Source organism: Hetaerina americana, unplaced genomic scaffold (assembly GCF_022747635.1).
Source record: "Hetaerina americana unplaced genomic scaffold, ioHetAmer1.1.p SCAF_3, whole genome shotgun sequence".
Lineage (NCBI taxonomy): Eukaryota > Metazoa > Arthropoda > Insecta > Odonata > Calopterygidae > Hetaerina > Hetaerina americana.
The window spans coordinates 55668454-55740522 of record NW_027286874.1 but is presented as its reverse complement, the minus strand read 5'-3'; the positions used below and the strand labels follow the sequence as shown (position 1 = coordinate 55740522).

At 38.7% G+C, this 72069-nt stretch overlaps 2 protein-coding genes across 2 annotated transcripts; both read left to right on the top strand.

The window, feature by feature from the left end:
* The first annotated feature begins 22044 nt into the window (after positions 1 to 22044).
* LOC139690604 (mite allergen Der f 3-like) lies at positions 22045 to 36694 on the top strand. The gene is made up of 8 exons (XM_071588087.1): positions 22045 to 22730; positions 29299 to 29512; positions 31999 to 32240; positions 32353 to 32486; positions 32623 to 32729; positions 34790 to 35076; positions 35548 to 35726; positions 36115 to 36694. The coding sequence occupies exons 1-8, from the start codon at positions 22697 to 22699 to the stop codon at positions 36274 to 36276; spliced, it is 1359 nt and encodes a 452-aa protein (XP_071444188.1). The 5' UTR covers positions 22045 to 22696; the 3' UTR covers positions 36277 to 36694.
* Positions 36695 to 39829: 3135 nt separating this feature from the next.
* On the top strand, positions 39830 to 43066 carry LOC139690395 (thioredoxin domain-containing protein 17-like). The gene is made up of 3 exons (XM_071587830.1): positions 39830 to 40146; positions 41791 to 41872; positions 42728 to 43066. Exons 1-3 carry the CDS (start codon positions 40002 to 40004, stop codon positions 42876 to 42878), a joined length of 378 nt encoding a protein of 125 aa, XP_071443931.1. The 5' UTR covers positions 39830 to 40001; the 3' UTR covers positions 42879 to 43066.
* Positions 43067 to 72069: the final 29003 nt, after the last annotated feature.

Genomic DNA, 72069 nt, shown 5'->3' with positions numbered 1-72069 from the left:
TGTTTTAAGTCATTTAGTCTTATAAATCCTATAACATAATATTAAATAGGAAAAGGTAAGAAATTATATAATATGTAATAATAAAGCTGTCTCATCTAAATCGAATCTATATGTATAGAGTGAGACTAATACAATTGGGTCCTTGGAAACCTATTCAGTGCAGTTTAATTCATAATGTACCCTGGAAGTAGTTGGCATTTAGTGCATAATAGTAGGCCACTCACACTGAAGGTTTTCAGATTTATATTATGACTGTTTAATTTGAAATTTGTCATTTGATCAATTAATATATCTTCTGATTTACCAGAGAAGTTATCATGCATCAAAGTCAGTTCAATTTGTTTCCCTTGTATACAGCTCCTTATTTTGCCTTTTGATGAGAATTCTGCTATGTGCTCTGATTGTTGTTAACCATAATTCATTATGACTAACAAGGTAGCTATAATTTATTATTCTAAAATTTATCTGATAGTAGTGTGTGGCTAGTGAACTTAATTTTGGAAATGCATTCTCAGTTGATATATGCACAGCATCAATCCCTCCCTCTTTTGTGGCCAGGAAAGTGAGTCAAGTAAGTGTGACTGTAGAATTAAAAAGATGTTACTGTTGTCTTCCAGTGTGTTACCCTCATCACCTTTCTTGTAGAGTAAATTATTGTGCATGCAGTGTCCTCCAACTTGGAATGACCTGGGAATTTTGGTCCTCTGGAAAATTTAGGGCATTTGGTGGATCTCCGGGAAACATTTCTATGGAACACATTTTACGTAGGGATGTCTTGTGTTAGTCATTTTCAAATCATTTGAGGGACATTACTAATTCTTGCTTACATCTGTATATCTCTGCTCCTCTCTGCAGACCTTGTTACACTTGACTATTAATTGAAAAACACCAATGGCATTTAACAAATTTAGCCAGTGGTTTCCATGCTTCCAGGTTAATGCTTTTCATGAAAAGAAGTTCATAAACATTTTCTTCTCCAGATATTTTTATTTTATATTCCAATACCTTTATATTCATTATGACCGTGTCACCTGTGTACATATTCATGTTACTTAATTTGTTCCTTGGTAGTCTAGTTATCTAGAAGTGATTTTCTTGTTCTTGCAAGTGATTTTCATCCTTCCTGTTGATCAATGAGCATTTTTTTTAAATTTCAAGCAACTAAAATGATGCTGATCTTGCCACAGTTGATTTTTTTCTTTGAGGAGTACCATTTTAGTGGACCTTTTACCAGTAAATACATATTCCTCATAAGGGTGGTACGAGTTTTATGGAAGGCGATCAACAGCCGAGGTCATTTACGCCATTAGGGATGGATAAGAAACGAGGAAGGGTGGAGAGTAACCCAGCATCAGTATTAACCTACTCTTAATGAAAGGCACCAAAGGGTCCACTGGTTAACATCCCATCCGACGGACAGCATACTCACCTGAAATACTCTCGACAAGGCACCTCAGCACTGGTAGGGATCAGGATACCGCTGATAAAATCTGCTGTCTCCAGAATTCAAACCCAGGCTCTCTGGGTGGGAAGCCAGTGTTCATTTGCCAATGTACCTACCCGATCCCACTCAATAACTTGTGATTACAAGGGAATTTTTTATTTTTGTACCTGATTTTCTATATGTGTTCAGGTACACTTGCTGCACAGAGAAGGATATTATGATGTGCACCTAATCACAGTGAGATTGCCTATTCCTTGTCTTTTGATACTCTTGCCGTCAATTTTTATTATTATTATGTATTAAATTACAAGTTGGTTGTGAGGTCTAGTGGTAACTTGGCTAGGTTGAGATTTAGAATTAGCATTGCAACATATAACTCAACAGCTGCCTAGGAAATGGAAATAAATTATAAAAAAGAAAAAAGCCCTAGGCTATAAGCTGATAATGTATGAGACTGGTTTCTCAAGTTTTCTAAAGCACTTGACTTTCTTGAAGATGACTTCAACATTTTCTGCCAGTACATAGCTCTTAAAAGAAGGGTTTTTACCCCAGTTGGAGGTTGCTTAGACGGCTCAATTTTCCAATTAAGGTCCTTCTTTGATAAAAAAAGGTTCTTCTTTCCTCTCATAAATATGTGCTTAAACAGAATTTCCGTTATGTAAGCATTCAGCATAGCTTTTGACCTAGCAATTTTTCTCCTTTGGTTTACAGATGCCATCCCTTTTTTTGTCATTTCTTACTTGATACTTTTATACTTGCTTTTCTTTTAAAATTACCCATCACAAGACAAGCCACTCTCTTTTCTACTCTTTTATTTTAATGTGACAAGAGAAAGTTGGGCCTTTAACTGCTGAGATGTACTCTGGTATCAGTCTGAAGTTATGTACTCATCCATTGTGATTTTAGAAATTTGTCACAATTATTTGTTGTCATTGTCAACCCAGGTATATATATGGCACAAGGGAAAATGCTGGAATATTTGTGCATGTTAAATTTAGCTGTGGATAAAAATTTTAGTGCAAATCCTTCAAAAAAATAAATTTTATTCTTGAAAACCTGGCACAATTATGTAAATAGAAACCATCTAATTACTAGCCATTGTAAATAAGCTTTCAGCTGTATAGTTTGCCTTTTGCCAACTGGTGTGGTATGTTCTTGATCTCCTTGCCATATCACCATAAGGGTGCCATGTGCGTTGCGAGTAAGATCGAAACCATTCTGAAATTAAATGTTTTGAACATATGTTCTCTCCCATATTTGTATATCATTGTTTTTATATGAGTTCACAGTTTAACGGCCAAAGGTAATCACGGGTAATGATACAGACCTTCATCTCTTGAAGGGATACTTTTTTATTAAGTTTATAGTTTTTATTTACGATAGTGTATTGATGAGCATGAAGAAATAGTTTCACGTTAATGGTAAGTTGACCAAACTCACATTTCACGTTGTTCACCAGGCCTTGGGCATGGTCTTTTTTGATGAAAGCTATCATCTTAAGTAAAAATTATGGTAATAATGTTGTAACAAGTATGTAGCTTTCAGAATATACGCATGTTTTGCTCTAAGGGAAAGAATACCAGGTTAAAATATTAGTACACGGTTCAATCTTTTTGAAGCCGAAAATTTCATATCTCTGGAAGGTTCATTCAGCGGTGTTGCACTGCGACTGGTATAAGTCAGGGAAATTGCCATCCCTGTAAAAGTAGGGAATTGTGAGACGCACATTTTTTCCAAGGGCTATCGCTTAAGTTATTTTTAAACAATTTATAATTGCGTTAATGAGCAATCTAATTAATAAATTGTATTTTTGAACCAACTTTTTGTGTACTACGATCGAAAAGCTCAAACAATTGTGTTGCTATCCTGCCGTCTTCGAGAGAGTCACGCGCTGATTTAAAATAGAATGGCGTTCCTGGTGACTATTTATCGTTGAATTATATTGACAATCTGCCGCGTAATAGAAGTATAAAACGCCCTGAGGGAATCTTGTTTATATGCAGCGTGATTAAAATATTTTTCAATCGCCCGATTTTCCTTCTTTCTCCGCGGCAAACGGGAGGTGGTAATTGCGTAACTGCGTCGCATTTAATTTACGGTAAAACACGAGTGGCATTAATCATTCCACTGCGGAAACGAGCGCGGTAAATTGTACCGGCGATGTTATGGATCAGGGCAGGTGGAGCAAATAGAAAATACTCGCACTAATTTTTTCATGGGTTTTGAGGAAAAATTTGCGCATTGGACACGTTCATTTGGTAAGTCCAGCACAAGAGTGCCGCAGCTTGAGAGGTGCAATTTTTAAAAATCACTCTTATCAAAAGTTCATGAAAAAATTTATACTTTTTTTATTTCCCGAGTTAGAAACGGGTATTTCACAACTATTCCTTGTTAGAATGATGGGAAACAGTGGTGCAATTTCATCGTTTACGTATTGTGGTCACGATAGCATGGACTTGATTACTTAGTTTTTCCGCATGTAATTTATTCTCATAGATCTCTAACAGCTAAAAATTGCAATGTCGGAAGGAAATTGACTGACCGGCTGTCTTCATTTGATTGGTCTGGAAAGGTTCATTCATCATTAGTTCACTCCTATCTTGGTTTTCACTAGCCTTTCATTCTTCAGACTGCTATTAATGTCATGAAAAACTTCCTATTTGGCATCTCGTTTTCGTTGGCCTATATATTTGTCAGCTTGTTTGTTTGTTCTTTCGTTTTCCTTCCATTATGTTCCTATCTAATCCAATTACTCTCAAAGTGATTGGCCGATACATAATGTTAATTTATTTCCATGTCTCATTCTTATACTTCCTCGCTTGCTAGCTTTCTCAATCATACTATATATTCCTATTCCCGAATGTGGAATCCTCCCTCGAAGAACACCACGATAGAAACCCAAGTGTCATCAAAGAAGGTCACACTCGTACCCTTAAGGACCCTCCGGAATTCGCCTACCAGGGTGCCTTCGAGGTGTGAAGAAGTCGCTGGCAAAAGTATAGCGACCCTCAAGGGATGTGCTTTGAAGAATTTTGCGGCATTGTAGCATTGTCTGCAATAAATCTATTTTTCCAAAACTTTTTATGCACAATCTATATCTCTATTAATGAAAGACGTCAATATGACCACGATATCTCTTCGCGAAATGGTCAACTTCACTTTTCGTATAAACTACAATATTTAAAGCAATTGGTTGAGTAAAAAGAGAAAAGTAAATATATTCTCAATTTTTTGTTTCTATCGTTTCGGATATGTCGAGTGGGTAACATGGTAGCTTGAGCAAATGATTCTTATAGGTGTTCCGTCACCAACCTATTTGGAAAAAAGTCTGTGCATTTATTTGTCAAACCTGGAAAAGTGAGGGAATTTTGCGATTTATTTTTTCATGCCAGTTACATCAGAATAAACTTTTCATTTAATCTTCAGGTTAATTTTGTTAATAATTTTGCACCAGTGGAAAAACACGTAAAAAGTCTCGATTTTTTTAAAAAGAGAAAATGAGTAAAAATAAATGATGTGGGGAAATTACCTTGAAAATAATAAAATGAGAAATAATTAATGCTAATTATAGTAGGTTCGAGTCTAGTCTCTCATTTTGCCTCGTATTTTGCCAGCCTAAAACTATTGTTAAGAATAAATTTTTAAAGTGCCAAGTTGTGCGTTAGGTTTCTTACATAAAAATAGATTAAAGAAAACAATATACGAGGGTCATCCGGAAAGTAGTACCCGTTCGTGAAATAAAGACACAAAAGTAAATATTAACAAACATAAAAAATTTTATTTGAAAGAGGATACTTTAAACTACTTCTCAACATAATCTCCAAGCAAATTAAGGCATTTGTCATAACGTGTGACAAGTTTCTGTATTCCTGCTGCATAGTCCTTCGCCGCCAGCTCATTGAGATACGCGAGGGACCCATCTTGCACAAATTTTTGCATAATGCAGATGGTGTTTAACAATTTCATGAACAATTGTTCGAGAAACATTGGGAAAATGCTCACAGATGTCATCAATTGTGACGCGCCGATCGTTCCTCACGAATTCGTCAACTGAGCTCACCAGTTGGTCTGTAATGACAGACGGTCTCTCCGAACGTTCATCGTCGTGTGTGTTCCCCCTCCCCATGTTGAAGTTGCGACACCACCGCCGAACAGACGACTCGTCCATTACATTGTCTCCATACACCTCCTTTAATTGGCGATGAATATCACATGGGCGAACGTTTCTTGCATTGAGGAATTTAATCACTGCCCTCACTTCACAACTGGCGGCGTTCTCAATTTTTTTAAACATTGTAAACAATCACAGAAACAACACAGGCAATGCTAGCGTCACGCAACTTGGCTCAGAGAAGGCAGACAAGCCACTGAAGCTATCTGACCTCGTCCAGCGGCTACTCGCGTCATCAGCACTTCATGCGGCACGAACGGGTACTACTTTCCGGATGACCCTCGTATAAATGAGCGATTTGGGATTTGATTGAAGTAGTAACTTTTCACGTGTAACCATTTAAATCGTTGCCACCGAAGTCTGTACAAGGGTTAAAAATAAAATATGGCTGTGGAATAGCAGCTTTTTTTTGCACTATGAACCTCGTGATGAAAATAACGCCTAATTAAGCATGAAACTGCTTATTACGAAACAACAAATAAAACGTAAAAGATTTTATGCTCGGAGAGTAATCGTAGGTATGAAAATGAAAAGCGCGAGAGAGGTCTTCCTAACATCCCCTTCTTAACTTTCCGTTCCGAGTAATTTCCCCTGGAATGCTTGCTTTGAAGCAATATTTGACTAGCTTATTTTCTGCTATCCGTCTTTAATCCATTTTTTCTCAATCAAGAGCTTATTATCATATATTGTTATGCTGGCCTATTATGACGAAAAACACCAACGATTTCTTTATTATTATCATTACTTAGCCCCTACCCTTACATATATGGAACGTGGTATTCCGATGGTAGACTCCATTGGTCTACTGAGTGCAGGGTCCAGGTTCGATTCGGTCACTGCCTCTGGGTACCCTCAGCTTCGCCCCTGAGGTGTGAATTTTCTGGTACCAGAACTCCTGGGAAACCAAAGGCGGCACAGGAAAAGGATCTCGCCCCCCTTCCCTGTTGTGTGAATTTCACACGCCGATGTGTGAATTCCACACGCATATAAGTATATGCATAAATAAATATATATTTATGTATATACTGGGATATTATACATACATATACACACATATGTATATATGTGTGTGTGTATGTATGTATAATATCCCAGTTGCTGCTCAGCTTCCATGATGTGAATATGCTGTCACGGTTCGTGACTGGTGTGAGCCACCCTGTTAGAGACGGACACTTAGCCCAATGGCTTGGCCCTCATTACGATTGGAGTACCTTAATTTACCTACCGCAAGCATTTTTTCATTCGAGGTAACGTTCCAAAAGAACTCGAACTCTCCTCGATAACCTCCTCTACGATTCATCCACAAAATTATATTCCTCACCTTACTGCAGCCCTCATACATAATGTGAGGCTTAAAAACACAAAAATTCCTAGTCTCCTCCAGCATAAAGGAGTTGGACAAAATGACTAAAAAACAAATTGCCTTATTGCATTTAAAGTTTGGCGTCCGCATTCGCTCTTCCGCAATCGTTTCCCTCGATCATGCTGGTCTCTCCACCAGATTTAAAGTTTTGCAATTGTTTCCCCTGCTTTTCAACTCTTCCCTTTCATTTATTTTCCTGTCATCATCAAAGATTTTCTTAGTATATGCCCTATCTAGTTCTCTTTTTGTCTTCTCACCGCTTCGAGGGTTTCAGTATTTTTCCCTACTCTATTCAACACATCCTTATGTTACCCCAATCCTATTTTCTCCATTCTCATTAACATTGAAGCGTAAGCATAAATCAAAAGTTCATGGCAAAAAACTGCCTTCTCGTTCTCTTCGTTTTCATTTCTTCTTAGATGCCTTCGCTGAGATTCTCCTTAATGAAACCTTAACCCCTGCAAACGGATGCCTGATGCGTAGGTATTGGTGTCATTGGCTTCGACCGTACTGTTTTATATTTGTGTGGGTGAACTGTTGCTGATTGCAGCGCAATGTGCGTGGTTCATTGATTTTATTACGGGATTTCATAATGCATGTTCGTTGCTGGACCTGGTGACCTTCAGTTGTTTCCTTGTTTGAATGTTCACAATCTTCCTTGCTGCAGGTCTTAAATTAGCATGAATTTAGTCGATTTGAATGAATTCAGTAATAGATATACGCTGGAAAATATCTTTCATTTATGGTAATTATATCATAGGTACATCCGTAGATTAAACTCGATGGTACAGTTCATGGGTTATCACTGTCCGTGATTCCTGATTTTTTTTTATGGTTTGGCCATTTATTATAGGTTAAAAGCTTTATGATCGACTTCCGGAACCATCATTCTTGCTCTTTGCTTGGAATGGCTATTCTATTTAATGCACTTTTTTGATAACGCTTAATGACCTCGTATTTCATCGAATTCATCCGTTTAATGAATATCTTGGTATGCAAAAAGTGTTGTACATCATGTGCCTCATGCCATCATGTGTTTCATCTCGTGCTTTATAATCATTGTGGGTTAAATTTTGCCAGTCATCGAAAGCTATTTTCCACCACTTCCCGGTCTTTCCTTTTGAAGTGCTTACTTTTTTTCTAGACGCCCGGTTTTAATCATATGAGCGGTGGAAAAGTAGCTTGGCAGAAACTAAGATGTTCCTTCCTCCTCTGCAGTGTTTGAAAATACATTCCATCTCTGCGTAATCACGAGTTGCCATATAGATTCTTATCGTATGTTAACAGTTAATAATTTCGAAGTAGTTCATTTTGATAACCACAATCAGTGGCTCCGAATAGCAAAGAGCTCCCCAGCGGTTCATCAGATTCAAAAGTGGTAATTCGTAGCTGAAAGCTACAAATTGCCACTTTTGCTGGAGGGGGATGAATGATGCTTTTGAAGAGGTCTCGGATCCATTCATTCTCACAGCATTTCTAGTAGCCTGGAAAAGACGTACGCAAAACAACCCATTCAGGCACGAGAGGGTCAGTTTGTAATCTTGAAAGATTCGCTTATAGCCACAAAATTAGGATGTACTGATTTCAGTCGTTTTTTCTTACCGTTGAATTCTACTTGTCACGCTTAAAAAATATATGTATGGAACACGTTGGACAGAACTACTCCCTTGATATTGTTCCGGCATGGGATTTCTCTGCTAAACCCTGCTTTCGCCTTCTCGGCTGTCTCGGCCACGCCTTGATCTGAGAAGGTTAGTGCAAGAAAGAAGTGAATCAACGCGTTTTTCTTCCAAATTAGGGTTAGGGGCATGACTCCCCGTTGTGTGAAATCGAGAAGAAATGAATGGCAGTGACATTGAGAGTGGTAACGCCCTTAATCTGGGAGGATATTCAGTAGTTATTTTCCTATGAATAGGTTTAACTGATGTGTACATGATTATGGTCGCTTTGGACTGGCGCGGCACTTCAGATCTTTTGATTTATCTCAAAGTGATTCAAAGTAGCTAACTATCTGCATCGCTGACTGTTCAACTCCCACGTCACCAGCCATTGTACTCTGCTGGCGACTCATATTGGCCTTGCTGGTTTCTTTGTGCGCGGGGTGTCCTCATATGTTATTTTATATTGACCTGCTTTTCTGATTCAACTTTCCTCTGAACTACTAAATGATACCGTTTGTGTGAAACCTTTATCCAGTTGGTGGTGCTCTTTTAATGTGTGAGTTGCCGATCTGGGAGGATGGATAGAAATATATAGTTAATCTTGACCTTTCACCCATCCCGATGCGCCCAGACATTCAGTAATTTCTTAAGAAGTACTTTAAAGAGCTAATAGTGGTAAGTATGTCGAGTGCTCGAAAGAATGTGTGTATATGTTTCTCGAAAGAAAAATATATACACTGATATATTTTATTGGGCACTCATCATACTTATCATCTTACGGAGTCAACCTTTCGGTAAAATGTAGCTATTCTTCATTTTAGTGGATTAATTATGTTGCATTGATGGCGTCTCATCATGCCAGGTTAAAGAAGATAAGTGTTTTTAGCATATTTTATTGGTGGCAAGAGGTTACATAAATATTTCTGTAACTTGTAACAATCATGCAAAGTCTTGCTGTGGTAATAGTATATTACAGGAGTTAACTTTTTACGATTTAATCTTTTCGTTCTCGAGTTAACACATTGCCTGTTGAGTGTTCGCGAGTTGACACCTCCTTAGCATAAGTGGTATCTTATTGGTAAACCACAGCATTCAACCCGAAGGTCGATTTGATAGGCGAGGGAGCATCTCACCTAACACTAAGGCAAGCAGCGTGTGAAATTCACATATTGGGATAGTGGGACCAGGTGCTTTCCCTGTGCCGCCTTTAGTTTACAAGGACGATCTGGTCCTCGAAATATCATTCGGATTGGGTGAAACAGTGTGCCTCTTTCAGATCTTTTTCCCGACTTCGAAATCTGATACGGTATTTTTTAATCATCTCTTATTTCTCCGCATGTTACCGTATCACCGAAGTTAGTCCTACTATAGTTTTGGCTTTTCCCTGGGCCTGCGTATACGAGGTTAAATAATAAACATGGAATAGAATCACCACTGAAAGGGATATCGCCTTCATTGGAATTCTCCTCTTAAAAATAATTCATTCCCGTCGTACTTGAAAAATATCGATCTTTTCCGATTTTTCTCTGGATTTTTGAAGAAATGGAGTAATCCCGATTTTTCGGACATAGTGTGCTCAGCAAATTTTCCCTACTGAATTTGTCATTTCCCGGGCTTTGTTGAAGCGACAAGCAAAACATGTTCGAGTGTTGTATTCAATTAATACATTGGTTATCGCTTGCGTAAACACGTCTAACGTCTCGGTGATCGACGAGCATTGGATCATAGTATGTGGTGTAGATCTTACTGTGAAATTATGTAGTGACATATCCCTAGCTAATGAAATTATTCGTTCAACGAGGTTTGTTGTCATTTCCCATTTTTATGACGAAATTAACTTTTTGAAATGACTATATTTGTAAAAATAATATATACCATGAATACACAAATAAGAAGCTGAAGAATTTTCCAATTTCTTGTAGTTTGAAGTATTTTGGTCATATTTCATACACTTAAAATAGATATAAAAATTTCCTAGACTATTAGCATGTTGTAGTAATTGGGGGAGGCGAGGGACGCTTCTAGTGTGCTACAATTACAGTGAACATTAGGCTTTTACTCCCAAGCAAAATAAAGAATACGTGCTGTAATTTGAAAATTAGCATCCGTTTCAATATTTTGATTATGATAAAACGACTTTTCCTAATGTTAAGAAGGTGAGGCTATTTTCAATGTACCCGCTCTTGTTTTATGTTTATTACAACAAGTCATGTTTATCTTTTCGCTTTTATTAACATGCCAAGTCCTGATTCTCTCTGACCGATTACATCGCTGAGCATGATGAGTGATTATTAGACTGAGTGAAACCTTTGATTGCGGCATCAGTTATTGGTTGTTTATCGAGGGAAGTGTTGAATTGGAAAGTTCACTTGCGCTTACAAATACTATTCAGCGCAACAGTGTGTGATCATTAGAATCCAATATTATTAGATATCAATTTGCGCCTCACGCATAGATCATTAGGACCAAGAGTTCGCTTCCATCGACTTAATTCTTTTTCTTCGGTTGATTTCTCTGGCTATAAAGTCACAATGCGTTGAGTTATTTACGACCGCGATTAGTGATTCCAACTCTTACGAGTTGGTTTTAAGTATGCCAATAAACCAATATTCTTCCTCATTTATAACGTTTACTTTGATGTTTTTTCCCGAGCCGTCATTACGGCTCTTTGTCAACGGACGGATGAAGGAGATCGCCCCCAATATTTATTGTTAGTCGCCGCTGACTTGGGTTTTCAATTTGAATTGCTGTTTTTTGCGCTCCGACGCGCACTGTCATTATGCAGTGCAAATCCATGTATACCGTTCAAATGATTGAAAGACTGACGACCTAAAATTCGTACCCGGGGTAGAAAACTTTGATTTTGTCGTAGAGTGTATCTCTTTCTGTCTCGTGCAGCAACCGACGAATCATTCTATCGAACGAGTGCTTGACTACTTGCTTTTTAGCAAAAACTCATGATTGTAATTTGATCCCATCTGCATGCGGTTTTCCTTCTTTGTGACGTCACGTCAAAGAAAATTCGCTCTTGTTGAAAGATAAAGAAGACATTTTAACATCAATTGCAGTTTTTAGTCCCGAACGTTGGTTTTTATGGAAACTCTCCGGTTGCATGTATTCCATAAATCTGTTTGCATAATCTGTCCAGTCTCTCTTTCTAGAATACCTTAGTGAATCTGAGGCGATCCCTTCCATTTTTATTTGATAATTTCTTCTGATCGATCTACGATGGAAAAAAATGGCAATAATAATAGGTACAACATATCAGTCGCCATATTATAACATTTAGGTAAATAATCTTCCATAGTGTATCCAAATCCTGTATTTTAAATATACTCGTGCAACATCCCATTCAGATCGGAACAAGATTAAAACGCAGCTCTAGGATGTTGAAGAATGATACTGTAGTGGATATAGAGAAGAAATGTTGACGTGCTCACCCTAAGGTAACTACTTAACTACACTTAACAAATGCGACTTCGTCATTCGGCAGTGGCATAGTTTATTTCCTTGACCTTTCATCCTGTTCGTTCTCATGAAACATCATAAAACTACGGTCTACTTATGCATGCTCATAATTAGTAAAAACCTTGCGCTACATACAATTTCTTTATCCCCTTTGCCGTGCGAAAATTCAACGGTGTAATTTTATCATAAAAACATACGTGGTAGTCTTCAAGGAATGAGCCTGGTTTCCCCGCCTAAACTTGAGTAAATTGGGCGCAGTTCAATGCTGATTAATAATGCAACCGCATTTCAGGGTAATCGACGGTGGGAATATGTTGCGTAGGCAGCCATAAGTAGTATACCTGATTGTTTTTCTCGCGGGTGTTCGTTTAGAGCTGTTGAGGCCGTGGTACTTCCTTAAATTTTGAGAAAATCTTTTTGTTTTTTGAATTAGTTTGCGAAAGAATATTATGGTATCCTGTGAAAGCTTATTTCCTTCGGGGACCCAGAAAATGTATTTCATCCTCCCCTTTTTCAATATTATCATCAGGACTTCATTGCTCTTTCCAAATCAAGAGGTTTCGGGTTTCGCTCCTACGAGTAGGCGTGTGAAACTCGTCTCACTCACTGAGTTACAAGCAAGCTCGTATCAACATTTTTTAGGCGCCCAGAGGCTACCAGTTTTATAATAAATGTGAGATGCTAATCAATTAAAATTTTTATTGCGTTTTGCGTAGAATTATTTAAGGCCATTATATCCTTCTTGACCATATATTACAGTCAAATGAAGCGTTGGGATTCTCTCGCTACCATAGGGATATCGTACAGCATTTTGCGGAGCAATTTATTTTTACTTCACCATATCCGTCATAATTGTCCTCAAGGTATTTATTGCCCAACTCATTTAAAATTCGATGCCAAACGTACTACGTCGTCCCGTAACAACAGTTTTAGATACAATCCCTTAACGTATATTCAAACTTTCCGGATAGGTGTTTCGCCTTAGCAAATGTTGTCTGAAGGAAGTAGTGGAGTGTTTGCAAACTACGTAAGTGGTAAAGGAAGTAAAATCAAAGGAATGCAGCTAATGGACGTCTGTTCAATAGGGCAGTTTGCGTCAAGAGAATCTTTCCTGCAGGAAAAGGATATAGAGCGGATACATTTTGTGCTTATCCTTGGGCGAAGTCTGACGTACGTATGCTAAAAAAATCGTGATGTCATCATCCATTATTTTTCCTGTTATCCTCGATCTCAGTTGTTTCAATTCTCCCCATCATTCTATTAAAATGTTTAGCTTCTGATATATTTATTGTTTTAAAATAAAGAACGGTAAATGAGAATCATTGAACTATTCTTGAGTAAGCAGTTGAAGAAAAGTAAATATATTTGAGATTCAAACCACTAACTTATAGTACTCAGTTATCAACATGTAATTTTATGCAACTTGACTTTATGCCTGGAATTCGGATCGAGTTTCCATATGAGTTTTCCATCCGAGAGATCAGCTAATAACCTTTTTGTTCCAGGAAAATTGCCCTAAATGGCACTGAGTACATCCAAATATGCATGGGGTGCGGAGTCCTTTACATAAAGAATCCGGTAACGGAATCCTTAGTTAATTATTCACGAAATTTTGGATACAGTTTTAGCTGTCCATCAAAGTTTAATTTCATATGCAACAAATTTCTGGGAATTATCAATAAAATTTTACTTAATAGGCAGACAACTACTTAGGCAAATATTAATTTGGGTTTGGAAAGGGAAGAAAAAAACGTTACGTCATTGAGATATTGAGAACCTTAATAAAAAGAAATATAGAATATAATCAGGATGGCTTCATGTTCTTCTTGAATTTTGAGCCCGATTGACCGTTTTCACAATAGCTGGTAGAGCTATGATGAAAAACGTCATTGATTCACAATAGCTGGTAGAGCTATGATGAAAAACGGGAGTAGATTGTAAGGATAGATGACGTCTGCGAAACCTGTATACATGACAGATACCTGTATGACGGTATCAGACGACTCAGGTAGAAGTAGTGGAGGAAAAATCGTGAAGAACACTGTTAGGCAGGGGATTAAGAAGGGTTCTCCGTTATCGGTATTAGTTTTTAACTTATTGAGGTTAGAAGATAGGTTAGAGGGAGGCTTAGGAAGCGTTTGTCGTGGGAATCGAAGTGGGTGGTGACCTGATTAAATAACTAGGCTTGTAGACGGTAGAAATAGCCAGAGAGCTAAGGGATTGAAGTTATTATCGAGTTCTTAATAGGAGCAGCACGAGGAGTATGAGATGGAGATGAACCACAAGAAATAAAAAGTAATGAGATCTTCGTGCAGTGGGAAAACTAATTTAGCTAAAATTGATTTAGGAGGGGATAAGCGAAAGCAATTATATTTAGGCGTTATTTAGGAGAAAAATGGGCATAGTCGCGGGGAAAAATAGAACTGGCGAAAAAAGCATTTGCAGAAAGGAAGTAAACGACATACGGTGACGATAGAAATGATTTTAAAATTGAGCTCAGCGCAGTATGGATCTGAGAACTGGTCTTAGAGGCGACAGGATGAACATTGATAAGAGGCTTTTGAGATGTGGAAATGGAGATGAATGGAAAAAAATACGCCTGATGGAGAGGAAAACTAATGACGAAGTTTTATATATGGTGGAAAGGAGAGGAAGTTTAGTGGGGAAATTCGAGGAAGCATCAAAGTGGTGGAGGACATTTTGGAGGTATGCTAAATTCCGCAATACAACAGGGAATGTTTCAAATTTTAGAAAAATAAAAGGGGGATATGAGTAGGAAAAGAATATGTCGTAAAGACCGGGTGAGCTGAAAATAAGCATACTTGAAGACAACCGACTTTACCTCATTGAAACTTTAATTGCGCCAGTTGCGACTGTTTCTTTTCTCGGTGCAACAGTGCAAAGGGATAAGGATGAAACGCAAGAAACAAATATAAACATTATAAAGCAAGAGGCAACGGTGAATAATGCTCGGCAAAACAAAAATATACAGCAACAAGTATAGTTCACATCAATTGCCGCTCTACCACCGTAATGATTGCTGAACTAATACCTAAAAACAAGGTGATACAATTCAAATGAATGCTAATACGGAACATCGCTTCTAATGGACAGCCCTGCAGATACGAATCTCGAAGTACTTCACTGATTAAATGGATATATTTTTGGTACTATTCACTTTCGGAAACCCTTTATCAACGCTCGAATCAGCTTTTATAGTATAATTTGTTTGAATTTGCAGGAGAGGAAATTTTTTAATACAGGATAATAAGTCAATTTTATAACTAGCTGATGCATATAAACCTTTTGCAAAGGTTGGAAAATCCATAAACATTTTTACCTTGCAATCTTAACAAGCGCACTCCCTTCGATAGACTGGGTTTGCAACGCATAAAGAATAAACTGAGTGGTAAACAAAGTAAGTATCAGTGAGAAGATGCCTGGAAATCAATTTCTTTGATGGTGAAATCTCACGGTTGGTAGAATTAATCATTCATTCATAGAACTCAAAGCACTTGCAATGGATTCATCACTGCTTTACTCTATTCCCAATGAAAAAGGTCCCGTGACAATGACAAAGTTTGTTGGTTTAAAGAGCGATCGCGTTAAAACCAGCTACAACATTGATACGTACTCGATGAACTTAATAAATCTCATGATACTCGCGCGCATATTTGCACTGGAGATAAAACGTACCGATAAATCCCATTCTACCCATTGCTGAATATTATCTCGATTGAGATTTAGCTCAAAAATAATGGAAACGTTTGCCTGAGAACATGGCGTGGACATTTTCTTTGAGCAGTCATATAGCCTCCAGCTAAGTCAATCTATTGCGTGAGTAAGGTGCGTAAACAGCCAAGAGTCATAATTGCTTGTTTTTCGCTTATTTATTCTTTTATTGCGATACTCCTTGTCTTTTTTGAGTTTGAGATACGGAGGTAATAGTCTTTTGAACTAGTCTATGGAATATGTAATTTTGCCTGGAAGTCCCGAATAGTTTAACGAACTTCAGCCTTAAATTTAGGCTTTAGCCTCTACGTTTTCATTCGCTGTGTTCTTGTTCCGGGGAAAATTGATGGTGATTCTCTGTAACACAATGGTTATCTTTCCAAGAAGGCAGCATGATACCCCCGTTGTACTTAACGTTATATAACGCATTGATGATGCTTGAATTTGGTATTCTTTGCAGTTTACCCTTTCGATAAACGCTAGGCTGGAATCATTGCCAACATTAATCACTTGATGAATCGTAGGCTTTTGCTTATTTATGCTGAGAAAGGTTTCCAGTTTTGCCGTAAGTGATGCATTTTTATAATCTCAAAATGTTCCGCATGCTGCAAAACTTGAAAGCTTCCTGGAAAACTTTATGAACTGGAATGTTTCCTGAGCATTAATCATTAATCTCCAATTTGAAGCTCGCTAATCGCTAAAAGTCAGTCGAAGGGTTTGGCAGGTACGGGTAACCTCCATAGTCCTGGGTCAACCAAGGGATTACTACAAAGGAGACTTTCATACGATACAGGCACACCTGGGATCCGTTTTTCAAAGCTACCTGTCAATTTGCAAGTCCTCTGAAAACAGGCGTAAATGCCAATGGAAGCCTTAAGGTCACACATTCTCAGAAAAATAGACGTGATAAGTGTTGGAACAGATTTAATCTAATTGGAAGATTCTGCCCCAGTAAACTATGAGAACTCGTAAATTAAATCGTAGCTTGCGTTTGAGAAACTGGCCCCCTCTATAGCAGGCCGTGAATCAGATCACTGATTAGCTGAGGTTAGTTCTTCTCGGTTGAACTGCAATAATGGACGAGTTGCCTAGCGTATATCGATTGATGAAAGACTAGTGGATTATATTCTCCTCCTTCCATAGCCTGTTGAATGTAGCTTCTCCTTTGCATTGTTCCTTTCCAGCCCAACTCGAGCTTAAATCAAAATTGATGGTGAAATGAAAGCGTCTTCGTAGGTTGTAAAATATTATTTGTCGTCATTATTATCACGCATTGTTGGAATTGCACATTATAATGTTAAAAAAATTAGAATTTCCACCGAATATCTTAGGATACCCAGTGGATACGTATGTCAATGTTTGTGGATAAATTTTGCTCTGTAATAACTTGAACATGTTCATTCCCAGTTGGGGCAATGTGGGAAAACGTTTGGAAGTTATGTGAATTAACTATTTAGGTTTTCCAGATTTATACTTTCATTGAGGTCGAGGTTGTATCCTATATGCAAAGTCTGATCAATCCATCCCAAGATACTTTGGAAGAGAAGTCTATTTAAAAATATAATATTAAATGAAGCTTACACTATCTTCGGCAGCTCACTCATTGATTAATCATTCGTTAATCTATCACTTAACGAATGAAGTTTGTCCCTTGCCGTGAGCATGTTTTGGTGATGAATAGGATGCCAGGTAACCCTATTTCAGCTTTTGACCGGTCCTCTCCGAGTAATTTTATTACAAGAAAATGTCACCTTAACTTGTAAACATGAAAATTAAATTTGTAAGCAATAAGGTCAAAAAGCACAGCCATAAAGTTCCTTTGGTAACTCATTGTTTCGTTCTCCTTCATCCTATAAATAATTCTCGTTCGTTCGAGGGCACATAACTGCTGTTCTGTAATTAAATCACATTTGTTCTTCTTGGAAGTGCAATCACCTCAGAGAAGTTACAAGAATTTCCGGGGCAGAATTTTCAGCCAGGCTTGCTTTTAAAAGGATGCCTGGTTAAATTTCGTCTCCGAAAAGCCACGCTATCAATTAAATAAATAAATCACATCGCATTGCATCAGTAGGATGCACATAATTGTGAGGTTCGACAAATATTCAACACTCGCTGAAGTCAAGTCGAAAACAGGTTGCTTATTTACTTAATTTAGTTCCTTAAAACTTACTTCTTTTGCCTTCATTACCTCCCCTCCGTTTAAGGTAGTTAAGGTTTAAGTTTCGTAATGCGCTGATATTTCACTCCCACAGCATGAGGTTGCACTCATTCGGAATAACGAGAAATACCAGTGGAAACTAAAGTTCCGGAGTCTAGATTTATTTTTTCCCTGGCGGTCTCATTCTTACGGATAATCGCTCACCAAGACCTTGTGGAACCCATGACCTAAGCCTTTACCAGTAGTTAGCCTTGGATTTTGAGAGAGGAAACAGGAAAAAACTAATTTTGCTCTTAAGGTTTAGCTGTCTCATGCTAGTTGCCTCGTATTTAACTCTAAGTATTCATAGAATCAAAAAGATATTCATGTGCATATATATATATATATATATATATATATATATATATATATATATATATATATATATACACACTCACACACATATGCATACGCACATAAGCGTCGAAAGAATTAAATGGAAGGAAAATGGCTTATCCATATCACGTTTTAAGGCACTAATTTTTTTCAAATAGAGAGCAGCTAACGACTCAATCTATGTTTGCGAACCTTTTCTATGCCTTGATTTTTGAATATTAGGGATATAAATAAGAGGCAAATTCCTTTTGAAAATAGTAGAAGACAAAACAATCGGAAATCTGGACTTTAAATCATGATTTCACTGTTAGCCTCGCTTCACTAGGTAGCACTCAAATGTGAAAGAATAGATTAGTAGGTAAGCGTTTAAGTTGAAATATATGTGGTCAGGGAAATACTTGGGAGTGTCACACCACCTGCGACAACTTCAACCTCCTATTTCGTTCATCCTCGAATGACCATATTTGGCGTATAAATCGGTTTCGGGTGAGTCATTCTGTGATTTATATTGAGTAATTATGTTTGGTGAAACATTTAAATTCAGAATCCTCGATTACGCACGTTATCACTCTCTCTTCATGAGAGTAGACGCGCTACCGGTCCCACCTCCCTGGAAACTTTCACATGCCACACTTTCACAAATTTGTGAGAACTCCGACTCGTCCTCAATTCCAAAAACCGATCTGAAGGAAGGATTATCCTCGATAATGATAGCAGTAGGATCATTAATCTTTTAGGGATACGTCCAAACGGGAGACAAGAGCTTTCATTTCGTCGGCTAACGAGATCAAATGCAATGTTTGAGACCAGCCAAACCATTCGCAAAGCCTCGTGGCGACGAATTGGGCGTTGGTTAATGAGCGATCCGCATGGCAAACGTGCATTAAACAAGAGAGCCTAATTTTCATGTTACATGCTTAAGTCCAACAGCTTTCGTGGGCCTCATTCCCGTTAGTCAGTTAATGAATCGTGTCATTAAGATTGCAGTAGGATTTCGCAAATCGCCAGCTGGGTACGTGCCTGTGTGACGTACGCTTAAATGACGATGCATTTGGATTTTTGGCCTCACTGACCTAGGAGATGTTTGCCAAAGTAAATGCCATGGGACGTTGTTTTTAGAATGAGAAAATAAACCTAGTGGTTGAAGCCTTCAGTAAACAAATTAGGCACACGTGTACCTGACTTGACGCTTTTCGTTAGACCACCCTTCCCGTGGATTTGGTTTTCCCCAAGATTCTCTCTTCGGCACAAGTTTGAGGTTTGGGGAAGTAAAGAAGGATTTCGCGGTCTGCGGAACACTTCGGACGCTGAAGTGGGAGGAACACAAGGTGAGGGGATTTCCGGAGCGCCGCCTATCTGCTTTCTCCCGCCTCGGATTCTCTTGACCTTTGTGGGCGCTAAGGATTCCAAAAGCGGTATTTCCGGACAATCAAAAGTTCTTCTAAAAGATATTCAGTTATTCAATCCAATTCCATTGAGTTGAAGCTCGCGTCATTCGTTTTTTAGAGAAATAAGAGGTATGTCGTTTGCGATTGAATTCCTACTCATTCCGAATATTTCCATACCATAAATCAAATTTAGCAATGCATGTCTGTGTGTTCCGTTAGAGAAGGGAGGAGGTCACCGGCGGAACATTCTACATAGTCATTGCGTGAGTGTTCTGCTATGCTTCTATGTTTTTCATTTATCTATTAGTGGAAGATTCTAGGGTAATGGCGCCCACCCCCCAAAACCTCCTAGTTTTTCCGCACATACATAGAAGCATTGACCTCGTTATGGAAGGAGTTATCAATAGATTTGTTTAAAAGCGCTCAAGTTTTGAAAGATACCGGGGGCTATCAGGTATGATTAACTTAAACCACGAAAAGAACATGATGTACTCGAATGGAAATCCTAGATCCGCCCCTAGTTTGTGTTTTGCATTGTGTCTCGTAGTGCGTATAATATCTCCGTTAGAATAATCAAAGTACTTATCCATATATGATCAATGTACTTAGCGTAGTCATAGATTCTTCCTGTGACGAAGGGGGCGTAGTAACTTACGTTAAGCTAGATTTTTCCCTCTTTTACATTTTACTTCAACGTCCGCATCATCCTAAGTATATATAATTTTCTTCTCTTCAATTGACGAAGGCGGCATGATTACTAAAATGTATAATACCTCCGTCTCATTTACATGAGTCTCTTATATTTACATCAGTTTTAATTCTATAATGCTTGGTCTCATCACCCTCCCAATGTTTTTGCGAATTATCGCAGATTATCAAAATACTTTATATTTTCGTATTAACTTGAGCATTTAATCCGTAAAAAGTTGGAAAAATGAGATTTAGCAAATACATCGATTTGGTGAACTGTGAAAAAAATTATTTTTTTTTAGTTACCGGTATTGTAACCTCACATTAAGTTACAAAGGAAAATCCATACATTTAAAAATGTAGGTCTCGTCCAAAAAATAAAAACTCGCTATTATTTATCATTTACTTCCCGTTTCCCCAATTTATTATTTCCTTTAAACATACCAATTATGGATTCTGTTTATTTAATCTCAGCTTTTTGACTGCTAGCTGTTCAAAGTTGAGCTTTGGGATTACTGTGACTTTGTTTTATTTGTCATAACGGAATTCTCTATTCTGGTATAGTTCATTATGTACATATATTATATGACGAAGACCAAAGTCAGATGTGGGGAAGATAGTGTGGGCGAATCGGTTAAAGCCCTCCGATCACTTTATTCTACCCCTCGAGAGTAATGTTAGATATAACACGGTGAGATAATATTCTATTCTCTTTTGAGTCCCAACTTCCGCTAAAAAACTGGCCCGCCGCCTAATAATTAAGTGAACACCCATATGTGACTTATTCAAAAAAGTTTCCTCACCCCTGTTGTAGATGGATTAGTATTGCTATTATTGATAAAGGGGCAGTTTGCATGCCCTGAAAAATATCATATATATATTTATATATAATGGTAGTCTTTAAGAACCTAAAATACTTAAATAATTTCAAATATCTTTTTTTGTTCTAAAGCATTAAAAAATCTGCTGCAGGCAGGTCAGGCAGGCAGGCTTTCTGTGTTCACTGATTAAACAATTATCTAAAAGTTCATTTACATGCTATAGTATTTCCGCGAATCTTTAAAATACATCATTTTAATACCTTGTACGTACACATTCTTAGCGGGCACTTCCGACCGCATTTTATCGAATCGTCGTCGCCACAGAGACAGCCGCAACAACTTCCCATACCGCCACAACTTTTGATAATTTTTACGTTCTGTTTATAGCCCTCGACGTCACCAAATCCGTGACGCACGACGCCTCTTGTGACGTCCAAGGAGATTTTTCGAATATAAATGTACATACTCTTGAAGGAATGTTTTTCTTCTCTCCCCTCCTTCTGTGGACAGCCAGGAAATAATCGCTTTCTTCTTAGAATGGACCGTAGGCTTTCCCGTCCTTGGGGCTTCACCGTTTGCGGTCTCATCGCCCTGACGGTACCATTTATAAAGGAGGTAATGTGAAGTGAGGTCCTTTTAATCTCGAGATACTTTCCTCGCTATCATCGTGGTGTACCGGATCTCGTCGCTCGCTCTCGCCTGGCCCCGTCGACCATCGCGAACACAGCGCGGGCCGAGCCTTGTTCATCGTTGCCCGCGCGGGGCAAGGCTGAGGCCACCCCGTCGCGTTCCAATACCTCGACTGCCATTTGTATCACTTCTCCCCGACGACGGTCTCCTTGACGCCCTCCGGACCATACGTCGCCCGTCGTCCAATCGGAGGTGGCAACTCATCTTCCTCTTGAGGTCGCCATCCTCTCGTCTTCTCCCTCCCTCTCTCCTCTCCAACCTTCCTCGTTATAACCCTTTCCCTCTCCGGTTTTGCTCTCTCTCTCTCTCCCTTCCCCTCCTCCTCATTTCGCCCCTTCCCTTCGTTTCCACTTTTCTTCCTCGGTCCTTCCTCTAACCCGATTGGAATGACGCATGAGAGGGAGAGGGGTGATTTTTCAGGTAGAAGGGGGGAGGAGAAGAAGGAGCGGGATTCAAAGTGTTAAGAACGAGGTTGTTGTGTACGCGAGGTTGAACGTTTCGTGGCCGACACTGTGTTCGGATGCCGCCGCTTTCTGTGTCCACAAGTCAAGAGGGGCCTACTCGCCGGATTTAGAGGATTACCGGTGCTGAATTGGCGGTGGTGTGAAACCTCGCAATCCGCCGTGGACGGAGTGGAATATTTCTAATTGTCCGAGTGACTCCGTCTGTGTCTGACGCCTCCCGCGCACCTCAGCGCCTTCTCGTCAAGCGAACCTGCTCCCCGCCAAAAGAACCATGGGGATGGTGCCGCTGGTGCTGCTCCTGCTCGGTGAGTGCACAGTGTATGACTCTTGGATTATGGCTCTAGTTTCGTGGATTAATCTGTGATGAAGTGTTATCGTTCAGTCTTCATGGTCAAATTTTCTGAGCTGAGTTTCCGTTTCATACGAAACACATTGCTTAACTGGTTATTCTCTGAATTTGCACTTACTTTCTTAAAACTGTGAATGTCCTTCGTCCTTTTTGGATAAATCTATTGGAGGATGGAGCTATCTGCTGGTGAGGTCATTTGCACTTTCAGGGCTCATTGGATGAGGGTAGACAAGGTTACTTTCAAGAGAGGTGGCGAGGCAGAGTAAAGCCGGGCATCGGAAAAACTAACGAAAAAATCCACAGTTTAACGGTTTAACATGAAGTGTTCTTCACTCGGGATCTAAAGCCATCTAGACAGAAAAATATTCATGGCCGCCGCCGGTGAACCCAGGACACTGATATGGGAAACCGTTTCCGGCAGAATTAAATATTTTTTCTGTGACATCGATGTACAAATAGTTTCCTGCGATGTGGAATATTTGTTTGCGGAATGCTGCAATTGTTTATCAAATGCTAGTCGCTTATTATTTTGCGGACAACCCAGAGGTCGCGGGGTCGAATCCAATCGAAAGCGTGGTCGTTTTCTTGCCCGATGCTGTTTTTATGCTATATGTTGTTTACGGTGTGAAATAACCGTTCACGCCGGGAAACCCAATGTTACTGCGATTGCCACAGTATAAATCTTGCGATATGTCGCTTCTCGGTAGGGAGATATCCCTGGATTCTTAATGTGTAGGTATTGTTCGAAACTTCCCAGAATTGTTTTGCATAACAAATTGGCGCACAAGAATTTCTGAGAACTATGTAGGCCCGCAGGTGAAACTTTCAATGGTTGAACTAACTCTAATTTACACCTTAATCCTTAAGAGATGCAAACAACTTTAAGGCATACTTGTCAACAGACCATTTTATGAGTGCAATCGAGCTTTTTAGACTACTTGCTGACATTATATTTTTTTAAGCCCAGCGTAACCTTCGGCGCCGAAAACTTATATTGTTGTTGTTTTATAGATTTAAAAGTTTTTTCATTATCCCCATTCCTATTAAAGGATGAAAACCCGCAGTAATCAACTCTGAGGTGTTTTTTTTATAGGGAAGGAGGGAGGTGGAGCTCTTCTTGAACCAAGTCCTAATGCGTGTAACATTGGTTCATTCACGGTATGGATGGGGGGGTTTCCTTCCCGTGCCGACTTCGGTTCTCCAGAAAGATCTGCCATTCAGAAAGACAGCCTGAGTGAAAATAGGGGTGTCTAGAGGCATCACTTGATCATTTGATCCCAAAACCTCCACTCAATAATCAAAGACTTCATCTACCAGGCTGCCACGCTAAATATGGTAATGGATGTTTGTTTTCTATGTCTGTAAGTCACCACAAGAAATCATATTTTTGGTGATCATTTAAATGTGAAAATATTTTAATTCAACATTGAAATCCGTTGATGATTCTTCAATGTTGGCCATTGATTTTGCAATTTAACCATAAGCGTACTAAAGGATATTGCCATGCTTATACAATTTAATAACATTTTTTTGAATTCACAAACGTAAAACGAGTTATCTTTCAACGAATAATTGAAGGTATATGTGAACTAATTTCTAGAATTGGGCTATATTTTTCATTTCCTACTGGAAGCAGAACCTTCGTTTTTAATATGTGAGCAAGAAAATGCCAAGTTAACATGCTGATTAAGTCATATCATTTTTGCGACTAATTTCAGCAACAATAGAGGATAAATCTTATACATTATCAACACAAATTAGTTGCTGAAAAGTTCTTATTTAATTAAAATGTAACATTGTTACAAATGTTAGTATTAACGAACGGTTAAAGAAGGAAAAAATTCTGAAGGATACCTGCCTTTATAGAATAGGATTTTTGGTCCATTTGGAGTTGTTCCTGATTCAGACGCACTATAATTGGCCTTGTAACCTTCTTCGTCTTAAAGCTTGAGTGTGTAATTCTGCGTAGAAAATGTTACCAACCGGATTTAGAGAAATTTATGAGATCGTATCGTAAATCAAAACCTACGGACTGTCCGTGAAGTAGTAAATGAGTGGGAAGGAGATAACCACCAAAATGAAAATACCTTGTATCGGAAGACGTATAATCAAAGGAGATATTTTACGATTACGCTGGCGTTGGCAATTGCTCATTATGGTATTTAGTGTAAACACTGCTTGAATCAACTGCTCTTGCTATCTTCCAGCCAGCAATTTGTGCCATGACTCTATGGTTTGCTTGGAATTATTCTCATATTCTACGAGGGAGTTGCATAATTTAATTTCGCTTAGTTTTTCTGCACAGCATTGGAGGTTTTTCTGTTAAACTATTCGTCATACGTTGGTAACACGAAAATGAGTTTAATTATCTGAACTCGATCGTCCTATAGTGTCTGTTCATTTTATTTCCGCTGGTTAATTTTAGCGAACATATTTATAAGTGTATAGATTATTCCTCAAACAAAATTGTTTTACCAAACCTTTTTCTTCTTCAAAATCATTCAATATTGATATGGTCTTTAAAAGCGGTTACGCTTCATGTGGCCATGGAGGTATTTTTCAAGGTCCTTACAAGTCTCGAGGTAAGGGCAAAAACGTTACCTTTTTTTCACGTTAGTGGCGGTAAAACAATTTAACTATTCTGAATAATAGGTTCTTAGTGTTAGCGTAAGTTGGATACTAAGATAATAGCATTTCGTGACCTTTAAAGTTATCCATGTAACTTTAAAATCTTTTTTGAGGGTCGATTAAGAAAACCAAGGTTAAGGATGTAGGTGGTAATAATATGGGAAGACTATGCATTTAAAGCTATTTGAGGGAAGGGAGATACCACATTTGAAGCGTTATAATAATTATAATTTTTTCCTTCAATATTTTTCTACAAATTTAGGAAATGAACTTTAAAACGAACATCAATGATAACTTCTTTTTATCACCTACTCCAGAATGACTTATATGGAGTAGACCACTTGCAACTCCATGTAAGTCATATTTAAAACTGGCCATCCCCTTGCGACCTGAAAGCAGCTGATTACTTTGATAGCAGATACTTATATAAATTTGTCGCGACACTTTTAACATTAGAAAAAAGGAAGAAAGACGATTAAGCATTTCTTGAATTGTATCAAGCAGATTTCGCTTATAGACAGTGACATGCGCCTACCGTAAAACCAACGGTCAAGCAAATGGTTCCGGTTTCTGTTGGATAAAAAGTGGGGAACTTGCAGAGAGAGTCGGGACTTGATCTGAAAGTGTGACAGCTTACTCTTCAAGGCCATGAGGTCGAGGTGACTCTTTTGAGTTAATAAAGTCTTTAAAAACGTTCCAAACACTTGCATCTTGGGTCCTATGGCCTACGACTTGGGCATTTGGGTAGTAGTAGTTATTAGTGGGAGAATACCGACAATTTAGGCCGTTTGCGAAGGTATTAGGAGGGTAATACCCTAAGAAGTAAGAGGGAGGCTTCCTAGAAAATATGCCTGAATTCCGAGGTGATCTTGATGGGAAGGATTGGAGAGGAGAGTTTTTACCATTTATCCACAAGATTTACCTTTTCATAGCAAACGGATCGAGAAATTGCTCCTTCGGCAACAATGTTTACGACCACTCCTAAAATGCACACACGAGAATGCTCTCGTCATTAATCCATGTACCATTTAATGTATTTATCATTCATAATTTAAATGGTATCAAGATTCTAAGTATCCATTGAAGCCTATATTGTACTGTTGTGGCCCTGAAGTTTGTAAATTAACATTGATGGGTATTATGATTTCCTGATAAATTTCCCTTTCAGGCAGCACCTAAAATGTCCCTTGGACCTAAACATATGATTTTAATGCCTATGCGTGGGTAGTTATATCAAATTTGAATGCTTTCAAAGCCAGCAAGGTATACACATCGGTGAATCTTGTCTTCTGTCATACTTTAGGGATGTATAGCTTTGGTACTCCACGGGCAATAGCTCGCTCTTAATGACTAATCTGAGTGCTTAACGCGGAATTGCATCTCCTGTCAAGTTTTTTGTTTCATAAATATGTACCATGTATTTGACTTTAATATCGGTCGCGTTATCCGATGAAACACAGACGATATTATGACCAGTAGAACATGGTGCTGGCTCATAAGTAACTCGAGCGGTGAGCCTCGTCTATTGCCTTTTTACCTTTGTCTGTGTACACATAGCATGATCCATTTAATCTTCTCCTTGCACTCAGGTTTTTAGTCCTCGAACCGATCACGGCGTTTTGTGCAATTCCCCTTTGCTTGATTTGTTGTGCCATTAAGAATTTGGGGCCCGTAGGTGCAACGGAAGTTAATCCCTCCTCTCTTTTCCGTGGCTCTCTCCGCAGACCGCCGGGAGCAAATCGGAGTCTCTTGCCCTCACGGTCGACCTTGCGAGTACCTGCAATTTTCAGGGAAGCGGTAGCATGCAGCAGGAAAGAAAGGAAGCTAAGAATTGAACGGCAGCCATAACGACGAAATGAATGGGATCAAAGAGGTATATGGAGTAAATCTGCGGAGCGCGTCATCCATCCATCTTTTGTGAAGGAATCTGCGTATGCAGTAAATATACATTAATGTATATTGATGAATGGAAAATAAAAGAACCAAGCTGTTTGTTCCCATTGTATAAAAACAGTATATATGGTCAACTGTTGATTATCCCTGAGCAGCCCATTGTTTTTGCGGAATATCCAACCCCGAATTCTCATCATGAAGTATGCACAGCAAGATACTTTAGTCTCAAAACTCCATCACCTACGATTTTCGAGCCTCTCACTACTGCGGGAGCGTCGGTAGTGGACTAAGTTCATTATTGAATCAAGGTGGCCAATCACGGAGACGGGTAAATTTAACAATGGCGTGGGAAGAGATTGTGCAATGTCCGACCGAGGTACCCGCTACGTTCATTGTCCTGCGGTACGTTTGTTTTAATGCCCTTTTCCCTCTTTCGGGTAAGTGTTGGGACGTGAGGGTGCTTAACTGATGCCGCATTGAACGCAAAACTCGGGGCACTTATCAGCTATCAGGAATATCCTTTGTCTGCTACTACTACCGCTTATAATTCCAGAATGTTGGAACCCGATTTTGATCGTGCTTTCACCGATTTGTTCAGAATTAAACGAACATTTTATGGGATAAAAGGCATGGAAGACATGACGTAATTCACTGCGATAACGCTTTGAAGGATGCTCAATATAGTAAATAAGTTCTTGTAAACAACCAAAGAGTGCACAGTCTAATTACTAGTAATGGTATTTAAATGGAAAATTATATTTCTCTACACATAATTTTTCGATGCATTGTTCGCTAGACGTTGAGCGCATGGTAAATGCGGAGGAATATGTATGTAAGTGCATTGCGAAAGCATTAACAATGTATTTTGTTGAAAAGCTCACCGTCTGTTAATGTAATAAGAAATTCATATAAAAAATCCTTGGCCCTCGGCCAAGAGCGGATCTAGGAGCTTTCTAAGGGGTGGGGGTCGGTCCGACACTCCATCTGCATGTAATCTACTGATATATCTTCTCCAAAAGTGGAGATTTTGATATACCGTCAATTATGTAAATAGGAGCGTTATAACTGAAATAAAGTTGTATATTTTCTGCGCATGCTCTCGGTGGGATTCGATTTCTCCACATAACCGGCAGGCGTGTTCTCTAACCTAGGCTGGGCGCGAGAATGAGACGAACGTAAATCGTATCCCACTCGATCCGTATGAAGTTTGCTCTCATTCTTGTTGGATACAGTTAGTGCCCTTTTTCTCATTTCCTGAAATTTTGTGAGTTTAAACAATTGACCAATTGTTTGAACAATTGTTTCTTTTATCCGTAAAATAATACATGGAAATGAAAGCAAGCAGGAATTCTAGTTAATTATTTTTTTCATTAAACGTTACTATTTTTACATGTGCTTTTTTCGAGGTACATATATTATTATTCGAGGATCGCGGTAATCCAGGGGTAGAGTGTTGGACTGCTGACCGGAGGGGCCCGGGCGAGGCACTCTGGGCACCTGCAGCTCTACCCAAGCTATGAGATCTTTCGGGTACTAGGTCTTCCTGGGAAACCACAACCGGCAAGGGGAAAGGAACTGGCCCCCCTACCCTGATGTGTGAATTTCACTCGTCGTCGGGCTTAGTACTGGGTGAACTCTACCATCACCTACCAAACCGATCTTCGGGTTGATTACTGTGTTTTACTATGAAATTGAATTAATTATGCAATTTCTGGAGGAATTTTTGAAGGAACTGAATGCTTTAACTCTCCTTCACTATTGTTATTGTTGGAAATGACGTTTCAAATAACATAAACTTTGTAGATAAAATAAAATTATTTTTTATCAGGATGAGGAATGTAATGTCTCATGGTATTGTCTGCCTGAAATTGAGTATAGTGGAGCAACACTTGTGTGAAATAAGAATTAGACCATGTATATGGTTAAATATTATTTATTCGTGGTATAGAAGAATACAATATAATCCATAAGATTCATTTATTCTCTTTTTTTTACTTTTTCAGGTGTGCAGATAAATGCACAGAGCTATGGCTGGTTTGAGGGCCAAGAGACTTATGACTACTACAGAGATTACAATGAGAGAGAGACAGATATTTCTAAAGAAAGTGACGCTTATGAATTGCTCAGTTGTTCAGATTATAATGGGGTCCCTACCACATGTGTCCCTATAGGCAGCTGCCCCCAGTTGAAGTCGACCCAAAAGCAGCAGTTTTGCATGTAAGTATTTTTTCAACATAGTTCCACATATTTAAATGATGCCATTTTGCAAATATAGCAGTAGTATAACTCAGTTATTGTTGGTTTCTTATTTTTTAGATTTTTTTATGTCATTTTGTAAACCTTATTTTTAACTTAAAACACCTAAACCATAACCCTTTAATACTTCTTAAGCATCAACCTTGATTGTTCACCTTTTTTTGGATTCCCAAACAAATGAACTATCAGTTTAAATACAGTTAAATGTACTGCTATTTTAAAAGTTTCACGGTTGCTGTTTTTGAATGATGTTTGATTGTTGTTTTATGACTTGAACCAATGTTATTTTTGTTGAAACACTTGCTATTTTACATTTAATCTATCATCATTACTCCCCAGCTTCATACGAATATAGGGCAGCCATTTGAAATACTACCTTGATCAAAAATTTCCCGGAATTTATTCAGAAAATTAAAAATACAAGTTTATTCATCTAAATCTATATTGTCCCCTTCAAAGTAATCCCCATCGACTGCAACACACTTATGCCAGCGCTTGATCCAATCCTCGAAACATTTTTTATATTCGGTTTTCGGTATGTCCATCAGTGCTTCCTGCGATTTTTCCATTACTTCCTCTCGGCTGCTAAAACGCGTTCCCCGTAATGGTTTTTTTAACTCGATTGAACAGAAAGAAGTCACAGGGAGCCAAATCAGGTGAATTCGGTGGCTGTTGGATGGTATTTGTTGCATTTTTCGTCAAAAAATTACGAATAATGATAGCACTGTGCGACGGTGCGTTATCATGGTGCAAAATCCACGAGTTTTCTGCCCACATTTCTGGTCTCTTTCGGCGAATTGCTTCACGCAAACGTCTCATAACGCCCAAATAATACTCTTTGTTTACTGTCTGGCCTTCTGGCAAAAATTCATGATGCACTACACCGTTGTAATCCATGAAAACCGTCAGCATTGCCTTCTTTTTTGACTGAAAACGACGTGGTTTTTTTGGTCTCGGCTCATTTGGTGAACGCCATTCACTTGCCTGATGTCTGGATTGCGTGTCGTACTCATAAACCCACGTCTCGTCTCCAGTAATGATCCTTTTGATGAATGTGGGATCGGATTCAGCGACGTCAACACGGTCTCTTTTTTGCATGAAATTGAGGTCTTTTGGCACCAACTTTGCTGCTACACGACGGAAACCCAAATCATTAACCACAATGTCTTGGGCGGATCCATAGGCAATGTTCAAGTCCTCCGCTATTTCTCTGATGGTTAATTTGCGGTTATTGACCAACATTTCTTTTACTTTATCAATTTTTTCACCGACTTTCGATGTCGATGGTCTGCCACTGCGTTCATCATCTTCGATTGACTCACGACCACTTCTGAACCGCTCGTGCCACTGGTAAACGACCGTTTTTTTTAGAGAATCGTTACCGAAACACTTTTCCAACATTTCCAACGTCCGTGCGCCACTAAATCCGTTTTTTACGCAAAATTTAATACAAGTTCGTTGTTGCAAATTTAAATCCATTTCTGCAATTGTAAAAAATCGCCAACACACACAGAGATAGATGTACTCTTGGCTACGTAACTTTTGCAAATGTCAAGTTATGACACTAAGATTTAAAGGGAAAATCAACAACAGATGTACCAATTTAACAAAAAAAAACAGAACTAAAATCGGAACGATGGGAGCGCCACACGGTGGTTATTCCGGGAACTTTTTGATCAAGGTAGTATTTCATGTAGACTTGTACAATCATAAGCATGATCATTCAAGTAAATGGAACCATTTAGACTACCATAAAATTTCACAGCAGTATGCATCTGGAACCATTGCATTTCACTTGCACTTACCAATACTGTTTTACTTTTTGTCTAAGACATGACTTGTACAAATTAGAGTAGTTTACATGCAGAGATGGTAAATTTCTTATGCATACATGAATGATATTGTTTATGATAGCAAAGATCTTCCAGAGGTGTGGCCATACAACATTTGTATGTGGTAGTCCAGGCATAGAGCATTGGACTACTGACTGGAGGGCCTAGGTTCAGTTCCCGGACACACCTCTGGTTATTCTCAGCTTCACCTAAGCTAAGGATTTTTTGGGTACTGGAACTTCTGGGAAACCACAGGCGGCACAGAGAAAGGAGCTGGCCTCCCTGCACTGATGTGTGAATTTCACATGCTGATTGGATTAGTATTGGGTGAACTCTACCATCACCTATCGAGCTGACCTTTGGGTTGATAACTGTGTTTATTGTTTATTTCTTAGGATTAATCAGTCAATTTAGTTTATTCATGGGTGATTGCCACTAATTATCCAATGTTTGTAATATCTTGTTCACATAGAATTATCTGCTCTGTGAGGATCAATATGTAAATGTGAAATTCAGTCAATCCACATCTCTATTGAATAACAACTTTGTATTTAATAATAAACATGTATATTATATTAATAATAATATACATATGTGCAATATTGAATATTCTAGGCCAAACAGAGATGAAGGTTTTCATAACCAAGGAGGTGGTACCTATGTCTGCTGTCCCACCTTAAGACCAAACCTTCCTAAAAAAACAGCCAATAGGCCCACTTCAGCAGCACAACCATCACAGGGGAATAGAAAAAACATAGGAAATGCCCCACCAAGAAGATTTCCACCAACATTTCGTCCTTCATATCAGCCTTCTTTTAACACTGACATTGATGTTGCTCATAGAACAGGAGGAACAGGTAGTGGTTAGGAAAAGAACATGATGTGAATGTACTCGTATGCTCTACTTAATTCTCAATTATAATTAGAGCCATTATTTGTCAAGTTACTGTAATAATTTTATTTTTACAGTCTGTGGGGTACTAGAAAGAGATGAGGTTGGTAAACTGGAGGCAAGGAGAAGATATAATTTTGAACGCCAACAAATACTTGGTGCAGCTATTGGAGGTGTCTCCCTTACTTCATCAGCTGAATCTCCATGGACTGTGAGTGGCATAGAATTTTTTATTCAACTGAAATATTATTTTTCTGTAAAAGATGGAAATTATGAATCAATCGAAGTTGTAACTGACAGTGCAACCTGAAGTATGTTCATTTTACCTAAATCTTATATGTTTTTAGGTTGCGATTGGGGAATACACTAGCAGTGGGACAGTGGACTGGTATTGTGGAGGCTCATTATTGAGTCAGTTATCTGTTCTGACTGCTGCTCACTGCACTAGACGGCGGTAAGGATTTAAAGGTTTTTTTTTTTAAATTTTGTTTGTCATTTTTTGTAATAATTTCTACTTTTCAAGGAATTATGTTTACTGTAATAAATAATTGAGGTTTATGAGTAACAAGTTCATGTAAATATCATTTCATCATCACTGCCTCATCATGCTGTTCAGTTACTGTGGTCATTGAACAGCTTGATAAAATTCTGCTATTCACTTGTATGTATTCCACTTCAGTTTTTTAATGATTTGTGATCCTACCTTTGTGTAAGTTTTGTTGAACTGAAATAGATTTTTGTAAAATGATTTGGTATTGCAATACGACTCTAGTGTTCAGCATTCACTTAAAACCAGAATATTCCTACTCTAAGCATGGAATATCAAAAATTACTTGTCATATTTATTTTGCTTTCTGAATTATGTACTCTGTTTTGCCTTGTAGTATGGACAAGGGGATATGTGTTTCATAATTCATTGCTAGACATGAGAGGAAGATAAGCTTTGAGCTTTGGACAAAGATCATTGCCATGCTTTTTTTCTCCTCCAGTCTGTCTTCCCCTTAAACAGAGAGCAGTGAGAGAACTATAATATCATTATTTTATTTAAATACAATTGTCATGTTTTAATATTTACTAGCAAGGAGAACGGCAATTCATTTTGTTTTTATAATGATGCAGGTCCATTAAATTTTGAATGAGAAGAATATAGTTTTCATAGGCAGAAATTTGGTGAATGGATGGCAAAGGGTATTTAAGAAGCTCCAGCTCACCTTTAGATCACATTTATTCACTAATTGAAGCTTGACTGTCATTATTTTGTTCATCAAAATTGTTAAGTCAAAACAGAATTATGGTTTTTAAGTCATCAAGTCACCCACCACCAGTTTTACCACTTATACTAGCTTATGAGATCTGACATTTGGTATGAGTTAATGACAATGGAAATTGCATTATGGTTTATGTAATGAAGCATTCCACATGTTAATACTCATGCAATATTGATGCAATAATCTAGTTGCATGTAATACCTTTTGGATATCCAATGGTTAGATCTAGGGTACTATCATTCACCCTCCTTCCGAGAGCTGGGCTTCAGTGACCTCTCTTTCCTCCGCATAATCCACTGACTGACTGAAAAAGTCAGTGATAAGATAAAATGCTTGAAGCTGAGGGAAATTATACAAACAGCATGGATCTGGCTGGCTATAATATATCTTTTCCTCTCACTGAGCAAGGAATCCTGCATTTAGCATTCTACACTGAAGGTATAAACTAAAATTTGTAATTGGTCCAGTGGTTCAAGGTTAAGATACTGAATCAACTTATGTATATCTGATTTCTTCTTTCATGTTGACTATTGACCTATCAAAAGAGTCACATTTTGTGGGCAGTGGAGTTTTTTGCGTGAAACAAATACCAGAATTGTAGACTGCAAAATGTATGCAAAACTGAATTACAGACACATTTAATGGCATGTAATGTCTGAGGGAATTTGGATATATATTTGTGATTCAAGGGACGAGATTATATTTTCAAATTTCAATGCTGACATATTTTGATTTATCCATTCTAATAAGCCCTCAATGCGTGATACTTCTGCTCATTGACTGCTTTTTGATTCAAATTGTATCATTTTAAATTGAGCAGGATCAAAATGATGAGGTTTTACTGTATACATGCTTTAAGGGAGTTTTGTGCATCAAGCATATTTACATAAAGGACAATTGGTCCTCTGTTCCCCCTGGCTATATTATGGTATATATGATATGATATATAAATATTCAGAATAATACAGGTGGCATATAATAATTATAATGACATCATTTAAAAATTATAATTTAATTCTAAAAGATGCAAATAGAATTAGAATCAACTTTTCAACTCTTTATAATGATGTGATTTGAATTAAGGAAATCTCTAGCTTCTTGCCTTTTGGTTCTATTAATAGATATTTTCTAAGGTTCCATGTCTACATAACTTATCATATACAGGCTCTTACACAAAAATGTAGTTTTTAACTTTAAAATTTTCTATTTACTTATTTAAACAATAATATGTAATGTGATTTTTCAGGCGCCCTGATGTGGTACGGGTGGGAGAGATTGATCTACGTCGTGATACTAGGTTGGGGGAGGGCAAAGGTGAAGAGGTGAGAGTTTCAGATGTTGCTGTCCATCCAAACTACCGTTCACCATCAACATACAATGATGTAGCAGTCCTCACTTTGCAAAGACCTGTTGATATCACACGGCCCGGAGGTGCACGGACTATTTGTCTTCCATCAGCCACTGATACGAGCCAACAGAATTCTTATACTGGAGAAAGAGCTAAACTAACTGGATGGGGACATCTGTTTTTTGGTAATTTCTATAGCAACCTATTCCTTTTCTCTCTCAACCACAGAGTGATTTGTGAATTATGATGTAATTTTCTTTTCTAATCAATCTCTATAATTCAAGTTTCAGGATATATTTTGCATTTTGAAGTATATCTGTATGCAGTTACATTTCTTGGAAATAATTATACATCTAAATTTACACTATTAATGCTTTCTCTTCATGTAGAAACTTACAACCCTGTAGCTAGAACTTACAACCCTGTAGCTAAGCTAGAACTTACAACCCTGTAGCTGTAGAACCCTGTAGCTTACCCTGTAAGCTACCTGTATACCTATCATAATTCACGAGAAATTCCATGTCTTAAACTCATAGTATTGAAATGATATAAAGTTTGCTGTGAAATATATGGGCTAACAAATAGGAATTGGTACTAATGTGCTTTGTTAATGTCAAATGAGACTGAATTGTAATTAATATCAAATGATATTTTAGGTGGAGATAAAAGCCCAATTTTGCAGGAAGTGACTGTCACAGTCTTTGGAAATGAGGAATGTTCACGTTCATATTCAGCACCAACAATTGCTGCAGGTGTAAAAAGAAGCTATCCATCTGGAATCCTAACTTCTCAAATTTGTGCAGGAGACAGACAAGGAAAGAAGGATGCTTGTCAGGTTTGTATGTCAGCTAACCTTATGTCAATTAAGTAGAATTTGCTCAAATATGAAAATGGAAGAATCCACTTAACATGCTTGAAATGATTTACCTCCCTCTGAATGGGATTTTCTTGAGGCATTACCTGGAGCTGCTCTAATCATTAAGATGCCATACCTCTACTATGGATATGCAAATTTATTCAATTTTCCTGTCTAGTTGAAGCTATGTAATGCTTTACATTGGCTAATGCAAGTTCTGAAGAATATAAAAGGGGTTGGCGTGCATCAGTGCACCATATTTGAACTGATAAATCTCTACCAATAAGATTTATGTGTAATTATAAATTTCAAACAATAATTTTAAAAATAAGACTAAAAATACTGAAGTCAAATGTTTTTTTTTCAGGGTGATTCTGGTGGGCCTTTAGTAGTTAAAGGCAAAGATAATAAACATCATATCATTGGAGTTATATCATCAGGAATTGGTTGTGGTTCTAAGCAGTACCCTGGAGTGTACGCGCGGGTGTCCTCATTTATTGATTGGATCTCTAGCAAAATTATAACATGATAATAATGCAGACAAATGTCTAGATCTTCAACTTTAATAACAAGTGTAACTGTGTGTATGAAATTATCTAACTTATTAATACAATATGAATAATGTATGTTTGATCAAATCATATAATTAAAAATTGTGGCTTCTTACTGGTAGGGGTAATACCTCCCTTATTGTTTTTAGCTGGAATACCTGCCGCCAGCAATGGCTGACAATAAAAAATGGGAAAGTACTCCAATTGTGTTGGAATTGAGGCAGCTTGAGCTATGCATCTAAAACAGTAGGCATATGATACCTAATGATATACTTTTTGTATTGCATTTTGTATAACTTTTTGTTTTTTTTTAATTGTATTTTGATATTTTTATCCTGTACATTTTGACATGATCTCATTCCAGAAAAGTTTGCCAGCTATGCATTTAATAAAAGAATTGTTATACAAAGGTGAGGTATTGAATATATTCTATTGTTTCAGGCTTCACTTTGTGGAAGTATTTAATATCCATTACTAAAAGGAAAGAAAGACTCGTACTTTTCCACAGATTTTATTATACGGTACAACGCGTTTCACCGACTTGCGGCATCATCAGGTACAAATTTGCAAAACAGACAGAGCAAGCATATATACCCTCAGGACAGAGTGGGGGCGGGGAGGGTTGGAAGGATTTGAGAGGGGTGGGGGCTCGCAGGTGCGTTGATGCATTGTTTTGACCATTTCCAGGCTAGTTTTTCTGAGAGGAGTGGGGAGGGGTATGGGAACAATTGCTCATTACAAAGTGTCGTGTTGGAGTTTACCAAGTGCCTTCTAATCTCTAATTGCTCGAGAGCGTCCATTTTTAATCCTTTTGGGAGTGTGTGTAATATCTCTGGGACAAAGTCACTACTGTGGTTGAATTCTAGTAAATGCTTGGCGAAGAGAGAGTTGTTATTCTGATTTTTGTGACACCTAGCGTGTTCCTTGACTCGTAACTTGATATTCCTGCCGGTCTGACCGACATAAACGCTGTTGCAATCCTCGCATTTCAGTTTATAAATGCCTGATTTGAGAAGGCTATCCTGGGTGTCTTTTCCATTGGCTAGAAGTTTGGAGAGGGTTATGGGTGGGTAGAAGGCTGCTTTGAGTGAGGTGGATAGGCAGTTGGAAATCCTACATGAAAGATCTCCCAGAAACGGGATCGAGCACCACTTAAAATCTTTAGATACTGCGGGCTGTGATACGAAAATGCTTTTTATGGCCATTGCTTTTTGTTTTTTCTGTAGTAATGTGTCAACTAGTTTGGGGTTGAAACCATTGTTGGTAGCTATATTAGTGATATTCACGAGTTCAATTTTGAAGTTTTTGGGGGAAAGGGGGATGTGTAGGAGGCAGTGGATCATGGAGTGGAGGGCTGTGTGTTTGTGAGAAAAGTGGTGTGCGGAATCATTAGAAATTATATGGTCTGTATATGTGGGTTTCCTATAAATTGCAAATTCGTGTCTATTATCCCTAATTGTGATTGTCAATTCGAGGAAGTTGATGGTGCCGTTGATGTCTTTTTTCATGGAGAAGGAGATATTCCGATGAAGAGTGTTTAGGAAATTAAGGAAGGAGTCTAACTGTCGGTTGGTTCCGGTCCATAGGTGGGTATATCGTCAACGTAACGAAACCAATAGCCCACGTTTTTGTTATGCTGATTGTCAGCATTATGGGGTATTATTAGCATTATGAGGTATTGAGTTGAAATCATCTTTTGTATTTATTTTTACAATAAAATTTGAAGCACTTACTTCTTTTGTGTATATACTTTAAGGAAATATATAATTTTGGTTCTCACCAATACATACATGTTTCAAAAGGTTTCTTAAATGCCATATAATATTGTATGAATGTGCTTTAAAAAAATGTCAATACTAGTTTTCTATTACATATATGCAGTGTTTAATAGATATTTGTAATCAAATAATCCAATTCATAATATTCCGATCCAATTCATAATCAGGTATTCAAACTTGAAATTTCAAATTAAATGCTGTAATCATCTTGCATATTGCATGAGGGTAGGCATTACCTATGTCCTTCTAGGTGGAGCACAATAATAGATTTTATAACGTTTTCAAGATAGTCCATGAACATAATTTTCATTGTGGGTAGTACATAATGCTTAAGCAATTTTGCATAGTGCTTGATTCTGATTATTACAGCCCAGGGCAGGTCATCCTTTGGCCACACACTGGGAAAAATTGGAAAAGTGTGACAAAAGATTTTTCCCCTCTGGATATTTTGACCAAACCCATGGGCAGTGTAGCTACTTCAGGGTGAGTTACTGACTGGTTTCTGCTCAAGCTTCAAACCAAATTCAAAATAGCCACTTTGAAATGATCTTGAACAATTTTCTTATATATTTTGTTTCAACTCTCATAAAAAATCATGCTAGCATTAATCTTTCTGAATCCACTCCCTATTTTGTCCAATCAATGGTTCATTTAATTAAAATTCTACTATCCTTCTGATCTCTCTCTGCCCTAAAGATTTGAAGCAAAGTAGCAATTATTTACCATTACTTTGGTTTTTGGCAATATTTTCACCTAATTGATCATGTACCTTTCTACTTCTTCCTTCCTATGACTGGTGGTCAGCATATACACCTGGACTGCCCAGGTCTGTTTTTATTTCCGTTAATAAGATTCAATCATTCACCTTTTCCATATTCACGAACCTCCCAAATATCCTATGTAGTACTCTCACTACCTCATTTGATTTTCTTTCCATCCACTATATATTACTCTGTAAATATTGCTCCAATAATCCCCACTACATTTCCATCTCATTTGCACAGACCTAACTGGTACATCTGAATAAATTACAGATTCAGGTCTAATGCGGTGGAACCCTTCCATAATAACAGAGACAAAAACTTGCAATTTTCAAGTGAAGGGAAGAAACTAGATGCTCTAGAACAATTTGAAATCATTCAATGCAATATCCAAAATGATCAGTTATTAAATGACAATTTATTTCAGTCACACTCCAGTAACTCTTGCCTGCCCTTCCTTGCTCATTTAACACACAAGAGCACACTCCCATCCCCCACCATCTTCCTACCACACCCTGTCCCTCTCAGCAATGTCATCTCGATGACCAATGGAAGAAAAATCCTGGGTTTACTCTGATGGGGAATGGATATTTCTTCCCCCCTCTCGGATATACCCTTCCTTAAAAACAACCCCTTGCCCAATGGCTTAATATTGATCATCTGCGCTGATAATCTACCAAATAATTCGAACCCATCATGATATTTTGATGGAAGGATACTCTTAGAACAATCGGTAGGATGATGTTAAGGTTGTCTAATTACTTTGAATACCCTTTCAAAATCAAACGTTTCTAGAAATACTTAAGTCGATCCCCCACACTGATCGACTGCTTAGCCACTCTATCGATATGTCTCGATGTACTGAATTCTTGGAATTTGATAATATGTCACCAATTATTACGGTTCAAACATCCGCGGCGTACTGCTTGCAGCTGCTGGCCGAATGACTATGCTGTAGCTAAAATAGTAGTCATCGTGGCCAACAGATGTCAGGCAAGTGATGACCAAGAAGATTAATGCTCACGAGCACGTTGATGGTGCGCTACTATCACGGGGACGTTGTAATGCAGGCTAGTACTTCTGATCAAATTTAGGTGGTGAGTTATCTTATCGGAGTAAGTGATTTCTTGGTGGTCACCCGATAGGAGTACGCGATCCGCAAATATGGTGGTGAGGCACGCTGTGGAAGGTTACGAAGCGTTTAATAATTCAATAAAAGAGTTAGAATCTGCAGAAAAAACCATACTTGTATTATTTAGTGGATCGAAAGGAAATGAAGAAAAAAGCTGGTGCCCTGACTGTGTCGCCGGTAAGCATATGTCGTTAATGTCTGACCTACTGTCATCAAAATTTGGCAGGTGTTTTTCGCTTATTATTTCAATGAAATACTCCGCTGGTACAGGTCATGAATGCCCTAAGAATGCTCGTCGAATGGTTTTGAAATAGGCACCATACCTCTAGGACTGGAATGAGGTTTGCTAAGAGTGTGGGAACTTTTCTGTACTCTACAGGGGATTTTTCCTTCAACCGAATATATTGGTTCTAATGTAGAGGCTAATTAAATGACACCCAGTAGTGATTATCTGATTGTAGACATTGTCATCTTGAAATATACCGCTGAAGATTAACCCAAGTTGATGTTATATCATCATCGGATAAAGACTATGAAAAGTTGTCCGTTGATATTTATTATTTGAGAATTTTATTGATAATGAACGGTGTAGTATTTTGGTTGAAGGGGTGACATTGTGGGACACATTAATGTTTATATGTATGAAGAAAGGGCACGCGAAGAGAAGAGTAGGTAGTGTGATATAGTTTTCATGGAGACATTTTTGAGTGTTTATAATGTTAATGTATTCATAATGCATTGCAATCCAGATGGTATTCCAAGTGAATATATTTTTACTGGATATGCAAGTGAATTATGGAGGTAGATTTCTTTGGGTCATTTTCTTTTCAACCCTACTGGCACAAAATTGTTTTGGGATTCGCTGATATCATGGAATACAAATTTGGGAAAATTCTGTTAATTATTTTCAATTTTGTGTCCCAATTTTCGAATGTGTGTCACTATTGGCACCTTCACTGACATGGTAAAGTTATAAGGTTCTTGCATGCATGTCACAGTTGTGTATGCTTTGAATGTATCTTTCACCTGTGCTTCTTTTGAATTAATTACTTCAGCATTATGTGGAAAATTGTCATTTAATTTCTCTTCTGGTTCATAATTGTTTTTATTGTGTACAATTCATTAAAAAATCAAGCCTTAAAAGGAAGTTCATTTGTCTAAAGAGTATGTTGTGTATCAGCCACATTTAACAAATTTAACAATATTACTTAGTTTTGCATTAAATCAGGGGTTCTCAATCCATCTGGGCTTGTGGGCCAGACTCTGGTGCAACACCTGTGTGGCTAGTCACGAGGGTAGATGTGAACCAGAGCTATGCCATGTGTGCCTGGACTGGCAGTGGGCAGTGAACTTGAAAGCCTAGCAGGAGTGATTTTAGGCCAACACTGTGGCAGAGAGACGAGAGAGTTGCACCTGTGTCATCCCAATATTGCTGAACCCAGCACAAACATAATGGAAAGGCTGTTTAACATTTTCCCTTAACATCCCAAGCATGGCCCATGAGAAGGTTGGAAAAAAGGGAAGTGGGCTGAGTCAGGCCATTTGAGCACCTCTGCCTTAAATGCATTGGACTGAATGGGAAATAAGTACAGGCATAGTGCTGCACGGTTATTAGGAGTTTTTTTAGGATCTGTACTAAATACTTGTATGCACTTTATTTAAGAGAAATTAATCATTCAGAGGATGTTTCAGCAACTTGGCTGCAGATTTTTCATAGATTATTCTTAGATACAGTGTAACCAGAAATACATATTATATCAAGTTGTAACCTCTCTTGTATTTACAGAGTAAGTGATTAAATTTTTCAATGCATAATTTCAGCGGATCCAGTTATTGATGCAGTACTGGATACATTAGATGACAGTGTAGTGTATTTGTATGTTGGAGTGGGAGACAGAGACACGTAAGCAAACATATTTAAATAAATATAACCTAGTTATTTTGCATATTTCATTGGTCACTTTAATTAATCTTATCAAGGATGGTGAAATTGCAGTTTTAACATGTATGAAATTCCATGGTATAGGTATATTAGTTCATGAGCCGACACACTCAGTAGCTTACTTTGCCTAATCCTTATCAGATGATAGATGAGATAGAAATTGCTTAGGGGAGACATGAGCGAACAGCAGCTCAGAAGGAAAGAGTAAAGGGAAAGAGAGGCTGATTTCCTCTTTCTCTTTTGTAGGTGGGCTTGTTAACATCAGCTTATGTGCCTAGGAAATTCACTCCCCTGATGGCCAGCCTTCTAAAATTTGTCTTAAATATACCAAAATAATTCATTACTCCCTACCAGCTTAAACGCATTCCTAAAATTGCCCTTCTTTTTAGTACTTGTTTCTTTGCTAATGTGATATAATCAGCCAGGTTAATGGGAGACTAAGACTGTTCAACTTCAGGAAAGCTATGGATTTTCCTACATGCATTGCACTTTGGCATTTTCAGTGACCATTTCTCCAACAAACTTTCTCCTGAAAATTAAGTGTGGTTATTATTTTACCTGCATTAGGAGAAGATTTTAAAATTATATTTTATTTTTTGCATAATTGTTGTAACATAAATTTATTTTGCAAATGAGCAATTAAAAATTCCATATGAGCCCTTGTTGACATATCTCTTATACCATCTGTACCAAAAATATGGGCAAAGTATTATTAACATGGGAATCAAAGCTAATTAAATAGTTAGAGAATGGAATGAGTTATTGTATTGGCATCATAAAATGTCTAACATTTAATTTAACTCTTTTTCTTTCCAGCTGGAAGAATCCTAATTGTGTATTTAGAAAGGATGAACGGCTGAGGTTGTCCTCGGTCCCAACATTAATTTGTTGGGGAAAACCCCAGCGACTAGAAGAAGAAAAGTGTTGCAATCCTGATCTCATTCGCCTTTTGCTGGAAGATGACTAGTAATTTGATGAAGCGATGTGCATTGAAATGGCCTTGATCTTTCATATTGCAAAATCATACCCTATGGCATCAAATATTTTTACAGCAAAACTGCAGAACCATATGCCTTGTTGATTATAATTACATGTATAATATTTTATATATGATTGATGCAGTTTTGTGTGAATAAATGTATATTTCAAAAATAAGTTTTCAAATGGCCTCAAAATTTCCACTTTTTGCATTTAGCTGCTGTTATTAAAAAATATATTTATAAGATTTAACCCATTGCTTTGCATTCATTATTTGTGGAAGGGATTCCATCAGTACAGTATATTTATGCACATGCTGTAATTCAGGTTTTTTTCTATTTAGAGAATATTTTTCCTTATGTACCCATTGTTTTTGCATACACTATGAAACCTAAATCTTATGGGTAGTTTACATTTCATACTGGGATTCTGTAAAACCAATGTAGGTTGGAATGACACCCTACTTCATTCAATAATTGTGATTGATGTGATTTGTCTCTTTTATTCATTCTGTACTTGGAGGTGATAGTGCATATGTATGATGTAATAATAGTATTGAGTATGAGTGTCCGATCTCTTATATGCCTGCTTACGTAGAGTGGTGCCTGAGTTACTGCAACATAAAACAACTTAATATGTACAAAGGCATTTAGATCTCATGCAAGTTTAATTTTAGCCTTTGAAATTTTTCAGGAAGATTTGGAATATTTTAATCACAAAACACATTGCATTCATATAACAAAGAGCATACCACATATAATTTATTGATGCAAAAGTGTGTCTGTCAAACGGGGAAATGGTGGCAGATGTAGTTATGGTTATCTGCATGTATGCACTACTAGGGAATGTATCAGAGTGTGATTATCCAGATGCTCTGGGACTTGAATAGCTACACACCCCTTGGGTGAAACTGAGGGTGTCCTGAGTTACCCAGATTGGAATCCTCTTGACAGGTAGTAGATTACTTTGTCCTTTGGGTTATATGACTCCTATGCCAGAGTTATGTTGAATTTAATAATACTTTATTGTGTAAACATTGCTTGATAATCGCCTTTGGAGTAAATGGAATATATTGGTGTCACCAAGGGCTACCCCTTTGCTTATTTATTTTTTGGTCTGAATTGGCAGGAGGAGGCTGGAACTTAAAGATAAAGTCATTGAGCTTTTTGTAGAAATAATCCATCTTAATAATCATCTCTAGCTGGGGATCCTGAACTAGGAAACTTCAAATACCTAATCTCCATACCATGTATGATTTCCTTCGCAACCAACTTTCTATAGTTCATTCTTCAATGGTACCTATATGCTGCTCTATCTCCTGATCTAACTCAACATTTTTGCTATTCATAAAAGATTTTCATCATCTCCAAGTGTGTGTATGAATATCCAAATATGTGAAGCCTACGGACTAAAAACCCAGGAAGTAGTTATTTGGCATAATGGCTTTATTACAGTAAAGCTGACAGATAGATTGCTAAACTTAACGTGGGGTCTCTCGTAGCCATTGGGATGTGCAGTACCATCATAAAAATGCTACGGAGAATACCAGAATAGCCATTCAGCCCTTCACTGGTTTCAATATCAAAATACATTAATACTTATGATGAATGATGTGTTATTTTATGCATGAAATGATATTTTAATTCTGCGGATGGATTGTTCTGATCATATGTTGTTTGATTGAGGGTGTCATCTTAATAAGTGGAAAATGTCATTATTTAAATATGAAATCTATGCAAAAATTTCATATTGTTGTCCTCTTCAAGCTGGATATAGAGACTATTGCAAGGGGAAAAAATGAATGTTTAGTTTATATGCATGAATATATTGTTCAAATTGAAGTCCTTTGGAAAGGGAGATCTTTGTGTTGTCTCATATTTAGGGGAAGCACTGGAATCCCAACCCACCCCCTCTAATGGTTCTTTGTACCTATAGCTCTCACAATTTTTTAATATGATCCAGTGGTTGGTACAGCTTGCTCTTTATCCTTGAAATTTATCTTGGTTGTCAAATGAAGTCCTCGATCACCTAATTTACCAAACATTTTGCTATTCTTAACAGACTCTGAGACTTCGGTAGAAATAATGTCATCTAATACTGTTCCTACCTATATATTTTGTAATTAGTAGCTGCTGGCTTTTGTTTCTTCTTTGGTTACTCTGAACTTTTATTGTTATTATGTTTTGTATTATCTCATGTTCATTTGCATAGTCATTTGTTCATTTTTGAATGTCATAATTTAGCAGAATTCTACTCTCCTGAAGTACTAAAATCTCCCATGTTTTTTTTGCTTAGTTAACTTGTATACGGTGAGGCTAGCTATTTATTAACTGTTATTATTAGGTAATCTACTGGTTAAGGTAGGTTTTTGGATGGACACAGCTACTAAATAAAACATTTTGTGACTCCTAACAAAACACAAAATCCAGCATCCTACTCTATATCAGGTCCCTCTTCATCTCAGAGTACTTTCTTCCTCCCTTCATCCCGTCCAACATCCCTATCATGTTCCTTCCCTTTCCTCGTTTGCCTAGCATTCTCCCCTCAATTACAATTTTCTGGTAATTAATGGGTTAAATGAAACATAAACATCCAAATCAATTTGGCTCACAAAGAAGGTTGGTAGTGACAGGTTTACATTTTAGCTACTGTAAATGGAAATATGTATTAAATCTGTATGAATTACTTGGGAAAAGGGGGAGAATCATATTCTGATTTGTAAAAAAAATCAGGAACTTCTTTTTAAAGGAGATAATACCTTGGGATAATTTATGTCTTTATACACTGCAATATTATGACCAGCATCAAGAATCCTCCCGCCATTAACAAGAGAATATTTCTCGAAGAATAGCTGTTGATTTCAGGAAGACGCCTGTTACCATGGCAAAGGGGTAATCTTGACTTTATCGTACCTTATTTAAAAATTCCATTCCCATCGTTTATGATGGTAGAGGCCCCCATATTGTGAATGGGACATTCTTTGGACTTTATGGTAATGATGAATTAGTAGAAACCGCTTTTCGAATCTTTCTTTCAAAAGTGACAACCTCTGGACATTCATTATTTAGTGCGTCATTTAGTTGCATGTCGTTTCCCCAACGCATATCCATCACTAAAATTTTATTAACTTGAACTATTAATATGATGTGGGTGACAAAGTTTGACGTGGCTCTTCTTGAGGTTAGCAACATATTGTAATACGCAGCTGTTTTTGAAATTTTGAAGAGTGCGAATTTATCAGCAGGTACTTTTCCCTACTTGTGCTGCCCTCAGTGTTATGATAATGAAGTGAGAAGTTTTCTTTCGCGCGTTCCTTGTATTGGTTTCTTCATGGGATACTTCAGTTTGGCGAAGGTATATAGTTTGATTATCATAAAGTGTGCGATATGATTACCTTAAATTTGTTATTTGAGCCATTTGCATGCACTTATTCGTCACTTTGCAGTAGCTGGATTACTTCCAAATACCCATTTTGTAATTGCTGCTGGTTCCTGCATGATGTCATTTAAGCCACATTCTACAGGTAAAACCTTACAATTTATATATTTCATGCACATTTCTATGGTGTGTTTAGATTTAAATGTTGTAGGCACTGATAATAATATGTACTTCAGTGGTGATATTGCTCTTATTCGAATGTCTGATTTCTGTTAAAAAATCTCTCTTCTAAAAAAATTGCTTCAATGCATCTTATTTAACTTGCGTTCCTGTCCAAGTACTTACTGAAATATTCCTTTCCAATTGCTAGTTAAGCTAATTTGGTTATCATACCTGGTGATTTTCGTTATGAGAAATCGATTATGACGGTTAGAAATCGAGAAGGTACCGAACAAGGACAATAATGCATGCTACAAGTATATGTGGTAAGGAAATATTACTAATTATATCGCCATTATCCATGACTAACAAGGAAATATATTTACTTGATTTTTACTTGCAACTTTTGAAATCCTATCCAATCTTAATTTAATGTTTAGAAAGTACTGTAAACCTGAAGCCATATGCGAATTTGAAGTCTGCGGGAACTTGGAATTCTGGCTGATTTATAGTTAATACGGCTCCAGAGTCACCAGGATTTGAACTCGAGCACACCACACACTTAAAGTTTTTTCCTATGTGTCCGATAATCCGTTTTTTCGCTAAAGTGTCTCCAAAATATTTGGAATCACATACAAACTTGGTCATTAATATAACATCATCTATGTACTGAAAATGAAAATTCATCCTGCTGAATGGTTGTAGTGGTGATAACATTGACCACCAGGTGGCTGCAGATGTCATAGCATATGCTTCCTTGGTATAACGTACACCTTTTGTTGTAAGCGGCGCATTATCTTATCATTCTTTACTCTCACTGCTGGGCCCGACATAAATATGTCACCCGGCGTTGAATTCACAATTTGAGGAATCTCATTCTGAGTGAGTGCATCCTTGCATCCATCTCCACATGTTACGCTCATAGATCTTGCGATAAAAATGTTAGTAGCGGAAACTAGGCCGAACAAATAAATGTTTACTTCTTTCTTGTTGTATTGGGTGGCAAGACCCATTTCATGAGCAAATATGTAAAACCAGGACATTCAATCTGTAGGAAACTTCTCGAAAGTTAAAGTTTTGATGCCCGGCTGGCCCACACTATCATACTCATGTAATTTACTAAGTTGGGGCTTGAAAAAGGCTCTATGCATACTCATCTACATATTTACCCGCAAGGCGCCTCGTCGAGTATCATTCATTAGCTAATAGTAATTGTGAGTCATTTTGGATTGGGTCGTCACGTTTATAACAAATCAGTATCATTATATTCCAGAGCAGTTTGAATGGTTGTGTCTTAGTTCTCCACTCCTCTGGTAGAAAATAATGTTTAAAAAGGTTAATTTTAATTGGTTTCTCCAATGTACTGAAATATTTCACTTGCCCAATTCATTCTGAAGTAAATTGGTATAAACAATAGAAGCAACATATATCGCAGCATAGTAAATTTTGACGCGACACGAATACATGTACACATTTTACTTACACTTACATATTCTTAAGATTTTTTACACCTTAAAAATATAAATAATTGTAAAATATTTATTTTATCGTTATAGTCTGCTCTTTATAAAAGATTTGGCATTGATAGATGAAATATAATCTAGATTTTTATTTTCGTGAAAGCTTAGTTGGAGCGAGCTTAATTATTATTAGGTATTGATAGACCTTAGCGTAGAGATAGATGTTTTATGGTCCCTAAAAACAATTTGTGCTTCTAAAACATTTTTATTTTTCTCCCTTTATTTCAACTCCTCAAAACTTTCTTCTCCTTCCTGATCGAATTCTATCTCTAATAGATTTCCAGCACACCAACCTTCATTACTTACCTCATGATATTCATTCCCTTTTAATATCTTCTTTGGATTAACCTCCGTAACCTCCTCTCCCCACTTCGCCCAATCCTTATTTCAATTTTTTCCCCACTTTCCTTCTCTATGCATCTCAAATGTGTTCAAGCACTGCATGCACGATCGTTTTTTATCCTCAAAAACTGAGTGAATGGAACAAGCATGCTCTTCACTTCACATTCAAGTCTTCGGTTATCTTTTCTCAGCGTTTGTATTGGACAAATCTAGACAATTAATAATAGTGAATGTGGTCTGATCATTTCATTTTATTGAGGACAGTGACGAAGCGTTATTTATCCCGTGAAATATGTAATCTTAAAAATTTTATATTTTAATGGCTTAAGATATCTGAAAATGGCTTAATGGAATAATCGCTCTCTGATGGGTCGATATACTAAATTAAATTAAAAATCAACTGTCTGTTGGGAACGGTAAATGACAGAACATGATTTCGCTGCCTGTATTTGCTGATGAAGAATTTTTGAGTATTTTTGATAAGCAATTGCCAAAGTCTTATATGCTGGTTCGACGTCAATTTCAAATCGTTCTTCGAAACCATTACAAAATTTGAGCGTTGATTTAGGGTACATTGTTCTCTATGGTTTCATTTAAGACCTAGGCAAATATTTCCGTAAGTATCGCATCTTTTCATATGCTGATTCTTAAATATTCTTTATTTATATTTCTAAGTTTGTTTTTGAAATCCATGGGCTTAGTACTGGGTGAACTCTACCATCACCTACTAAACCGACCTTCGGGTTGATTACTGTGTTTATGGTTTATAGTTGTGTTTACGATGGTCTGTTCTGTCAGCAGAAATAATCCGCAAGTTGCTGAAGTTTGGTGATGTGTGGGACGTAACTTACAGGAAGATTATTGAGAAAATGATTAACCGACAACATAAGGCATTCGTGGTCGGATAGATGCTCGCCCAATGATCCACATGTCGTGAAAAGTGTGGTTCGATCACTTTTAGATTGCAGAGAGACTCACTTGACCTGGCGGCATCCTCAGACCCGACACTAGACTGTGAACTCGCACTCATTTCAGGATGCAGCAGCCAGCAGTCGAGGGTTAAATTCATGATAACACAAGGCTTATCCTGCTACGTATATTTGGTATGATAAGGCTCCCACTATTGCCAAATTTCGCACTTATTCCCAATGACTCGGGGAGCAGATCAGTGCTTGCGGAGTAAATGCGTCAACAATGGCCCGAATTCATTCGATACCAATTGTACGATTTTTTTTCATAATAACCATTAACCTAATCCTCCAGCCAAAGCTAAACATTTCCAAGATTAAAGCCAAATGAATGAAATAATTCTCGTTTGGACACACGGAGATACACGACGCACGTACTTGTTCGTAACAAAATGAAGGAAAGATATTTTGAGGAAGACTAAGAGACAAGTGCTCATGACTAGCAAGGAGGAATGTGGAGCAGAAGAACTATCATGCCGTATGATACTTTATTTTGAGTCGGGAAAAATGGAGGGCTTCAGCCAACTAATCTTCGGATTGCAGGACTAAATTGCAATAAAACATTCCGCAATAGACGCCCTGATGTAATAAAAACATAAAATACGTGTACTTTTGAATTCAGCAGCGGAATTTTATTCCAGCTATTTTGTTCTCCCTGGAGATGATACGAAATTCTGGACCATTCAAGATAAATAATTCATTTTTCTTCGATTGGTATGACTCGCTTAAGGGGTAAAGGTCGATTTCTCATCTCTTCGATGGATTTATTCCCGCCACTCCATCCCCATCATACATATATCCTTTCTCTTTCACCATTGCTCTAACTTCTGCTCCATGGTACATTATAGCTTTAACTACCTCTCCGCCCTCCGAGCCCTCATTCATGAGCCAGAAGGAATAAGGAAAACAACTCTCGCTCTTTCTCTCTTTCTCTATTCGGTATGCGTGGAAGCGGCCGCCTGCTTCGCAACTAAACCCCGAACTCGAAAGACTACATATAATGCTTTCAAAAAATGAGTAAGTATGCTCTGCTGAGGGTTGGAGGACTTCAGGTGAAGCGACCAAGGAGGAGAGGGAGGGAGGTAAAAGGAAAGGGATGAAGAGAGGGTGAAAACTAGAGTGGGGCCGAAAACAAGAGAAGGGCAGCGGGAAGAATATGGTAAAGAGAGAAGTGGAGCAGGGGGGGCCTCTCTCCTCCCCTCCGTTGGATGAGAAGAAGATTTTCTGGGGAGTGGAGCTGTTCTTCCTTGCACCTCTCACTCCTCTCTCTCTGGGTGGAAAATTAGACGGGCCTGAGGGCATTAGTTTCCTCGAAGCGACACCGGGTCGGACCGTTCGCTCGTTGGTTTCCCCTCCTAACTCGCCCCGCCGTCTGCCTTTGCGTCTTTCGGTGCTCCTTTGGCCGTGCAATATCCAAAGTCACTTATTGCTAAATTCCAAAGAAACTGCGGGAGATGCCGCAACAGTAACTTTTGACGGAGTCATCCCCAGTCAAGGCGAATGATTTTTACACTCTGAAATTGTTGCATCACTTATTGCTCGGTGTAACGTGGGCCTTCAAACCGACCTTTGCTTCATCCCACGTTGTAACGTGGGATGAAACGATGGTCGCCGTCAGTTCTGTCAAAATGTAAGACACTTTCCGAACTCAAATGATTAGGGTTGATTATGGAAGTTCTCTTCTAATAAATCTGGTCTGCAGAGTGTCTTCCATCGCAGTCAAACTCGACTTTCGCGGTCAACGCCTTCCTCTCATACTATTCAATCTACTCTTGTTTATCTGTTTGTTGGTTCAACTCTCTTCCATTTTCTCAAAATCTTCAAGGCAGCGTAGTATTTGTCAATTACTAGTGCCATCAAGCAACAGTCGTTCATAACCCACTTTTACTTTTACCCCAAACACGCCTCAAGGCCCACATACATGTACCTACTTTATTTAGTCGACTTTTATGCTTATTCAGCGATGCCATGCTTTATTTTTAACCAGTAACTCAAAGTCAGTCATGGCTTCTCAATTTTATAGCATTCAGTAACTGCTTAGTCGCTCAATATTTTCTGAAAACCTTCTGCAATTTACCTTGGTGCATTTAGCACCTTTTCCATGTAAAAAAGGAAAGCGTGCTTTATTTCGCAAAATCGTGTATTTCTCAAGTACTTGCTGAAGTGTAAATATATGATATGTACATGCCCTTCCAGAGATAAAGGCATTTTCCTCTCCTCAAATTTTGTTCAAAGTATCTTTCATACTCTTTCAATCAACAGTTTACTCAACACGATCCCCGGTGAACTCAAATGACTAATTCCACTAACATTTTTATATTTCACATTACTCCCTTCCCTTTTTACGAAAATACGATTAGTGCATTAAGCCATACAGGTGCAACATCTGTACATATGTTACAACTTGAGATTGCAAGCCTATCATAATTTACAGGAATATCAATCATTCTCATAGAAACACCCGTTTTCTCAATTAAATACTTATATCCTCAACCATTCAAATCACCCATTTTTACATGCGTACACAGCAAAAGTTCTTTGCGATCATTCAATACACTCAGGGATCACCAAATGATCATATCACTCTCTGGGACGTATCTCTTCTCATATCAGTCCAACCATTTATATCACCTGATGCTTCTATTTTTTCACCGGGAACACACCCATTTAGGACTTTCTTCCAGATTTACCCAGATCTTACCTTTCACGTTTTCGATCTCGCCATCCAGTGATGCGCGACGAACTACAATTAAATCTCTTCGTGAGCAAATTTTCCTACAACCCCCAAATAAATCTAGGACTCATATTTTTCTTATTCCTTACGTCCCTTAGCACTCTCATCTAGCATCAAGCTACCGTAAAATCCTGACCACAGTCGTATCATTAACTCTTGGCCCCAATACTATTCACCACCAGGACACCCCGAAGGTTTTGCTTCACGTACGCACCAAACATCCAATTGCTTCTCAAGCATTTTATTCCATAACTCCTGTATATTCCCGTGCATACTTTACACTTTCCAAATACAAGCATCAATTTTCTGGGCATCACCATATCCATTTCACAATGGGCCATTCCCATAAGATGCAAGCAGCCCCTGAATTTGGTTGTCTGATACTTCTTGCATGTATTTACCAGCTATGGACAGGGTTAACAGGTTTTGCATAATGCTCCATGTGCACGGTTTCCCGCTGATAGTTACGGCCGTGGACCAATCAGTTTTGGCAAGTTTTCGTCATCATACCACTATTAAAACCTACGTCTAGTAATAACCTATGCCCGATTTCGGTATCCTAAAATAAACTCGTACCCCATCTGAAGGAACTACGTTGATATCCAGCACGCAGTTGCTTATGCCCTACTACCAGGAGGTGTATTTTTATGTTGACCTAACTGGTCTAGTTATGGCTCTCCTATTTAATTCTTTTCGCAGAAAGCTCATCGGCTCGTATTGTTGAATATTATTTGTCTCAAATCAATAATAAAGTATTACCTCATCGAATACATTTTTCCCTCTCGCTTTTTCAATTCGCATACCTTTTTAAAAAAGTTGTTCGGACCGGTCGTGTAAGTGCAATGCCCACCACACCGTGTGTGTAATAATAAATAAACTTTTTTCAGTTCTTGGAAGACGAGGCGGTCCATGGATGAAAATAAAACTACCTTCCAATTGAGATATCCTAAGAATTTCCGGCCGCCATTTCCATCGCTTCCTTCCTCATTATGCCAAAGCCTCCTCGCAGTCTTAAGGGTTGGAAAATTCCATTATAGTTTTCCTCCATTACCAAGTACCTGTGAATCAATATTTATGAAATCGTCTTGCCACCGTTGATTAACAAATTGAATTTTGTGAACTGGGGTGGTTGCAACATTTCTTGGACCTTGATCTCCATAATTATTGCGATAAATAACGATAATTCTCTCGATAGCTATCGGGAACCCTTGATTTCTTTATCTTTTCCAGTCTTATCCTCAAATAGGTCAGTAATTATCAATTTTGTGAATGATGTTAAAGTGGAGTTTTTTCGTGAGTAGCGATTTTCTAAATTTGATTTGTGTGCAGACAGCGTACATGTGTACTAAGGTGAACAAGTATTAACTTAAAAATTTTCAACCAGACGAAGGACTTATTTATCAGTAAATAATATGCCAGATAATACGTTTTACACCAGAGTTTTCCTTCCTAAGTCATTATTAAGACTCCAGAAAATAACCATTCGGTTTGCAGGAGTTGGATTTCGGTGGCCGATGTCTTTCAACAGAATTGATATGGTGATTGTTTGAAGCAATAATCCTTTTTGTGATTAATCCAATATGTGATGTAACTTCGTCATTAGCGTTTAATTAGTGATAATGTTTCCATTTTTCATTACGAACCGGATAAAAGAAGAATGAAATCCTATCCAGACATTCTCCTGACTTTTTATTCCGAAATTTTGCCCGATGATGGTAAAAGACATGCAGGTTCGGAAATTGAGAACTCAGAATTTCCGCTACCGTAGGGAGTGAGCAAATTAAGAGGGACTACAGGTATGGAAGAAAGGACTTCATATATTGTGACGAGAATATTTTTTTACTGGTAATATTTACCATCATTGAAACTCCTAACACATATTTTAAAAGAATGTTTGATGATATGCAGGTTTAAGGATTAACGATTATACACATTGTTAAAAAAAAAGAAATAATAGATCCCAAATCGTATTTAAAATAAAGTATTTTTACTCATGTGAACGCTAATATACTTCAATGCGGTAATAAACAAAAAACTTTTCACTATGAAAATTCCCATAAGTAATTTGGTTTTAATATTAACGAGTGGGCTACGAGTTATTTTTGCTTCTTCTTGTCATCTTTATATGCGATTTAGGTCGTACACTTTTAATAAATTTGTACTTGCCGAGCCGTTCATGGTCAAAGCTTTCCATTTGTTGTGCGTCAATTTCGTTTTATCAAGATGTACTTTCAGTGAAAGAAAATTTAGAACGTAACCAGTAAGTATAGTAATCCGAATTCAGAAAAACTTCAAAAATCAACTTTTTATTGATATTTTTATTTTCCTGCAAACTGAATTCACTTTTCTGCATGATCGCCGTTCCTCTCTAGGCACTTTTCGTAACGCTGCATCAACTTCTTCAATCCCTCAGCATAGAAGTTCGCCACCTGGGATTTGAACCAGTTGGCTACGGCGGTCTTGAGTTCCTCGTCATCTTCAAACCATTGTCCACAAAGCTACTGTTTCAAGTGGAAGAAGAGGATAGTCGTCAGGTACAACGTCGGGGCTGGGGATACCGGTCCGAAAACGCTCAACTCAATATTCTTTGCTCTTTCTGTTTGTCGGAAAGCGTTTTCGGTACACACACACTTGCACACAATTTTTGATATCAGAGCTTATCCGTGACAATCGGGTAAATAGTGGTGCGTCCAACAAGGGGAAATTTATCAACCAGAGTATTAATCGTAAATCGTCGGTCAGATCGCAGTTCTTGGCCTGAACGATTCCATCGGTCTGGATGCTAAGCCTACCCACTCCGCCCTTAATCCTGCATATTTGTGCTGCCATTTGTGAAGTCTCGACACCATCGCCTAACCACTTTACTCATTACCGTAGTCTCATGAACTAAGCTCAACTCCTGATGAAACTGGGCAGCTGATGATCCTCTTTCACACAAAAATTGAATCACGGCACGCTCTTCGCAACTGGCGGGAGCGACGTCTGTCGTAAACACTTTTATCTGCATTCGCCGAAAGGCAAACGACTACCGAATCAAAACAATAACTTCAGTGACTTCAAAAATAACCAATGGATGACGCTGCATACTTACGACTTTTCTCTGACCCGCAAATATTTAGATTTAAGAAAACGGCTGCTACTTTTCGAATATCTCGTATTTTTTTGGACCTCATTCCGCGATCATGAAATTTAAATATTTACCATTTTGCCCCCTAACATCAATTATGTAGACCAAAACTATTCATTTAATGTATCTCATGGAGCAAAGATTTTATTTTTAGTTTTGATTGGTAATTGGATATTACTTATCATGCTCCCACCGTGAGGGCCCGGGTTCGAATCCCGGAGGTAGCATATATTTTTCAATGGTGTCCCGATCCTTGAATTGCTTTGTGGAGAGCACCTTGAGTGAGTACGACGTACGTCGGATGGGACGTTAAACTGCGGCCTCCCTGGCGCCTTTCGACAAAAGTAGGCTAATGCTTACGCCGGGTTTCTCTCCACCCTTCCTTTCCCATCCATCCCTAATGTCGCAAATGACCTTAGCTGTCGGCCGCCTCCCATAAAACTACTACTACTTATCATGTTTATTTATTTCTACTCTGTCATTTTTCTTGATATTTCCTTGAATATCGTTACACAATTTATGAAGACATTTTATTAGAATTGCTGTTAGTATATCAATTAAATTTAAAATATTTCAATGTATATTATGTGGCTTAAAGCAAACGACATACGTAGTTATAAATTTGGGGAATAAATTTCAAAAATATTTCTGTCAGTTGAATATACACTAATTAATAACAAAATTTCACATGCACAATAATATGAACGATGCGTATCTTACGATACGAGAACATAGTCTGCCTACTCTTAGACATGATTAGTTCTCTTAAGTTGAAAATTATTTTGTTTTTACAATATAGTGATTTTACATTCTAGAATAATCTCATTTGTTGTTCAACTTGCATAAAGCTCATCCGGGTATTTTTTCTAGGTTGATGCTAATGTGAGGAATGTTTTAATTCACATCAAAGCCTGGATTTTTACAAATTAATGTCTCCTTGCTATCACATCTGAACCAATAACGATAGAATTACAAATCTAAACACTCCGCAATTACTATGAATAGATTTGAGATGAAAATAATATCGCGCTACCCTCGAAGTTAAATCGAGCTGCACTGCTGTCTTTATCCTTTCCGCTCATCCCACTCAAACTCCTCTTTCAATTGTTTTCTATTGTCGATAGAGATAATAGGAGGATAGTCGGCTCGTTCCAATTGTAGTTCACTGGCGAACATATCCTACATCTTCCGAACCGTTAAGTATACCCCGTGAAATCAAAGGGCGTGGCTGAGAGCGCGAGGGTTCTTTAAAGGAGCGAAAGATACGTTAGACCGTGGTGATGCATACCAACGCCTTCCCATTTCTTTGCCTCACACCACCCCTCCCTCCTTTTCCTCCCTCTCACCCACCATCTCTTCTCTTCTCTCTCTAACTCGCACACATGCACCCACCGCAGTCGTATTTCCATCAACGTCAGTCGGCAAAGTGGCTGACTCTCCCAGGGCTCTCTCTCCTTCTCAGACGTCTGTGGGGGAGTTTCTTTAATGGAGGAGGAGGTATCGGTCAGTTATGTTGGTGTCATGAGGGAAGGGTTTTATTTTTTTAAAAGAGTGTATGTGTAGGGGCGAGGGGGGGAGGGAGAAGGATAGAGGATTGTGGTGGGGGAGGGGCGGAAGACTCGGGAGAAGAGCCGAGGAGTAGGGCAGGCGGAAACCGAAAGGGGGTCTTGTGGCCGTAGGATCCGACGTCTGGTTCTGCCCAAAAGGGAAGTCTGTGGTGTTTTTTTAATGGCTAAGGCGAATCTTGAGAGGAGGATATGAAGTGGCTGGCCGCGTCCTAAAATTTAACTACCCTTTAGCAGTTTAGTTACTTGGCTCTCAGGATGGGTTTTAATGTCCCGGCGTACTATGTTGCAGCACCTCTGGCCCGCCTTCCCCCCTCTACCTTCCTCCCCTCTCTTCCGTGCGTTCCCACTCCCTCCGCCGCTCTCATCGCCCACACCCCCTTCCTTCCCCTCACTCTCACTTAAAAAAGAAGAATCTCCCACTTCTCTTCCCCCCTGTCTCTCAAGGCTCTCCCCGTTTGCACCAAGCGTCCCGTCTTCTTCTTAGTTACGCGGAGTTTTTATCCGGAGGGGAACCATCGCGAGTTATCTCCTGCGCTACAATCTTGGAGTCGCGCCATAAATTATGGGAGCAATCAAGATGTTCATCTTCTCATTCGTGCGATTCTCAATAGAACATGAGCTTTGTTTTTGCTGCTTGAAAATTGTGAATCTCGTTAGGCTTTTTTAATTTGAGAACCTATCGTTCTTATGAACGAAAGAAGAAAAAAGTATCAGGATAATTTTTTTATCCAAGTAAACAACTGGGAAATCAATTTTCGTTGAGAATATATGCGCGCGTATATATATATATATATATATATATATATATATATATATATATATATATATATATATATATATACATTCAAACACGAAATCCCGCCAAACGGCGAATAAATACTCATATATACAGAAACAGATATAAGGAAAAGGGATAGGAACACATAAAGGACGAACACAATAGAGGTGGGGAAGGCGGAATCGAACGGATCACAAGAGTAAAAATATTTCCTCAACCGGGACTCGAACACCGGATCTTTCCACTTGCCGGGCGGATGCTCTTAACCACTTGAGCTATGATATAAATTATTTTTATTCGGTTCAGAATATTACAGAGTTTGTTAGCATTATGCATAATATCAGGTCACAGATTATGGGTACAGCATGTTTTTCTTTAGTATAAGTGTATTATACATGGATAAATATATGATGCATATACCACATACATATCCACTTGTACATACATACGCACACATGCATATCCACACGCACATACATAAGCATATGCATACAGACGCATACTCGTGAATTTGACCATTAACATTTAGAAAGAAAAAAAAAGGAAAGGAAGACAAGGTCCACAGATATTAGGAGGGAGATTTTAGCTAGCAATGGAAAATTATGTATTGTAAGAAATTATCAATGGCAGGGTTGAAATTATCGAATCAATCAGTCATTCAGCAAAAAAAATAACCTCTTCAACGATGGACGAAGTGTGTCCGGCACCGGGTGGCTACCGGACATCACTTCCCAGAGTTCTGATCGTGGCTAGCGTCGCTCCGGTCGCGACTCGACCCCGGGCGACGAGTGCTTCGCCGTTTCCCGGGACGCCTCGTCCAACGGGTCGACGAGCGAGGACGCGGCATTTCGCCACATCCCTCCCCCCCGGCCTCGTCCGAAGAGGAAGAGCCAGCCGTGGTCTCCACGAAGACCGGGTAACTCGGCAGCGTTCCACAGGGGGCCTTCTTCGAAGGAGCACCGCTGGGGGCCGCCAAGGGGCAGGACGCACCCTCGGGGAGGGTCGGAGTGGCGGACTGGGGCTCATCTGCGGAAGGGTTGTGGTCGGGAAAAATCAGGGGAGATAGTTGCTTGTGGTCCGTATCTTGAGAAGCGCTGGTTAGATCGTCGACACATTGACTGTCCTTAATGGGGAAAGAAGATGGGGTATGTGGGATTTTTGACTTTGGGAAACTTGTATGCGGGTCGACTTCCGGGGTCGGTGACGCTTCCTTTACAGTCAATGATAAAGGGGTCGAGGGATGAGCTGTTGGGGACTGGAAAACATCGCAATCAGATGCATCCTCCTCACCTGTCACCAGAGGTTCTTGGGGTGTTTGAAACCCGTGATGCAAGGATTGCGTAGCGAGGGCGTCGATGGCGTGAGCGGGGGGAGGGGGGGCGAAAGACCATCCCTCCTCATTTGACGAGCTCACGGAGACGGGGGCTGGAGGTCGTGTGATATTAGGCGAGGTGGTAGGTATGTGAACCATTTGTAGAACGGTATTCGAGACCAGGAGCTTGGGTTTGTCTGTCCTCTTCTTTTTCGGTTCCCTTTCCTCCGTTGACGATTTTCGCTCCCGCTGACATTTCCCTCCAATTGAAGGGAGATGCGGGGGACCAACGGGAGCAGCCGGGACCGCACCCTCGATGAGTAGAAGCGACCGCGCTCTCTCCTCCACAGCCACTTCGGGCTCGTCCATCTCCACGGTGGCGTTAGGGTTGGAGGGCATCGTCATTGCCTCCACATAGCTCTTACCTCCCTGGTTCCGAGGGCAGGTCTTGCGCTCGTGGCCTTCTTGATTACAGCGGGCGCAAGTGCGGCGCTGACCCTCATAGATGATGATGGCCCGGTTGCCGCCGATGTGGAGGTACGAGGGGATATTTCTCTCGACCGTCATCCGCACAACCCTGGTGCCAGTAAGCACCCGCGCCATCTTGTCTCCCTCCCACCTGTTCTCCCACGAGCGATGTATTTTACCAAAGCGTTGGAGCTCGCCTGTTATGTCTTCCAATGGGGTCTCCACGGGGAGACAAAGAACCCTGACATTACACGGGCTGCCGGAAGTCTCGTCAATTGTTATTGTCGTCCTCTGGTCACTTAAAGACGGAAACGGTAGTTTCCGCGGAGTATTGTCTAAAATCCTAGTCATTGTAGCTTCGGTTGCCAACTTCAGGAATATCAAATGGCGATTGTATCCAAATTGGATCGCCACTATCTCTTCGGGTGTGAGGCCCAGCGACTCTAACGTGAAGAGGTGGACCTCCAACGGGGTAGGGGGCTTCGCCTTCTCGTCAACTTGCAAGGCGAGCGTGTTTAAACGGCGCACAGCCATTTGAAGAAATCAAATTCAGCACACTAGCATGAAGAAGGAAAGCGCAACAAAAAAAACGAGCACTTTAAAGGGAAATAAAACACTCACGAACGCTCCCTCCCCGCCACACGCACCCGGCGGTAGCAAACAAAAGGAGCCTAAGCTCTACACCAGGAGTCAAGGTCAGTCTTGATCCACTAAACAAAACAAAAGTACGGCCTTCCCGGCGGAAGAAGTCGAGAGTCAAACTGCGCGCTTCTTGATGAAATAGGCGGTCAACCGCCGCTCGAAACAAAACACGATCGGAACCTCGATTTCCGAGGGAGTCCGGCAGTGCCGCTCTCCAAACCCCGGCGACCGAAGCCTCGGACGCCGGCGATTTTAGACACTCGGTGAACACAGGCACGTCCTGCTATCAAGGCAGCTATCGAGGATAGTCAATTTACCCTGAGATCCGTGGGTCTAATATGTCGCCAAGCGCCCCGATTCTTTCAGCCAAGAGATGGCGTCAGGGGGCTGTTTCACCCACCAAAGGAGAAATAGACAATACACAAGGAAAGGAAAGGACAGTGGGTTAGAATTCATACAACATCATACAGGAAAGGAACAGTGCGTTTCGTGGCACGCATAGCCAGAAGAAAGAGATGAGCCACATTGGCCAAATACACATTCAAACACGATGTGTATTTGGCCAATGTGGCTCATCTCTTTCTTCTGGCTATGCGTGCCACGAAACGCACTGTTCCTTTCCTGTATGATGTTGTATGAATTCTAACCCACTGTCCTTTCCTTTCCTTGTGTATTGTCTATTTCTCCTTTGGTGGGTGAAACAGCCCCCTGACGCCATCTCTTGGCTGAAAGAATCGGGGCGCTTGGCGACATATTAGACCCACGGATCTCAGGGTAAATTGACTATCCTCGATAGCTCAAGTGGTTAAGAGCATCCGCCCGGCAAGTGGAAAGATCCGGTGTTCGAGTCCCGGTTGAGGAAATATTTTTACTCTTGTGATCCGTTCGATTCCGCCTTCCCCACCTCTATTGTGTTCGTCCTTTATATGTGTTCCTATCCCTTTTCCTTATATCTGTTTCTGTATATATGAGTATATATATATATATATATTTATTTATATATATATATATGTATATAATGTGTGTGTGTGAGTCGCGGTAGTCCAGGGATAGAGCGTTGGCCTGCAGCTCCACCCAAGCTATGTGATGAAACCATAACTGGCACAGGGAAAGGAACTGGCCCCCCAACCCTGATGTGTGAATTTCACACGCCGTATACGGCTTAGTACTGGGTGAACTATACCATCACCAACCAAACCGACCTTAAGGTTGATTACTGTGTTTATGGATTATATGTATGATTACATACAAGTATAAGTCTACTCTAAACTTTTAATTATTCTTCTAATGAGATGCCTGAAACAAAATTCTACCTGATACGATATGACGTGAAGTCAAACATGACGTTTAATTCACAAAGGCCTCTATTTCTCAGTGAAAAAATCCTTTCTCATAAAATCATTTTCAACGCATGCCGCTTAATACTCGTCAAATTTTTCAGTCAGATGGAATTTGATAAGTAATTAAAATTAATTAACCATAAGGCCAATCTTGAAATAATACTCAGTTGATGTTTTGACTCCAAATCCTGCTATTTGAGTACGTGTAATTCCATTAACTAACTTGCGTATTGCTCTGTCTGATGTAGCCTTCTTCTGCGGGCTGCCCAGTAGACACTATAGCTAGTATATCGTCGTAATAATTAGAGATTAAGTGTTCACATTTTTCTTCTCATTTACGCATTGTTCACACGGTATATAGTAATTCGCCGGCAGATCGACTTCTCGGTTTTAGAATGTTTGCAAAAGTCAGAGAAATTTAAAACTCAATTGATATTATAGTCCTACGTGTGTGAATATTTTTCTCGTGAGAAAATATTTCCCTTGACTTGGCTCGGAGCTTTCAAACTATGAGTCAATACGAAATTCCAAAATATTACCCATCATTGAGGTCAGAGTTTTCGAGTCATTTGTTTGAAATGACTTTGCGAATTGCACTTCGACAATCTTTATTGAGATTTATCGTTGGTCTCGGTGTAAAAGCGCTAAATTATCTTTGAAAGGATCCTCCACATAAGATTGATATTTCATTGGCATAATAGTTGGTGCTGCACTTACCAAAGTGAAGTATTGTACTTCTTTTGGGAACCTATCCTTGCGTCGGGCATTATTTTCACTGGCTTATTGCGAGTTCAAAATTCTGTTGTTGAGAAATTTCTAATTTATTATCATAGCACCATTGAAATGAGGTCTATTTTGGATATCTGAAAGTACTACCTTTCTCAGTCGACTTCAAGATCTAGAGCACTTTAAGGGTTGGTTTAATGTAGCTTTACACCACCATTCCCTTTTAGGCTTTATTTCCACAACTTAGTATTTATCTAATTTTACGTTTATGCCTTTTTAGCGTAAAATCTGTATCAAATATTTCCCTTATTTTTTGTATGCAAATCATAAAACAGTCACGTGAAGTGTTTATCGTGATTTTGTTGCCCCTATGTCATAAACCTCATCAACAAGACGATAGATGCAGTTGGCCCTATCCACTCTGTCACCACGCATCAGTGCTCACCTTGTAACCTCTCGCCCAAGTGTTGTATGCCCTCCCTCCAGCCGTCAGGTGTTCAACAATGGCGTCATATACTCCTTCGCACCAGCGCATACGAAACGTACTGTCTCCATTCCTATTCATGTTTTTCACGTATCCACCTACCTACAGGACAAGGAAAATTTATGCCTTCCGCCCAAAAAAAGAAATTAAACCAATCTTAATGCATATGACAAACGTCACCACTTAGACGTGACGTGGCCATTTTTTAAAGACATGGAGGCAGCATTAAGTACGTAGTATAAAATTTGGTCATGCCAATCACCTTACGTGCACATAATTTAATTAATTAATTTCTGAATTCGATTTGTTGGGAGGCTTGTACAGACTTAGGGCCTCAAAGATGAGTTAATAAAAATGAAGAATCGTGTATATAATTTTTTTTCCTATGCCTTGAGTTATGTTGAGGGGTGCCCTGCTCTTGCATCACAAAATGATGAGGCTATATTACTTATAAATTTTACACGAAGGAGAACTGGCATATTTGAATTATTCCCCGACGAACTTTATCAATTCAAGTGGAGGTTTTAGTTAACTAATAATTGTTTCTTTGAAAAAAATAGCTGCAAGTATTCCTAGATTTTCACGGTGCAGTCAACTTATTTATTTAACGACTTTATTGGGGCAAGATGAGATTTCATAGTATCCCTCTTTCATGTATCCCCTACACATTACAATGGAGACGATTACTTCAATGCAGGAAAATATGCATGTATGGAGGAAGGCCCTCCTACGTAGGAATCGAACCCGCGACCTCTCTAGGCAGGCGATGATGTTTCCCCCCACTACCGCGGCTGGCAAAAAAACCTGATGAATACCTCATCACATTAGGCATTTAGATCTTCAATTTATAATATAATCATAATTCGATAATATATCGAATAATAATTTATTTCAATCTATTTTATAGTTATAAAAATATCATATCATACCCACAATTATACGGAAAGAAAAAATTACACCAGGGATTTTACCTCTGTAGTCGTTGCACTTAATGACCCAAGTTTTACAAAGTTTTTGTTTACATTCAACTCTAATAAATATTCATCGTTTTAGTGTTGTTATTTATGTTTGACTTAACAAAAACAGCAGTTAATGCCACTCCTGACATTCGCAACTTATAATATTAACAGTCTCATAGGTATTTCTTTCTCTGAAATCCTTCTAGTTTTGGCGACGTTAATTTACCTCTGGGACACCCAGGATGAGGTTTTCACAAATTAGCAATATATTTTGTAGAAAAGACGTTATTTGAATGGCTAGTGCGTCTTACTTACTATGATCATGCCCTTGATCGACGGTGGAATATTTTAAAATTGGATTTTAAGGTCCATCGCGATGGTGAAGTAAGTGTATCATTCTTTTAGCTGTTAAAATAGACATTTCCACCTCCTTATCAATTTGAAAAGCCTCTTACCTAAAAGAGGAAATCTCCAAGTGGTACCTCGGGGAAATTCCTTAAAAACCATTGGTGCTCGGGAATTCTATTTACATTTGACCTTTGGTATCCTCGCTTGGTCTCACGACATACTCCTTACTAGAGTTCAAAATCCCACGCCACTTTACAGAACGGACTTGTTTCGGTAACACAATGGCTTCCATTTGTTTATCTTGGCATAAAATTTCGGGTTGGGCCACTCCTATGGACATCTACTCACCCCCGCCCCCGGTAATGGTAGAGCATTGGGAGAAGGCACCAATCAGAAAGGGATAATTGCGCCATGCCTGAGGATCTTATCGCTTGTGGGAGTCTTCTAGTTACGCCGAACGCCTTCCCGAACTCCTTTATTTTTCGGCATTGATAACCGCTTTCCAGAGGGTCACATGAAGAATACGTCCGTGGGTGTGATGGATCGAAACGTTTGCACGTGATGTAGTGGGAGGAGCCGGCGGGAATATTTTAGGTTTGGACCAGGAGCGAACACCCTCACTCTCTCTCGATTGGCCGAGGGGATATATCATTGAAAGGAGCTGTTCACTCTGCGAATTCGCGGAATTCCACCTCAAACGCGCCGACTTCGAAAGGATTTTGTAGCCCTCTCGAAAATATCTCTCGCGGATATAAATTCACGACTATCAAATACTTTACCGAACGAGCTCCGGGAAATTTCGAAGTTTATTGTCCATGCCATTATTATGGTAGAGCGCAAGTGATCACATGATTGCATTGCATGCTGGAAAATAGGCACGCATGCAGCCAATCACTCGCAGACTACCAAGAAGCGACAATTTTTCCATTCGAGGATACTCCTCTTAATGCCTATGTAGTTGGGTGAGTGCAAAATTACATCTTAACAGGACTTATTATTATTGTACACACTTAATGATCAGCGCGCATAAATATTGAAGTGAAATTCAGGAATGAAGGATGAATTCCTGTTTTGAGATATTTTTGGAACATTCGAATCTCCTTCGAAGAATGATGTTGGGCGATAATATACAAGCAGAGATTCCCTGTGCAGCAGAATGAGGCAAGTAATATAGATATAAATTTACATCAAAGGACATATGGACGTTAAATTTGGTAAAATTGACGATGGCGTGACTTGGGCGCACTCCTTTAGTTTAAACCTAGCACTGGACAACTACGCATCGTGAGAGAATCGCCCGTTTCTCAGGCAGGTAGTGTGTTTGTGGTCACACTTTTCTCAGTAGTGGTGTTGTTATTTTTAGCCAATTTTTTTGATGCATCAATAGAATTAAGCTCACATTAAATTATCATTCCTTGAGAATTATTATTGATAAAATTTCTCAGCTGTCGCACTGATTTTAGGATTTAACTTACAAAAAAAAAATCCGAGTTAAAAAAATACATAATTTGAATCGTAAACTATTTTGAAGTAAATATCGCGTATGGCACTGGAATGTTGAATGTAGGTAAAATCTTTCCAAATGTTTTCATCTTCACGTCAATGTATTTAATTCTAATGCTTCCGGTTGTATCAGTTACTCGTTGGCGAAATTATGTGTATAATCAGTTAGGCTGACTGCTGGAACTGCAATTTCAGCATTTACAAATATAAAATGCTCAAACAGTATAAACAAAATTTCTTTGAGTGGACTGTTTGTGCCAACTAGAAAAAAACTTCGCTCGACGGCTTTGATGTTCATTCTCACATTTTGTCCAGCTATTATAAAAAATAAACTCTGTATGAAATTGGTCCTCTATTTCCCAAACAAAATGTCGTAACGTTAAGCCTGTGTGAAGTCTCATCAAACCTTTTTAAGGGTCGTCAAATGTTTATATGCGCAAATAGACTCAACACTTTATTGCATGATCGAAGAATCGAAGGTAGGCGAGGAGAAAGCAAAATGATCGCTCGTGTAGAATTAGAAGTCCGCAAGGAGTGCCCTCTTCTTTGTTGTACGAGAGGTGAATACCCAGTGCTATCATCAGCGGTGACACAGGTGGGAGGAAGTGACTCTATTTACGAGCGGCGAATTTCATGAGCGAGAGAAAATTCGGGCTCACGGTCCTCCATTCATCTTATACTACCGTACTTCATCACGTGCCGAAAAAATGTATAAAAGATCAAGGCATTAAATGCCAAGGATGTCAGTCGCTTAATTCTAAATATTATTCCAGGGTTTCCTTGAAAATGCATCTTCAATCCGTATGCGTTAACCCAAATAATGATAGAATGACTAATTACAACTTCCCATATAAAAGTAAAAAAGTGGTTATGCTTGTCAAAGTTAATAAGGATATATCATAGGAGTATTCTGGGAAACCATGGCTGTACATATATCTTCGTTGTCACAAGAATAAGATTCAAGCTTGCTATCGGCAAAATATGAGTGTTTCAAAATCACACACCTCTTATGATACATGGTAGTATTCTGCACACACCCCCCCTGGCAGTATAATAATGCCCCATGAAGATGCTGGATGCATGTTTCCATGTTTTAAAATTAATTTAGTTCCCATAAGTGAGGGATCCTCTGCAAAACGAATGAATTGTCTCTCAGTTGACATTTTATGAAAGATTATGATACTTTAGATGTTCTTGGTTTCCAAAATAACTTTGTAATATAAAATTAGTGCATATTTTTTTCTTGAAATGCAAATCTATATTTTTGTCGAACGTCGTGATAATATATTATCATAAGTTTCAATGAAGGCTCGAAGGAAATGCTGTCATCCTGGGAAATTTGATTTTTCCATGATGTCATCAAGTAAAGAAATACATGCAACAGCGTTCCGCTATGATAGAAATATCAGCTTATTCTTTAGTGGCAACTGCTAAGCTATGCATAATAAAGATTAGGACTGAGGAGGATGCAAACTCACTTTAAAATGGCGATGAAAATCTACGGTTTGAAGAATAAAAAGCGCAACCAGGCTCAAGCTCTGCTATCGGAATAGAAGGTAACTCAAATATAAAGCTGAGCGATCAAAAGCAAGGACAGAAGAATGATGCAAGCGAAAAATTAGCTGAATAATTAATGAAGAAATTATCCGATTTTTAACTAGGGTACATATCTTTCGTGGGCAATGAAAGATAGTTGGAGTTAAACCGTCAACATATTTTGGGACACGATTACTATGTAAAATAATTGTGATAGACAAAGTAAATGGGAAGAATTGCAAAGGAAAGACCCCGGTGAGTTGAATTTAATGAATAATACTCGTAAATAGGTAAAATCATGAAGAGGATAATATTTTGTATTTATTAGTTTTATTGTTGCTGAAATGAGGTTACCTTCCACTATTTATATTCGGATAGGAAACCACAATTGACGATCGAATTGGTTTGTACGGAAATGACGAGACGTAGATGGACGTAAAAAAGCGATAGGTCAGGGAAAGTCAGCTTCTATGCTAACTACTGAATTAAATGAGTGATTAAAAGTGCATCCATGATCTCCTTTATAAATAAGCATATAAATTATGGAATTAAGTATCACTGTTATCTCTTCGTAAACTTGGTATTCTATATTATTTGGTGGTAATTAATTTTAATTTTTGGACCCATTTGACCAATGGTTTCCTGGGTCCACTTTTATTTTACTTCGCAGTTAGTTGGGGATTCCTTTGAATCTTAGTTCCCCTTTTTACAAACAATAATGAGACATAAGGAAACAACATACATAACAAAACATACAAAAATAATCAGACATAAGGAAAGTTTTTCTAAAATTTTAACATCTACAGGTGCTTATATATGTTGGGAGTTAAACTAATGATAAACAATTCAAGAAAAAAAAATCACTCAATAGACATATAGAATACATTGCTACATTTTACATAAAATTTTACACAAAATATTTCCCAGTTAGTTCGCTTGTTGTGGTTCACTATTTGCTGGTTTTCTTATTGCAAATTTTCCGAGCAGGTTATTGTTGTTCTGTAGGCAGAATGTGATCATTTCCCTAAAGCTCGTTAGCTTCTCTTCCATATTGTTCCATAAGAGTTGCCGCTCTGTCTCATAGTAAACACAATCCTCCACTCTGTGTTCTGCTGTGTCTTCTTTTCCACAGTTACACAGAGGGGTAAAACATTTCCCTATGAAGTTTAAGTAGGAGTTAAAGTTTCCATGTCCGGTTAACACTTGTGTGCTTGCTGATGTGTGTTTAATATTTAATTTAATCCGGTCATCTATGTTCGGAAATATACGGTGTGTTTTCCTTCCCTTTTCTGTTCATTCCATTCGTCGTTCCATTCTCTATGTGTTTCCTGTCTCAGTAGTCTTTTTAATTTTGATATTTGTAATGCATTTTCTGCATCTAACGAGAGGTTGAAATACTCTATATTTAATTTTTTCCTCGATTTGTTTATAGCAATTCTTTCCCAAATTCGGTATTTTAGAGGTGGAGTTGCAGCCACTATACAGAGTGCGTCGCAGCTCACGGTGGAATAGCTGTTGCACATCGCTATCAAGCAGGCACGCTGTGTCTCCTTTAGCTTTCTCTCGAATCTTGCGAGATTGACTCTATGGGACCAAATTTCGCACCCATAAGTGACAATGGGTATTACTACTCCCTCATAAATGTTTTCCATCGGTTTGAGGCCATATGTACAACGGCAAAGCCTTCTTATGGCACCAAAGATAGTCTTAACCTTCGAGCAAGTGTAGTTCACGTGAGGTTGGAAGGTAAGTTTATCGTCTATGTGTATGCCGAGGTATTTAAAGGTCTTCGTTCTCTTTAGCTGTTTCCCATTGATTTTACATGCCGGGTTTCTTAATATTTTTGCTCCTAGGGTCATGTATTGGCTTTTTTCTATGGATAACTTCAGTTTGTTACTTTTTGCCCAGGTTTCTAGGATAATCGGACATGAAACATTCGTCTAAGAGTTATTAGTATTGGGGCATTATTACCCCCTGATGATTGTCAGTAAAAGTAAGCTACGTGCTGATGTCTTTTGTTGAAGAGCTATGGAAGAATCGACTAAAGTTGGACCGAAATAGAGTGGGTTAAAATCGGGGCATAGAGGAAACAAACTTGGTTTGACACATCGATAGAGTTAAGGCAATCAGAATGGATAACAGTACCTTTTTTTTTTTAAGGTAATCTACCGGTTAAGGTAGGTTTTTCGATGGACACAACTATCAAAAAAATATTTTATTACTCCTAACAAAACACAAAATCCATCATCCTACTCTATATCAGGTCCCTCTTCATCTCTGAGTACTTTCTTCCTCCCTTCATCCCGTCCAACATCCCTATCCTGTTCCTTCCCTTTCCTCTTTTGCCCAACATTCTACCCTCTATCACAGTCTTCAACATCCCACTGCCGGTCAACACCCCCTTCATCCACTTTTCCTGCCTCCATAGGATTGCTCCCAACAAACCCCTCTCTTCGCCCACCATACCAAGTACTTCCTCATTTGTTTTCTTCTCTGTCCATTTCACCTTCTCCATTCTTCTCCACACCCACATTTCAAAAGCCTCCAGTCTACGTCTATCCTCCTGCTTCAATGACCACGTTTCCGCGCCATACATAGCTACGCTCCATATCAAAGTTTTTACGAGTATCTTCTTAACATCCTTACTCAAAGTCCCCGTCATCAACTCTCTCCTCCTTGTGAAAGCCTCTTTGCCTAGCGCAATTCTTCTCCTTACGTCCCTACTACTTTGACCGTGTTGGTCCAAAACACTACCGAGATACGTAAACTGTTCTACCTGCTCTAGTTTTTGCCCTCCTATTTTAATGTTAAGCTTGGCCTTTTTCTTTCTAGAAAATCGCATAACCTTTGTTTTCTTAATATTGATTCTCATCCCATACCTGTCGCACTGAATTTCCAATTCACTCAGCAATGCTTGCAGCCCCGTGGCTGACTGACAAACTAAAGCTTGGTCATCAGCGAACCTAACTGATTTTACGAATCCCCCGCCCACTTTCATTCCTACCTCGAGTTCTTCCCATGCCTCTTTGATCATTTCCTCTGCATACAGGTTGAACAGCAACGGTGATAATGGGCAACCCTGCCTTACACCCCTTCCTAACACTGCCCATCCTGACTCCCCGTTTCCCACCCGCACCTGAGCAGTCTGAGACATGTACAGGTTGCGGATTAACCTCCTTTCCCTCCAATCTATTCCTATTTTCTGCAAAATACTCATTAGTTTTTCCCAATTCACTCTATCAAACGCTTTTTCGAAATCTACGAAACAGGCAAATACCTCCTGGTTGTGTTCTATATTCCTCTCGATTAATAATCTCATTACTGCAATGGCATCACGCGTACCTCTCCCCTTCCTAAACCCAAACTGATCATCCCCTAAGTAATCATTTGCCCTACTCTCTATCCTTTTGTTTATGATCCTGAGAACAACTTTAGCTGCGTGGGATATCAAAATAATTGTCCTATAGTCCTCACATGACGTGGCCTTTACCTTTTTCGGAATCGGAACTAAAACTGCTCTCACAAAGTCTTCCGGCCAGATTCCCTCCTCATAAATGCTACGGATCAGCCCATATAGCCTCTTCCTCCCACATTTTCCTAAGCATTTTAAAAGTTCCACGGGAATGTTATCTACCCCCACGGCCTTATTTAGTTTCATCTCCCTTAATGCCCTTTCTATCTCATTGTCTAGTATGCCTGGACCTAAGCTGTCTTCCTCTACGTCATTTTCTTTTTCAATGTCTAACTTTGTTGGTCTCAGTTCTTTACTATACAGTTCTTCTATATACTCCTTCCATCTCTCTTGGATCTTTCCTGCGTCAACTATTACCTTACCCGCCTTATCTCTAACTGTTAGCATAGCTCTTCCTTTCTTACTTCCCGATAACGATTTAACTTTGCTGTACAGCGCACCGATTTTACCCTTCCTCTGCAGACTTTCCATATCCTCGCACTGCGTCTTCCACCATGCGTCTTTTGCCTTATTTTTTGCCCGCCTCAATTTATTGTTCAATTCTTTGTACTTCATTTTGCCTAATTCTGTATTTATATTCTTCCATTTTCGCCGCTCATCCATCTTTGTCATCATCTCATCCGTGATCCATGGTTTCCTAGTCCTTTTAGCGTTAACGGTTCCAATAGTGTCTTTTGCGGCTTTAGACAACCCTTTTTTGATCATTTCCCATTTTTCTTCGATAGTTATAAGCCCTTTACCATCCTCCATGATTTTCTCTACCGCCTGTTTGTATTCCTTCCTTTTCAACGCATATAATGCTTCTACATTCCATTTTCTAACTCGCCGCCCCTGCCTTATCTTTTTGAAACGTACGCTACATTTCATAACAACTAAATTGTGGTCTGAGTCCGCATCCGCTCCCGGGAAGCTGTGCGAATTTATCACACTGTTCCTAAACCTGTGTCTAACCAGGATATAATCTAGCTGATATCTTCCTGAGTCACCTGGCATTTTCCATGTATACCTGCGTCTTTTGTGGTGTCTAAACCAAGTGTTGGTGATGACTAACCCCTAACAGTACCTATAGAAGCAAATAGAAACCAACCTAAGGCTAGAAAGAACTTTGAAAAAAGACTGAGGTGGGAAAGAAATGAATGAAGAAGTGAAATGGCCCCCAAATGAAATTACTCATAGTAAACGCTCTTTCTTAGATAGTTCTCAAGCAATGATGAATGAATCCATAGGAAACTTAATAATCTGGCATTGTGTTTATACCCAGTTTATTCCCATCTGATCATTAGTTATTTTATTATCATTGTATGACTTTTGTACCTATTTCCTTTTCATTTTCTTCGATTGATTTTCTGTTAATAACAAGGTAAATGGTAAGATTTAATGAAGTTTGTTCTATTATTATGGTATTCTAAAAAATAAAATTTCAGATAAAATGTTCCGATTTATCGTTTCTTCTTTTTGATTCCACGAGCCATCTTTGAATTTCATTCTCGAAGAAATAATTGCCAATTTCCAATCAGACGCTACTGTGAAAGATTGCTTAATCGCTGGGAACGAGAATTTAAAACCTCGTAACAACGTAATCGCCGACAATTAGATCGCACGATGCAATAGGACGCCGAAGAATTTGAATATTATGGATGTCGGCGATAAGTTGTAATTAAGGCTGACAGGGATGTTTTTTAGAATGAAATACGGGAGAGCTATTGCCGCGATGTAAGGCCCCAAATTCTTAGAAGAAAATGCTTATTTCATTTGCCAGCTCGAGGATTTTGGAATCTAGAGGACCAATTGCCATTATTTTTTAGGCCCCAAAAAT

Excerpts from the sequence above, each read along its gene's own strand:
- LOC139690604 (XM_071588087.1), top strand. The coding sequence starts at position 22,697 with ATGGGGATGGTGCCGCTGGTGCTGCTCCTGCTCG. Across the intron at positions 29,513-31,998 it reads CAAAAGCAGCAGTTTTGCAT|GCCAAACAGAGATGAAGGTT; the intron begins GTAAGTATTTTT and ends TGAATATTCTAG. Across the intron at positions 32,241-32,352 it reads TCATAGAACAGGAGGAACAG|TCTGTGGGGTACTAGAAAGA; the intron begins GTAGTGGTTAGG and ends TTATTTTTACAG.
- LOC139690395 (XM_071587830.1), top strand. The coding sequence starts at position 40,002 with ATGGTGGTGAGGCACGCTGTGGAAGGTTACGAAGCGTTTAATAATTCA. Across the intron at positions 40,147-41,790 it reads GTGCCCTGACTGTGTCGCCG|CGGATCCAGTTATTGATGCA; the intron begins GTAAGCATATGT and ends GCATAATTTCAG. Across the intron at positions 41,873-42,727 it reads GGAGTGGGAGACAGAGACAC|CTGGAAGAATCCTAATTGTG; the intron begins GTAAGCAAACAT and ends TTTTCTTTCCAG.